The sequence below is a fragment of the Cherax quadricarinatus genome, chromosome 43, assembly GCF_038502225.1.
Source record: "Cherax quadricarinatus isolate ZL_2023a chromosome 43, ASM3850222v1, whole genome shotgun sequence".
Lineage (NCBI taxonomy): Eukaryota > Metazoa > Arthropoda > Malacostraca > Decapoda > Parastacidae > Cherax > Cherax quadricarinatus.
The window spans coordinates 3,906,915-3,979,003 of NC_091334.1; positions in this window are offsets into that span (position 1 = coordinate 3,906,915).

The window sequence follows — 72,089 nt, forward strand, 5'->3', positions numbered from 1 at the left end:
TCGGGTGTCATCTGCAAAGGAAGACACGGTGCTGTGGCTGACATCCTTGTCTATGTCAGATATGAGGATGAGGAACAAGATGGGAGCGAGTACTGTGCCTTGTGGAACAGAGCTTTTCACCGTAGCTGCCTTGGACTTTACTCTGTTGACTACTACTCTCTGTGATCTGTTAGTGAGGAAATTATAGATCCATCGACCGACTTTTCCTGTTATTCCTCTAGCACGCATTTTGTGCGCTATTACGCCATGGTCACACTTGTCGAAGGCTTTTGCAAAGTCTGTATAGTATATTGATGATAAAGGCTAAAATGTCATTTGAAAACAGGTGAATTTGTAAATGAAGTGATAAGCCTATAGAGGCTGGTGCCAGAAGTCGCCAGAAACTTACCACAGGTCAGCTGTTTTTAATAATCTTCCTGGCTTGCTAGTGTACTCGCATATAATCTAGTGATACCAGTGAATAGCAGAATAGAGTGTTGTAGTAGCAACTAACCAGTATTATAATGGTACTTAGTGGAGTGGAGTGACTTTCATTAGTTTCTTTTTTCTTGAAATACCAGACATATACTGTGAATTTCATATAACCTGTAGTTACCAGCAGTCGCAATATACACAACGAGAAGCAATTATTACTACAGAAAAAGCGTCCTTCCTCGAAAATTTCCACCAGTCAACTATAGTGATAATATAGCATTTATTGTGGTGGAGACGGAAAAAAACAGAAAAGCTAGATACAGCGATTGATAAACAAGGGTTGAGGTCGACCGTTCATCATTGTAGAAGTTGCCAGCAGTCACCGGTTTCTTCAACACGCAAGTTATACTTTTGTATCAATCAAGTCACATATTGCTCGGGTAGATAATTTCCAGTAGCTCCTTCATGTGTTAGCTCAAATCACAGACCAGTATGTTTTAAATAAGTGACCCACTGATCAGATCAGATCGACTGGTCCGAACCCTTGACTGATTTCAAACGGTTTCATTGGACAATAAAGCAGACTGTAAACGGATGGGGTTGTAGGCGCCCTTATAAACACAAACATTAAATATAAATCAGGAACGTGCACGGTAAGCTGTCCAATATACAAAAACAGTTAGAAACAGAAATACAAATAGCTAGAGCTTCATTTAAGGAGGTTATTAATAGAATATTCAAGAGGTTGCTAGTAGAATTGCAGTAAATCAACCATTCAAATCATTATGAAGCTGTGTGTAGTCTGTGGTCAGTCAAACAAACGGGCTTCCACATGGGTAAATTGTTATTTTTGTGGAAATTGGTGTCACGCCCCTTGTGCAGATATCCAAGAACTAGCTACAAGCAGTGTTAAAACAGGGAAGTGTTTTTGGGTATGCCCAAATGAGATAAATCTGTGGACTAAAATCACAAGGGTATTAAAAGAGGACAACATCAAAGCTGCTTTCATAGAAAACCTGGAAGCTTTCTACAACAGATGGGACCATAAAAAGTCTGGGCTGAATGGTACTGCCCTTGATACTGGCCATGTAGTCAGAAACTGTAAGGCTGGAGATGAAGTCCTGGTAGTCAGTAAATGTGGGGCTGATAGTGCTGTCCTGGGAGACAGTAATGGTGAAGCTGGAGGTGCTGTCCTGGGAGACAGTAATGGTGAAGCTGGAGGTGCTGTCCTGGGAGACAGTAATGGTGAAGCTGGAGATGCTGTCCTGGGAGACAGTAATGGTGAAGCTGGAGATTTTGTCCAGGTAGTCGGGAATTATACGCAGGAAGGAATACATATAAATGACCTCATAGGGGACAGGAGCCATAGTAGGGAAACAAGTGTAGTCAAAGATAAGATAAAACCAATATTGCAAACTAGAAATACCGCAGGAAATAGCAAACAAGAGGACTCCACTAGCAATAGTGAGGATATATTACCAAAAACAACTGGTGGGAGCTCCATTGTTGGTACTAGGGAGTATAGGAATAAGACAGGGAAACATGCACCAACAGGGAATACAGTCACAGAAACCCAAGGCAAACGGAAACCAAGCCTGTGCACATACTATGCACTTGGTATCTGCAGACATGGGAAATCTGGAAAAACAGACGGGATGTGCAACTATGACCACCCTGGAAAATGCCGTGCCCATATGACAACAGGAAAATGTAAACTCCCTTCCTGTAAGCTTTTACACCCTGAAATGTGTACCTCTTCAGTACAGGAAAGACTGTGCTATAACTTAAATTGCCAGGCACACCATCTAAAGGGGACAAAAAGATACAAAACATCCAGGCCATAGGAAAACTTGGGTAGCCACAGCCACTCAAGAGGGAGAGGTTTTTTAGTGCCAGGAAGGAAAAAAAACTGGCAGGAAATGGCAGAAATCGTACACCAAATCCAGTCATTCCTGGAGTGGAACCACAGTCGATGGCCTCCACTCCAAACCAACAGATACAGATACTAATGCCGGAAAAAAATCCCCCCCCAGTACCAACAATACCACCAGTCCGATAACATTCTTCTTTGCAAATATACAGGGTCTAAAGACAGCAACAAACAACAAAATACCTTTCATCCGTGGACTGCTTGCAGAGGCAAAGGCAATGTTCGCGGCTTTCACTGAGACCCACATAAAGGATCACTTGGACAACGAAATATGGATCCCAGGTTACAACCTATACAGATGTGACAGAGTGAACAGGCAAAAGGGGGGGTTGGCCTGTACATTGCAGAGTCACTTGTTTGCACAGAACTGCTTAATGCCTCAAATGATGTAGTGGAAGTTTTAGCAGTAAAGATCGAGAACCAAAACCTAGTCATTGTGGTAGTCTACAAGCCTCCGGATGCAACATCCCAGCAATTCCAGGAACAGCTGTTAAAAATTGACCACTGTCTGAAAAATCTTCCAGCTCCTGCACCCAACATCTTGCTCCTGGGGGATTTCAACTTAAGGCACCTAAAATGGAGGAATATAGCAAATAATATTGTTGCAGTAATAACACCAGGAGGCAGCTCTGATGAAAACTCATACTCACACGAGCTTTTAAATCTCTGCACAAAATTCAATTTAAACCAGCAAATAATAGAGCCTACTAGACTGGAGAATACACTAGACCTCATCTTCACTAACAATGATGATCTGATAAGAAATGTCACCATATCAAAAACAATATACTCAGATCACAACATAATTGAGGTTCAGACATGTATGCGTGGAGCCCCAGACCGACATAATGAGACTAGTCACGAGGGAGCATTCACCAAATTCAACTTCAATAACAAAAACATAAAGTGGGACCAAGTAAACCAAGTCCTAACCGATATAAGCTGGGAAGATATAATAAGCAACACAGACCCCAACTTATGCCTAGAACAGATTAACTCGGTGGCACTAGATGTATGCACAAGGCTTATTCCTCTAAGAAAAAGGAGGAGTAGATGTAAAATAGAAAGAGACAGGCGCTCCCTTTACAGGCGACGGAAAAGAATAACAGAGCGGCTAAAAGAGGTCAATATATCTGAAATGCGTAGGGAGACACTGGTCAGAGAAATAGCAAGCATTGAACTTAAGCTAAAAGAATCCTTTTGGAGTCAGGAATCGCGGGAAGAACTAAAAGCCATAAATGAAATCGAAAGAAACCCAAAGTATTTCTTCTCCTATGCCAAATCAAAATCGAGAACAATGTCCAGTATTGGCCCCTACTTAAACAAGATGGGTCCTACACAGATGACAGCAAGGAAATGAGTGAGCTACTCAAGTCCCAATATGACTCAGTTTTTAGCAAGCCGCTAATCAGACTGAGAGTCGAAGATCAAAATGAATTTTTTAAGAGAGAGCCACAAAATTTGATTAACACAAGCCTATCCGATGTTATCCTGACGCCAAATGACTTCGAACAGGCGATAAATGCACTCTGCCCCAGGGCCAGACTCATGGAACTCTGTGTTCATCAAGAACAGCAAGAAGCCCCTATCACGAGCCTTTTCCATCCTATGGAGAGGGAGCATGGACACTGGGGTTGTCCCACAGTTACTAAAAACAACAGACATAGCCCCACTCCACAAAGGGGGCAGTAAAGCAACAGCAAAGAACTACAGACCAATAGCACTAACATCCCATATCATAAAAATCTTTGAAAGGGTCCTAAGAAGCAAGATCACCACCCATCTAGAAACCCATCAGTTACACAACCCAGGGCAACATGGGTTTAGAACAGGTCGCTCCTGTCTGTCTCAACTATTGGATCACTACGACAAGGTCCTAAATGCACTAGAAGACAAAAAGAATGCAGATGTAATATATACAGACTTTGCAAAAGCCTTCGACAAGTGTGACCATGGCGTAATAGCGCACAAAATGCGTGCTAAAGGGATAACAGGAAAAGTCGGTCGATGGATCTATAATTTCCTCACTAACAGAACACAGAGAGTAGTCGTCAACAGAGTAAAGTCCGAGGCAGCTACGGTGAAAAGCTCTGTTCCACAAGGCACAGTACTCGCTCCCATCTTGTTCCTCATCCTCATATCCGACATAGACAAGGATGTCAGCCACAGCACCGTGTCTTCCTTTGCAGATGACACCCGAATCTGCATGACAGTGTCTTCCATTGCAGACACTGCAAGGCTCCAGGCGGACATCAACCAAATCTTTCAGTGGGCTGCAGAAAACAATATGAAGTTCAACGATGAGAAATTTCAATTACTCAGATATGGTAAACATGAGGAAATTAAATCTTCATCAGAGTACAAAACAAATTCTGGCCACAAAATAGAGCGAAACACCAACATCAAAGACCTGGGAGTGATCATGTTGGAGGATCTCACCTTCAAGGACCATAACATTGTATCAATCGCATCTGCTAGAAAAATGACAGGATGGATAATGAGAACCTTCAAAACTAGGGAGGCCAAGCCCATGATGACACTCTTCAGGTCACTTGTTCTATCTAGGCTGGAATATTGCTGCACACTAACAGCACCTTTCAAGGCAGGTGAAATTGCCGACCTAGAAAATGTACAGAGAACTTTCACGGCGCACATAACGGAGATAAAATACCTCAATTACTGGAAGCATTTGAGGTTCCTAAACCTGTATTCCCTGGAACGCAGGAGGGAGAGATACATGATTATATACACCTGGAAAATCCTAGAGGGACTAGTACCGAACTTGCACACGAAAATCACTCACTACGAAAGCAAAAGACTTGGCAGACGATGCACCATCCCCCCAATGAAAAGCAGGGGTGTCACTAGCACGTTAAGAGACCATACAATAAGTGTCAGGGGCCCGAGACTGTTCAACTGCCTCCCAGCACACATAAGGGGGATTACCAACAGACCCCTGGCAGTCTTCAAGCTGGCACTGGACAAGCACCTAAAGTCAGTTCCTGATCAGCCGGGCTGTGGCTCGTACGTTGGTTTGTGTGCAGCCAGCAGCAACAGCCTGGTTGATCAGGCTCTGATCCACCAGGAGGCCTGGTCACAGACCGGGCCGCGGGGGCGTTGACCCCCAGAACTCTCTCCAGGTAAACTCCAGGTAATATTACATCTGCATTCTTTTTGTCTTCTAGTGCATCTAGGACCTTGTCGTAGTGATCCAATAGTTGAGACAGACAGGAGCGACCTGTTCTAAACCCATGTTGCCCTGGGTTGTGTAACTGATGGGTTTCTAGATGGGTGGTGATCTTGCTTCTTAGGACCCTTTCAAAGATTTTCATGATATGGGATGTTAGTGCTATTGGTCTGTAGTTCTTTGCTGTTGCTTTACTGCCCCCTTTGTGGAGTGAGGCTATGTCTGTTGTTTTTAGTAACTGTGGGACGACCCCAGTGTCCATGCTCCCTCTCCATAGGATGGTAAAGGCTCGTGACAGGGGCTTCTTGCAGTTCTTGATGAACACGGAGTTCCATGAGTCTGGCCCTGGGGCAGAGTGCATGGGCATGTCATTTATCGCCTGTTCGAAGTCATTTGGCGTCAGGATAACATCAAATAGGCTTGTGTTAACCAAATTCTGTGGCTCTCTCTTAAAAAATTCATTTTGATCTTCGACTCTCAGTCTGGTTAGCGGCTTGCTAAAAACTGAGTCATATTGGGACTTGAGTAGCTCACTCATTTCCTTGCTGTCATCTGTGTAGGACCTATCTTGTTTAAGTAAGGGCCCAATACTCGACTTTGATTTGGCATAGGAGAAGAAATACTTTGGGTTTCTTTCGATTTCATTTATGGCTTTTAGTTCTTCCCGCGATTCCTGACTCCTATAAAATTCCTTTAGCTTAAGTTCGATGCTTGCTATTTCTCTGACCAGTGTCTCCCTACGCATTTCAGATATATTGACCTCTTTTAGCCGCTCTGTTATTCTTTTCCGTCGCCTGTAAAGGGAGCGCCTGTCTCTTTCTATTTTACATCTACTCCTCCTTTTTCTTAGAGGAATAAGCCTTGTGCATACATCGAGTGCCACCAAGTTAATCTGTTCTAGGCATAAGTTGGGGTCTGTGTTGCTTAGTATATCTTCCCAGCTTATATCGGTTAGGACTTGGTTTACTTGGTCCCACTTTATGTTTTTTTTATTGAAGTTGAATTTGGTGAATGCTCCCTCGTGACTAGTCTCATTATGTCGGTCTGGGGCCCCAGGCATACATGTCTGAACCTCAATTATGTTGTGATCTGAGTATATTGTTTTTGATATGGTGACATTTCTTATCAGATCATCATTGTTAGTGAAGATGAGATCTAGTGTATTCTCCAGTCTAGTAGGCTCTATTATTTGCTGGTTTAAATTGAATTTTGTGCAGAGATTTACAAGCTCGTGTGAGTGTGAGTTTTCATCAGAGCTGCCCCCTGGTGTTATTACTGCAACAATATTATTTGCTATATTCCTCCATTTTAGGTGCCTTAAGTTGAAATCCCCCAGGAGCAAGATGTTGGGTGCAGGAGCTGGAAGATTTTCCAGACAATGGTCAATTTTTAACAGCTGTTCCTGGAATAGCTGGGATGTTGCATCCGGAGGCTTGTTGACTACCACAATGACTGGGTTTTGGTTCTCGATCTTTACTGCTAAAACTTCCACTACATCATTTGAGGCATTAAGCAGTTCTGTGCAAACAAGTGACTCTGCAATGTACAGGCCAACCCCCCCCCCCCTTTTGCCTGTTCACTCTGTCACATCTGTATAGGTTGTAACCAGGGATCCATATTTCGTTGTCCAAGTGATCTTTTATGTGGGTCTCAGTGAAAGCCGCGAACATTGCCTTTGCCTCTGCAAGCAGTCCACGGATGAAAGATATTTTGTTGTTTGTTGCTGGCATTAGACCCTGTATATTTGCAAAGAAGAATGTCATCGGACTGGTGGTATTGTTGGTACTGGGGGGGGGGATTTTTTTCCGGCATTAGTATCTGTATCTGTTGGTTTGGAGTGGAGGCCATCGACTGTGGTTCCACTCCAGGAATGACTGGATTTGGTGTACGATTTCTGCCATTTCCTGCCAGTTTTTTTTTCCTTCCTGGCACTAAAAAACCTCTCCCTCTTGAGTGGCTGTGGCTACCCAGGTTTTCCCATGGCCTGGATGTTTTGTATCTTTTTTGTCCCCTTTAGATGGTGTGCCTGGCAATTTAAGTTATAACACAGTCTTTCCTGTACTGAAGAGGTACACATTTCAGGGTGAAAAAGCTTACAGGAAGGGAGTTTGCATTTTCCTGTTGTCATATGGGCACGGCATTTTCTAGGGTGGTCATAGTTGCACGTCCCGTCTGTTTTTCCAGATTTCTCATGTCTGCAGATACCAAGTGCATAGTATGTGCACAGGCTTGGTTTCCGTTTGCCTTGGGTTTCTGTGACTGTATTCCCTGTTGGTGCATGTTTCCCTGTCTTATTCCTATCCTCCCTAGCACCAACAATGGAGCTCCCACCAGTTGTTTTTGGTAATATATCCTCACTATTGCTAATGGAGTCCTCCTGTTTGTTATTTCCTGTGGTATTTCTAGTTTGCAATATTGGTTTTATCTTATCTTTGACTACACTTGTTTCCCCACTACGGCTCCTGTCCCCTATGAGGTCATTTATGTGTATTCCTTCCTGTGTATAATTCCCGACTACCTGGACAAAATCTCCAGCTTCACCATTACTGTCTCCCAGGACAGCACCTCTAGCTTCACCATTACTGTCTCCCAGGACAGCACCTCCAGCTTCACCATTACTGTCTCCCAGGACAGCACCTCCAGCTTCACCATTACTGTCTCCCAGGACAGCACCTCCAGCTTCACCATTACTGTCTCCCAGGACAGCACCTCCAGCTTCACCATTGCTGTCTCCCAGGACAGCACCTCCAGCTTCACCATTACTGTCTCCCAGGACAGCACTATCAGCCCCACATTTACTGACAACCAGGACATCACCTCCAGTCTTACAGTTTCTGACTACATGGCCAGTATTCAGCCCAGACTTTTTATGTTTCCATCTGTTGTAGAAAGCTTCCAGGTTTTCTATGAAAGCAGCTTTATGTTATCCTCTTTTAATACCCTTGTGATTTTAGTCCACAGATTTATCTCATTTGGGCATACCCAAAAACACTTCCCTGTTTTAATACTGCTTGTAGCTAGTTCTTGGATATCTGCACAAGGGGCGTGACACCAATTTCCACAAAATGACAATCTATCTATGTGGAAGCCCGTTTGTTTGATTGACTGCAGACTACACAGAGCTTCATAATGATTTGAATGGTTGATTTACTGTAATTCTACTAGTAACCTCTTGAATATTCTATTAATAACCTCCTTAAATGAAGCTCTATCTATTTGTATTTCTATTTCTAACTGTACTTGTATATTGGACTGCTTACCGTGTACGTTCCTGATTTATATTTATTGTTTGTGTTTGATAAGGGCGCCTACAACCCCATCCGTTTACAGTCTGCTTTATTGTCCAACGAATCCATTTGAAATCAGTCAAGGGTTCGGACCAGTCAAGGGTTTGGACCAGTCAAGGGTTCAGACCAGTCGAGGGTTCGGAACCAGTCTGATCTGATCAGTGGGTCACTTATTTATTTATTTATTTATTTATTTATTATAAATTTGTGCACACATACAGAGGTACAAAAAAAATACAGATAAGAGCAGTATGCCAAAGCCACTTATACTATGCATAGCATTACGGGCTGGCTTAAAATTAACTTAAGATTAATTAAGCAATGATGAAGTCAGTGATAAAACATTAATGTAAACAGATTACTATAAAGCACAAGTGAGTATTACAAAGACAGGTCATATGAAGGATTCTGTTAGGTAGTGTATTTAAAAAATAATAAAGTTAGATAGGGTTTTAGGTTTAACATTTATGTGATATAATTGTGAGAAACATTTAAGATATACAATTTATAAGGTTCAGTTATTCAGTATTTATTTGGTTTTGGGTGAGTAAGTGATCTTTGAGTAGAGACTTGAATTTATAAACAGGTAGTGTTTCTTTTATATTTACAGGTAATGAATTCCAGATTTTAGGGCCTTTTATGTGCATTGAGTTTTTGCATAGTGTGAGATGAACACGAGGAACATCAAAGAGTGATCTGTGCCTTGTGTTATGGTCATGTGTTCTGTTGAGGTTGGCAAGGAGATGTTTGAGGGGAGGGTTAATATCAGAGTTAAGTGTTCTATGTATGTAATAGGTGCAGTAATAAGTATGGATGTTTTGTATGGTGAGTAGGTTTAGTGTATTGAATATTGGTGGAGTGTGCTGCCTGTAGTGAGAATTTGTTATCATTCTAACTGCAGCCTTTTGTTGGGTAATTAGTGGTCTGAGATGGTTAACTGTTGTTGAGCCCCATGCACAAATTCCATAGGTGAGATAGGGGTAAATAAGAGAGTGATATAGGGCCAGGAGGGCTGACTGTGGAACATAGTACCGTATCTTCGATAGTATGCCTACAGTCTTGGAAATTTTCTTAGAAATTTGTTGTATATGTGTATGAAATTTGAGTCTATTATCAAGGTGGATTCCTAAGAATTTTCCCTCTGTTAGCTTTGTGATAGGTGATCCGTTTATCATTATGTTAAGAGGGACATCTGTAGCTCTGTTACCAAACTGAATGAAGTAGGTTTTGTCAATGTTTAGTGTAAGTTTGTTAGTCCTCATCCAGGTAGATATTTTCTGTAATTCGGTATTTACAGTATTGGCTAGTGTGACTGGGCTCGGGTGAGAGAAGACGTATGTAGTGTCATCTGCAAATAGTGTGGGTTTGAGTAATTGCGAAGCATTTGGAAGGTCATTTATGTATAGGAGAAAGAGAAGAGGGCCAAGGACACTTCCCTGTGGGACACCAACTGTAATTGGTTGCGCAGAAGAGTTTGCCCCATTTGCGTACACATATTGGCTTCTGTTGCTGAGGTATGACTTGAGGTAATTGAGGGAGTGCCCTCTTATACCATAGTGTGACAATTTTACGTGGAGCAAGTCATGGTCAACTGTATCAAAAGCTTTACGTAAGTCAATGAAGATCCCCAGTGGGACTTCTTTTTTCTCTATTGCAGTGTATATATGTTCTAGCATGTGTATAATAGCATCATTAGTATTTTTATTAGGCCTGAATCCAAATTGGCAGGGGTTGAGTATGTTCTGGGAGATAAGGTAGGAGTAGATTCGTTTATGAATTAGTTTTTCAAAGATTTTTGAGAGAGGGTGTAAGTTGGATATTGGCCTATAGTTATTCAACTCTGTTTGGTCTCCTCCTTTGTGGATCGGGGTGACCCTTGCTATTTTGAGTACTGTAGGGAAGGTGGAGGATTCAATGGATTTGTTAAAGAGTGTTGCAATGATTGGAGATAGCACTTGTGACACTTTTTTATATATAAAGGGTGGTAAGGTACTTAAATCTCCTGCCTTGTTTTTTAGTGCATTGATAATAAGGGAGACTTCGTATGGGTTAGTCGGAGCTAGGAACAGTGTGTTCGGGTAGTTGCCGGTGAGGTAGTTATTTGGTGGGGTATCTGAGCTTGGGATTTTATGGGCAAGGTTTTGTCCTATAGTGGAGAAGAAATCATTGAGTCTGTTTGCTATTTCTGTTGGTGGGAGTTGGGGTTCATCTGATTTTGCTAATTTTATTTCGCTATTTCGTGATATCTTTTTTGTTCCCAGAATTTCAGATAGTGTTTTCCAGGTCTTTTTTATATCACCTCGTAAGTTGGATAATCTGTTCTCATAATACAATTTTTTTGCTCTTCTTATCAGGCTGGTTAGGATTGACGAGTAACGTTTTGTTTGGTCTCTGGTTATGTGACCCATTCTGTACTGTTTTTCATATTGGTGTTTTGTATTTATGGATTTGAGAATGCTGGGTGTTAGCCAGGGACTGTTCAGTCTCTTTGCTGTCATCTGTTTAGTTTTTTTAGGGCAGTGCTTGTTATAGAGGTATTGGGTCTTTTTTAGAAAATTATTAATACATTCGTCAATATCTGTATAGATTTCTAGCTCAGTGTGCCAATCAATGTTTGCTAATGCTGTTGCGAAGTTATTAATGGCTGCCTCATTGTGACGTCTGAAGGTGACTTTAGTAGTGTCTTGGGGTAGTTTACCAAGAGTTGTTATGAGGAAAGTAGGGTAGTGGTCTGTGGTATTATCTGTAATTATGCCTGATTTTAAAGGGGATATGGTGTTGGTCCAGATGTGGTCAAGTAGGGAAACACTAGTCTCTGTAACTCTTGTAGGTTTTGTTACTGTTGGTAGTAACATACAGTTACTCATTGTGTTTGTGAATTCAGTAACGTGTGGGTCCTGGTCTTGCAGGAGATTTATATTGAAGTCACCTGAGAGTAGTAAGTGATCTTTGTTCATGCGTGCATCAGTTATCATACTTCCTAGATTTTGACTAAATTGGCTAATGTTTGACTGTGGAACTCTGTAGATGTTTATCAATGTGAGAGGTTTTTGTAGGTATTTGGATTTGAATTTAGCTATTATATATTCCCCATGTTCATCCCTTGTGCAAGTATTAGTGATACATTCTAGTTGGTCTGAGTAGTATATGGCTGTGCCACCCCCTTGTTGGTCTGGCCTACAGTTGTGTATGGCTGTGTAACCAGGAATGGCATAGACATCTGTACTATCAGGCTTTAGCCAGGTTTCAGTTAGTGTAATGATGGACATATTGGCATGTAAGGAATTTAGTAATGCTATGAGGTCATCGTAATGCTTGCTTAATGATCTGATATTGTAGTTAAAGATAGTTATGTTGTTGTTGGCACTGAGAAGTGCCTTTGATTGTTCTGGTCGGTGATTTGGGCTAACACATGAAGGAACTACTGGAAATTATCTACCCGAGTAATATGTGATTTGATTGATACAAAAGTATAACTTGCGTGTTGAAGAACCGGTGACTGCTGGCAGCTCCTACAATGATGAACGGTCGAGCCTCAACCCTTGTTTATCAATCGCTGTATCTAGCTTTTCTAGGTTTTTTCGTCTCCACCACAATAAATGCTGTATTATCACTATAGTTGACTGGTGGAAATTTTGGAGGAAGGACGCTTTTTCTGTAGTAATAATTGCTTCTCGTTGTGTAGGTTTAGCATTTCCTTTTGATTATAATAATGTCGACCAAAAACGCGAACAGCTTGGGTCACGTGCTCACTAACTCACTCCTGTAAACATCTCTTAAGCTTTTCTTGTGCATCGTGAACTTTTTTTATGTTTTGTTATTTTGCAGTTTTTAGTGCATTTCTTTTATTGTGAGAAGTCCAAGGAAGGATAAAGAGATGAAAGCAAAAAGAAAAGTTGTGAAGTTGTAAAATGCACTGTTGAGTTTAATAAGAGGTCAGTAGAAAGTATGAAGAAGATAAGCTCTGCATAGTTGATATAATAACACTTTTTCGTAAATCGAAATCTACCATTAGCACGATACTTTTCCAAAGGGAAAAAAATTAAAGCAGCTGACATTGCAAAAGGGGCAAAAGTGGTATCAAGGCAAAGGCCACAAATTATTGAGGAAGTTGAAAAACTCCTGTTGATTTTTATAAACGAAAAACAGTTACACGGTGATAGTGTTTCATTGACCATTATTTTGAAAAAGTGAGGCAGGTGCATGATGGCCTGAGAAAACCCCGAAACAAGTGTTAAAACTCAATCCTTCAAGGCTAGTAGTGGTTGGTTTGATAATTTTAAGAAGAAAAGTGGCATTCATAGTGTGACTAGACATGGGGAGGCTGCTAGTGCTGACAAATTGGTTGTTGAAATGTATGTTGCCGAATTCCATGAGTATGTAGAGGCTGAGGGGGTTTGTCCCTCAAGTGCTTGTGACAAGACAGGCCTCTTCTGGAAGGAAATGCCTAAGAGGACCTACATAACTGAAGAGGAAAAGTCAGTGCCAGGACACATGCCAATGAAAGACAGGCTCACTGTGTTATTATGTGGTAATTCAAGTGGGGACTTGAAATTGAAACCCTTACTTGTTTATCCGAAAATCCACGAGTTTTTAAGAACAAGGAAAAACAAATTGGCTGTAATGTGGTGGACCTACACGAAAGCTTGGGTAACAAGACAATTTTTTATTGAATGGGTTCATGAGGTCTTTGCTCCCACTGTCAAAATATACCTCATAAAAAAGCAGTTGCCACTTAGGGCAATTGTTTTTTACTTAGGTACTTATGGATAATGCTCCTGCTTACCCTCCATGATTGGAAAACGAGTTGCTGGAGGAGTTCAGGGTTTCCTGTCTCCGAATCCATGCTGGTTGTCGCTTATAAACTTATTACTTTCTAGGTGGTCCACCACTCTTCTGATAATCTTCTCCATGACTTTGCATACAATACATATCAGTGACACTGATCTGTAGTTTAATGCTGCATGTCTGCTTTCTTAAAAATTGGGAATACATTTGCCGTCTTCCGCACCTCAGGTAGCTGACCAATTTCAATGGAAGCGTTGAAGATTGTTGTTAGTGGTACACACTGCATCTCTGCTCCCTCTCTAAGGACCCTCGGAGAGATATCCAGTCCCACCGCCTTTGAGGTATGTAGCTCACTTAGCAGCTTCTTCACTTCCTCCTCAGTTGTATGCATTTCATCCAGCACTTGTTGGTTTATCCTTTATTGGTGTACCTCCCTATTTTGACTTTCCAGGGGCCTTCCTGTCTTCATTGTAAATACTTCTTTAAATCTCATGTTGAGCTCCTCACATACTTCTTGGTCATTTCTTGTGAACTCCCCACCTTAATTCCTCAACCTGGTCCTTGACTGTTGTTTTCCTCCTGATGTGGCTATACAACAGCTTCGGGTCAGACTTGGCTTTTGATGTTATGTCATTTCCGTATTGCCACTGGGCCTCCCTCCTTATCTGTGCATCCTTGTTTCTGGCTCTTTGAAAAATCTCTTTATATTCGTGGGTCCTTTGTCTTCTGTACTCTTTCCATTCTCTAGTACACTTAGTTTTTGCTTGTCTACACTTTTGGGTGAACTAAGGGCTCGTTCTGGTCTTCCCATAATGTTTGTCACCCCTGGGAATGAATCTCTCTTCTGCCTCCTTGCATTTTGTTGGCACGTCCATTTTGTTTACTGATTTTCCTACCAATTCCCTTTTCCACTGAACCTCTTGCAGGGAGTTCCTCATGCTTGTGTAGTCTCCCTATTGTAGTTTGGCTTCTCCCATCCTACTCCTGCTATGCTCTTCACTTGTAAATCTATGTATTCAAAGCGCAGAACCACATGATCACTAGCTCCCAGGGGCTTTTTGCATGTGATGTCCTCAATGTCCAAACTACTCATGGTGAATATTAGGTCCAGTCTTGCTGTTTCATCCTCTCCTCTCTCTCTGGTAGTGTCCATAACATGTTGATGCATGAGGTTTTCCAGTACCACATCCATCATCTTCGCACTCTATGTTTAGGATTCCCCATGTGGCTCAAAGTTTTCCCAGTCAGTTTTCTTGTGATTGAAATCAGTCGTAACTAGTAACTTTGCCCTACCTATGTGAGCCCGTCTGGCCACCTCAGCTAGTGTGTCCACCATTGCTCTGTTGTTCTCTTCATATTCTTGCCTTGGCCTCCTGCAGTTCTGTAGTGGGTTGTACATCACTGCATTTACCACCTTAGGGCCCCTAGTCTGAATTGTTCCTATTATGTAGTTCCTTTCGCCCATTCTGTCTATTTCTTCCATTTCCTCAAATCTCCACTGGTTTTTGATGAGCAGTGCAACTCCTCCCCCCTCTGCTACCTCTTTCTTCAGGATCTGATATCCGGGTGGGAGGATTGCATCTGTAATCATGCCCATGAGTTTTGTTTCTGTGGGTGTTATGGTGTCTGGGAACGTGTCCTTGATTCTTTCATGCCACTCCTCACATTTATTTGTTGTTCTGTCTGTGTTTGTGTACCAAACCTTCAACTTTTCTAATACTGTAGTTTGGGGGGTATGTTGGGGTTGGGGAAGTAGGAGACCTGGTGAGTAACTATGGGAGGTTGCTGTGAAGGTGGAATTTGTGGTGGGGGCTGTAGGTACAGCATGTTGGTTTTGGGTTAGATTGTTGGGCTGCATTTGGGTTGCTGGGGTTGAGGGCCTTCTGTAGGTGGTTCTGAGGGGGGTTGTATTTGTTCTTCCTCCTGAATCTGGGTTCTCCTGCCCATCTCCATCCTTGCCTCTCCTTCTTCCTTGCATCTTTGTACCCTCTCTTTCAGTTTCTGTCTTCTTGTGTTCTGTCGCAGTCAAGGTACTCCCTCCTGTATGTAGATATGTCCCTTAATTGTTTTTTCTTCTGCAGGATCCTGTTTTTTGTGCCAATTCTGCATTGAAAATCACTCTGACTGGCCAATTTCTTCTTCTTGCAAACCCCCCTATTCTTAGAAAATTTGTAAGCTGGGTCATGTCCTCTCCTGTTGCTTTCATGATACTTTCAATCACTTTTTTCTCTCCCTGTCCTCTTGTTTCATAAGTTACCCCTTCGACAACCTGGAGCCCATAAACAAAGGCTGACCTCTCCCTTTCATTTTCCCACTGCATTTTCCTTTGTATCATTTGATCCAATGTAATTGCCTCCATCACAACTTTCCCTTCTTCAATCCCTTCTCTATCTGTTTTCCCTGTACCCAGTGGTTTGTCATTTACCTTCCTCGGCTCTTCCTGGGTACCACCGTGGTTTGTTAGGGCCTCTGCGTATAGCTTAGCTCTTTCGCTTCCTTCAGTTCTCTCTTCCTTCAGTCCTCCCATCTGTTCCTGGTGTGCTCCTCACCTTTTCCCGGGCTCCACGGTGGTCTGATAGGGCCTCTGTGTGTGTTATTATCATTTGTGACAAAGTGCTGTTGGAGTGTGACCGAGGTAATAAAACATTAATAACTAATATTACAGTATCAATAACTATTATTAAAGCATCAGCAACTAACAAAGCATCAATAACAATAAAGTATCAGTAACTAACAACAAAGCATTAGTAACTAACACTAAAGCCTTAATAATAACAAAAAGTATCAAATAAAACATATCAGTAATAGCAATAAAGTATCAATTAAAACAAAGCAAATGATACTAACAATAAAGCATCAATAACAAAGCATCAATAACTAAAAATAAAACATCAGTAATTAATAATGCATCGGTAACTAGCAATATAGCATCAATAAAGCATTAATAAAAAAACATCAGGTACTGTTAATAAAGCACCAGTAACTAACAATAAAACACCAGTAACTAACAATAAAGCACCAGTAACTAACAATAAAGCACCAGTAACTAACAATAAAGCACCAGTAACTAACAATAAAGCACCAGTAACTAACAATAAAGCACAAGTAACTAACAATAAAGCACCAGTAACTAACAATAAAGCACCAGTAACTAACAATAACGCACCAGTAACTAACAATAAAGCATCAGTAACTAACAATAAAGCATCAGTAACAATAAAGCACCAGTAACTAACAATAAAGCACCAGTAACTAACAATAAAGCACCAATAACTAACAATAAGGCCAATAACCACTAATGGAGCATCAATAACTGACAATAAATCAATAATAAATGACAGTAAAGCATCAATAACTGTAAAATATCTGTAACTAACAATGGAGCATCAATAATAAAGCAACAAATATAATCAATAAAGTTTCAGATACTAACATAACATCACTAATAATAAAGCAACAAATTTTAATAAAGCAATACTAAAGCTTCAGATACTAATAAAGTATCAGTAACTAACAATAAAGCATCAGTAACTAACAATAAAGCATCAGTAACTAACAATAAAGCATCAGTAACTAACAATAAAGCATCAGTAACTAACAATAAAGAACCAGTAACTAACAATAAAGCATCAGTAACTAACAATAAAGCACCAGTAACTAACAATAAAGAACCAGTAACTAACAATAAAGCATCAGTAACTAACAATAAAGCATCAGTAACTAACAATAAAGCACCAGTAACTAACAATAAAGCACCAGTAACTAACAATAAAGCACCAGTAACTAACAATAAAGCATCAGTAACTAACAATAAAGCATCAGTAACTAACAATAAAGCACCAGTAACTAACAATAAAGCACCAGTAACTAACAATAAAGCATCAGTAACTAACAATAAAGCACCAGTAACTAACAATAAAGCACCAGTAACTAACAATAAAGCACCAGTAACTAACAATAAAGCATCAGTAACTAACAATAAAGCATCAGTAACTAACAATAAAGCACCAGTAACTAACAATAAAGCACCAGTAACTAACAATAAAGCATTAACAACTAACATGAACTAGCATGAACAAAGATCACTTACTACTCTCAGGTGACTTCAATATAAATCTCCTGCAAGACCAGGACCCACACGTTACTGAATTCACAAACACAATGAGTAACTGCATGTTGCTACCAACAGTAACAAAACCTACAAGAGTTACAGAGACTAGTGTTTCCCTACTTGACCACATCTGGACCAACACCATATCCCCTTTAAAATCAGGCATAATTACAGATAATACCACAGACCACTACCCTACTTTCCTCATAACAACTCTTGGTAAAATACCCCAAGACACTACTAAAGTCACCTTCAGACTTCACAATGAGGCAGCCATTAATAACTTCACAACAGCAGTAGCAAACATTGACTGGCACACTGAGCTAGAAATCTATACAGATATTGACGAATGTATTAATAATTTTCTAAAAAAGACCCAATACCTCTATAACAAGCACTGCCCTAAAAAACTAAACAGATGACAGCTAAGAGACTGAAAAGTCCCTGGCTAACACCCAGCATTCTCAAATCCATAAATACAAAACACCGATATGAAAAACAGTACAGAATGGGTCACATAACCAGAGACCAAACAAAATGTTACTCATCAATCCTAACCAGCCTGATAAGAAGGGCAAAAAAATTGTATTATGAGAACAGATTATCCAACTTACGAGGTGATATAAAAAAGACCTGGAAGACCCTATCAGAAATTCTGGGAACAAAAAAGATATCACGACATAGCGAAATAAAATTAGCAAAATCAGATGAACCCCAACTCCCACCAACAGAAACAGCAAACAGACTCAATGATTTCTTCTCCACTATAGGACAAAACCTTGCCAATAAAATCCCAAGCTCAGATACCCCACCAAATGACTACCTCACTGGCAACTACCCGAACACACTGTTCCTAGCTCCGACTAACCCATACGAAGTCTCCCTTACTATCAATGCACTGAAAAACAAGGCAGGAGATATCTTACCACCCTTTATATACAAAAAAGCGTCACAAGTACTATCACCAATCATTGCAACACTCTTTAACAAATCCATTGAATCCTCCACCTTCCCTACAGTTCTCAAAATAGCAAGGGTCACCCCGATCCATAAAGGAGGAGACCAAACAGAGTTGAATAACTATAGGCCAATATCCAATTTACACCCTCTCTCAAAAATCTTCGAAAAATTAATTCATAAACGAATCTACTCCTACCTCATCTCCCAATTTGGATTCAGGCCTAATAAAAATACTAATGATGCTATTATACACATGCTAGAACATATATACACTGCAATAGAGAAAAAAGAAGTCCCACTGGGGATCTTCATTGACTTACGTAAAGCTTTTGATACAGTTGACCATGACTTGCTCCACGTAAAATTGTCACACTATGGTATTAGAGGGCACTCCCTCAACTACCTCAAGTCTTACCTCAGCAACAGAAGCCAATATGTGTACGCAAATGGGGCAAACTCTTCTGCGCAACCAATTACAGTTGGTGTCCCACAGGGAAGTGTCCTTGGCCCTCTTCTCTTTCTCCTATACATAAATGACCTACCAAATGCATCGCAATTACTCAAACCCACACTATTTGCAGATGACACTACATACGTCTTCTCTCACCCGAGCCCAGTCACGCTAGCCAATACTGTAAACACCGAATTACAGAAAATATCTACCTGGATGAGGACTAACAAACTTACACTAAACATTGACAAAACCTACTTCATTCAGTTTGGTAACAGAGCTACAGATGTACCTCTTAACATAACGATAAACGGATCACCTATCACAAAGCTAACAGAGGGAAAATTCTTAGGAATCCTCCTCGATAATAGACTCAAATTTCATACACATGTACAACAAATTTCTAAGAAAATTTCCAAGACTGTAGGCATACTATCGAAGATACGGTACTATGTTCCACAGTCAGCCCTCCTGGCCCTATATCACTCTCTTATTTACCCCTATCTCACCTATGGAATTTGTGCATGGGGCTCAACAACAATTAACCATCTCAGACCACTAATTACCCAACAAAAGGCTGCAGTTAGAATGATAACAAATTCTCACTACAGACAACACACTCCACCAATATTCAAAACACTCAACCTACTCACCATACAAAACATCCATACTTATTATTGCACCTATTACATACATAGAACACTTAACTCTGATATTAACCCTCCCCTCAAACATCTCCTTGCCAACCTCAACAGAACACATGACCATAACACAAGGCACAGATCACTCTTTGATGTTCCTCGTGTCCATCTCACGCTATGCAAAAATTCAGTGCACATAAAAGGCCCTAAAATATGGAATTCATTACCTGTAAATATAAAAGAAACACTACCTGTTTATAAATTCAAGTCTCTTCTCAAAGTTCACTTACTCACTCAAAACCAAATAAATACTGAATAACTGAACCTTATAAATTGTATATCCTATATGTTACTCACAATTATATCACATAAATGTTAAACCTAGGACCCAATATAACTTTGTTATTTTTTTAAATACACTACCTAACAGAATACTCCATTCGACTGAATGTACAGCAATGCACGCAACCATATGACCTGTCTTTGTAATACTCATTTGTGCTTTATAGTTATCTGTTTACAATAATGTCTTATCACTGATTTCATCATTGCTTAGTTAATCTTAAGTTAATTTTAAGCCAGCCCGTAATGCTATGCATATAAGTGGCTTTGGCATGCTGCTCTTACCTGTATTTTTTTTGTACCTCTGTATGTATGCTAAAATTTCTAAAAATAAAAAAAACAAAAAACAATAAAGCACCAGTAACTAACAATAAAGCATCAGTAACTAACAATAAAGCATCAGTAACTAACAATAAAGCATCAGTAACTAACAATAAAGCACCAGTAACTAACAATAAAGCACCAGTAAGTAACAATAAAGCACCAGTAACTAACAATAAAGCACCAGTAACTAACAATAAAGCACCAGTAACTAACAATAAAGCATCAGTAACTAACAATAAAGCACCAGTAACTAACAATAAAGCATGAGTAACTAACAATAAAGCATCAGTAACTAACAAAGCACCAGTAGCTAACAATAAAGCACCAGTAACTAACAATAAAGAACCAGTAACTAACAATAAAGCATCAGTAACTAACAATAAAGCACCAGTAACTAACAATAAAGCATCAGTAACTAACAATAAAGCACCAGTAACTAACAATAAAGCAGTAACTAACAATAAAGCACCAGTAACTAACAATATAGAATCAGTAACTAACAATAAAGCACCAGTAAAAAACAATAAAGCACCAGGAACTAACAATAAAGAACCAGTAACTAACAATAAAGCATCAGTAACTAACAATAAAGCACCAGTAACTAACAAGAAAGTATTAACAACTAACAATAAAGCACCAGTAACTAACAATAAAGCACCAGTAACTAACAATAAAGAACCAGTAACTAACAATAAAGCACCAGTAACTAACAATAAGGCACCAGTAACTAACAATAAAGAACCAGTAACTAACAATAAAGCATCAGTAACTAACAATAAAGCATCAGTAACTAACAATAAAGCATCAGTAACTAACAATAAAGCATCAGTAACTAACAATAAAGCATCAGTAACTAACAATAAAGCATCAGTAACTAACAATAAAGCATCAGTAACTAACAATAAAGCACCAGTAACTAACAATAAGGCACCAGTAACTAACAATAAAGAACCAGTAACTAACAATAAAGCATCAGTAACTAACAATAAAGCATCAATAACTAACAATAAAGCACCAGGAACTAACAATAAGGCACCAGTAACTAACAATAAAGAACCAGTAACTAACAATAAAGCATCAGTAACTAACAATAAAACACCAGTAACTAACAAAGCATCAGTAACTAACAATAAAGCATTAACAACTAACAATAAAGCACCAGTAACTAACAATAAAGCACCAGTAACTAACAATAAAGCACCAGTAACTAACAATAAAGCATCAGTAACTAACAATAAAGCACCAGTAACTGACAATAAAGCACCAGTAACTAACATAAAGCATCAGTAACTAACAATAAAGCATCAGTAACTAACAATAAAGCACCAGTAACTAACAATAAAGCATCAGTAACTAACAATAAAGCATCAGTAACTAACAATAAAGCATCAGTAACTAACAATAAAGCACCAGTAACTAACAATAAAGCACCAGTAACTAACAATAAAGCATCAGTAACTAACAATAAAGCACCAGTAACTAACAATAAAGCACCAGTAACTAACAATAAAGCACCAGTAACTAACAATAAAGCATCAGTAACAAACAATAAAGCATCAGTAACTAACAATAAAGCACCAGTAACTAACAATAAAGCACCAGTAACTAACAATAAAGCATCAGTAACTAACAATAAAGCATCAGTAACTAACAATAAAGCACCAGTAACTAACAATAAAGCACCAGTATCTAACAATTAAGCACCAGTAACTAACAATAAAGCATAAGTAACTAACAATAAAGCACCAGTAACTAACAATAAAGCACCAGTAACTAACAAAAAAGCACCAGTAACTAACAATAAAGCACCAGTAACTAACAATAAAGCACCAGTAACTAACAATAAAGCACCAGTAACTAACAATAAAGCATCAGTAACTAACAATAAAGCACCAGTAACTAACAATAAAGCACCAGTAACTAACAATAAAGCATCAGTAACTAACAATAAAGCATTGGTAACTAACAATAAAGAACCAGTAACTAACAATAAAGCATCAGTAACTAACAATAAAGCACCAGTAACTAACAATAAAACATCAGTAACTAACAATAAAGCACCAGTAACTAACAATAAAGCACCAGTAACTAACAATAAAGCACCAGTACCTAACAATAAAGCATCAGTAACTAACAATAAAGAACCAGTACCTAACAATAAAGCATCAGTAACTAACAATAAAGAACCAGTACCTAACAATAAAGCATCAGTAACTAACAATAAAGAACCAGTACCTAACAATAAAGCATCAGTACCTAACAATAAAGCATCAGTAACTAACAATAAAGCACCAGTACCTAACAATAAAGCATCAGTAACTAACAATAAAGAACCAGTACCTAACAATAAAGCATCAGTAACTAACAATAAAGAACCAGTACCTAACAATAAAGCACCAGTAACTAACAATAAAGCACCAGTAACTAACAATAAAGCACCAGTAATTAACAATAAAGCACCAGTAACTAACAATAAAGCATCAGTAACTAACAATAAAGCATCAGTAACTAACAATAAAGCACCAGTAACCAACAATAAAGCACCAGTAACTAACAAAGCACCAGTAACTAACAATAAAGCACCAGTAACTAACAATAAAGCACCAGTAACTAACAATAAAGCACCAGTAACTAACAATAAAGCACCAGTAACTAACAATAAAGCACCAGTAACTAACAATAAAGCACCAGTAACTAACAATAAAGAACCAGTACCTAACAATAAAGCACCAGTAACTAACAATAAAGCACCAGTAACTAACAATAAAGCACCAGTAACTAACAATAAAGCACCAGTAACTAACAATAAAGCAACAGTAACCAACAATAAAGCACCAGTAACTAACAATAAAGCACCAGTAACTAACAATAAAGCACCAGTAACTAACAATAAAGCACCAGTACCTAACAATAAAGCATCAGTAACTAACAATAAAGCACCAGTAGGTTAGAATAAAGCATCAGTAACTAACAATAAAGCATCAGTAACTAACAATAAAGCATCAGTAACTAACAATAAAGCATCAGTAACTAAGAATAAAGCATCAGTAACTAACAATAAAGCACCAGTAACTAACAATAAAGCACCAGTAACTAACAATAAACACCAGTAACTAACAAAGCATCAGTAACTAACAATAAAGCATCAGTAACTAACAATAAAGCACCAGTAACTAACAATAAAGCACCAGTAACTAACAAAGCATCAGTAACTAACAATAAAGCATCAGTAACTAACAATAAAGCATCAGTAAATAACAATAAAGCACCAGAAACTAACAATAAAGCACCAGTAACTAACAAAGCATCAGTAACTAACAATAAAGCACCAGTAACTAACAAAGCATCAGTAACTAACAATAAAGCATCAGTAACTAACAATAAAGCACCAGTAACTAACAATAAAGCACCAGTAACTAACAAAACATCAGTAACTAACAATAAAGCACCAGTAACTAACAATAAAGCACCAGTAACTAACAAAGCATCAGTAACTAACAATAAAGCACCAGTAACTAACAATAAAGCATCAGTAACTAACAATAAAACACCAGTAACTAACAATAAAGCATTAACAACTAACAATAAAGCGTCAATATTAACAATAAAGCATCAACAATAAAACAATAATAAAGCATAAATTATAACAATAAAACATCAATAATAACAATCATTAATAATAACAAACAATAATAACAAACATCAATAATTACAAACAATACAAACAATAATAACAAACATCAATAATAACAAACATCAATAATAACAAACATCAATAATAACAAACATCAATAATAACAAACAATAATAACAAACATAAATAATAACAAACATCAATAATAACAAACATCAATAATAACAAACATCAATAATAACAAACAATAATAACAAACATCAATAATAACAAACATCAATAATAACAAACATCAATAATAACAAACAATAATAACAAACATCAATAATAACAAACATCAATAATTACAAACAATAATAACAAACATCAATAATAACAAACATCAATAATAACAAACATCAATAATAACAAACATCAATAATAACAAACAATAATAACAAACATCAAAAATAACAAACATCAATAATAACAAACAATAATAACAAACAACAATAATAACAAACATCAATAATAACAAACATCAATAATAACAAACATCAATAATAACAAACATCAATAATAACAAACAATAATAACAATCATCAATAATAACAAACAATAATAACAAACAATAATAACAAACATCAATAATAACAAACAATAATAACAAACATCAATAATAACAAACATCAATAATAACAAACAATAATAACAATCATCAATAATAACAAACAATAATAACAAACATCAATAATAACAAACATCAATAATAACAAACAATAATAACAAACATCAATAATAAACAATAATAAACATCAATAATAACAAACATCAATAATAACAAACAATAATAACAAACATCAATAATAACAAACAATAATAACAAACATCAATAATAACAAACAATAATAACAAACATCAATAATAACAAACAATAATAACAAACATCAATAATAACAAACAATAATAACAAACATCAATAATAACAAACATCAATAATAACAAACAATAATAACAAACATCAATAATAACAAACAATAATAACAAACATCAATAATAACAAACATCAATAATAACAAACAATAATAACAAACATCAATAATAACAAACAGTAATAACAAACATCAATAATAACAAACATCAATAATAACAAACATCAAAAATAACAAACAGTAATAACAAACATCAATAATAACAAACAATAATAACAAACATCAATAATAACAAACAATAATAACAAACATCAATAATAACAAACATCAATAATAACAAACATCAATAATAAACAATAATAACAATCATCAATAATAACAATAATAACAAACATCAATAATAACAAACATCAATAATAACAAACAATAATAACAAACATCAATAATAACAAACATCAATAATAACAAACAATAATAACAAACATCAATAATAACAAACATTAATAATAACAAACATCAATAATAACAAACATCAACAATAACAATCATCAATAATAACAAACATCAATAATAACAAACAATAATAACAAACATCAATAATAACAAACATCAATAATAACAAACAATAATAACAAACATCAACAATAACAATCATCAATAATAACAAACAATAATAACAATCATCAATAATAACAAACAATAATAACAAACATCAATAATAACAAACATCAATAATAACAAACAATAATAACAAACATCAACAATAACAATCATCAATAATAACAAACATCAATAATAACAAACAATAATAACAATCACCAATAATAAACAATAATAACAAACGTCAATAATAACAAACATCAATAATAACAAACATCAATAATAACAAACATCAATAATAACAAACATCAATAATAACAAACAATAATAACAAACATCAATAATAACAAACATCAATAATAACAAACAATAACAATCATCAATAATAACAAACAATAATAACAAACATCAATAATAACAAACATCAATAATAACAAACAATAATAACAAACATCAACAATAACAATCATCAATAATAACAAACATCAATAATAACAAACATCAATAATAACAAACATCAACAATAACAATCATCAATAATAACAAACATCAATAATAACAAACATCAATAATAACAAACATCAACAAAAACAATCATCAATAATAACAAACATCAACAATAACAATCATCAATAATAACAAACATCAATAATAACAAACAATAATAACAGTCATCAATAATAACAAACATCAATAATAACAAACATCAATAATAACAAACAATAATAACAAACATCAACAATAACAATCATCAGTAATAACAAACATCAATAATAACAAACATCAATAATAACAAACAGTAATAACAATCATCAATAATAACAATCATCAATAATAACAAACATCAATAATAACAAACATCAATAATAACAAACAATAATAACAATCATCAATAATAACAAACATCAATAATAACAAACAATAATAACAATCATCAATAATAAACATCAATAATAACAAACATCAATAATAACAAACAATAATAACAAACATCAACAATAACAATCATCAATAATAACAAACATCAATAATAACAAACAATAATAACAAACATCAATAATAACAAACATCAACAATAACAATCATCAATAATAACAAACATCAATAATAACAAACATCAATAATAACAAACATCAACAATAACAATCATCAATAATAACAAACATCAACAATAACAATCATCAATAATAAACATCAATAATAACAAACAATAATAATCATCAATAATAACAAACATCAATAATAACAAACATTAATAATAACAAACATCAACAATAACAATCATCAATAATAACAAACATCAACAATAACAATCATCAATAATAACAAACATCAATAATAACAAACATCAATAATAACAAACAATATTAACAAACATCAATAATAACAAACATCAATAATAACAAACAATAATAACAATCATCAATAATAGCAAACAATAATAACAAACATCAATAATAACAAACATCAATAATAAGAAACAATAATAACAAACATCAACAATAACAATCATCAATAATAACAAACATCAACAATAACAATCATCAATAATAACAAACATCAACAATAACAAACATCAATCATAACAAACATCAATAATAACAAACAATAATAACAATCATCAATAATAACAAACAATAATAACAAACATCAATAATAACAAACCTCAATAATAACAAACAATAATAACAAACATCAACAATAACAATCATCAATAATAAACATCAATAATAACAAACATCAATAATAACAATCATCAATAATAACAAACAATAATAACAATCATCAATAATAACAAACATCAATAATAACAAATAATAACAAACATCAATAATAACAAACATCAATAATAACAAACATCAATAATAACAAACAATAATAACAAACATCAATAATAACAAACAATAATAACAAACATGAATAATAACAAACATCAATAATAACAAACATCAATAATAACAATCATCAATAATAACAAACAATAATAACAAACAATAATAACAAACATCAATAATAACAAACATCAATAATAACAAACATCAATAATAACAAACAATAATAAATATCAATAATAACAAACAATAATAACAAACATCAATAATAACAAACATCAATAATAACAAACATCAATAATAACAAACAATAATAACAAACATCAATAATAACAATCATCAATAATAACAAACAATAATAACAAACATCAATAATAACAAACATCAATAATAACAAACATAAATAATAACAAACAATAATAACAAACATCAATAATAACAAACATCAATAATAACAAACAATAATAACAAACATCAATAATAACAAACAATAATAACAAACATCAGTAATAACAAACATCAATAATAACAAACAATAATAACAAACATCAATAATAACAAACAATAATAACAAACATCAATAATAACAAACATCAATAATAACAAACAATAATAACAAACATCAATAATAACAATCATCAATAATAACAAACAATAATAACAAACATCAATAATAACAAACAATAATAACAATCATCAATAATAACAAACAATAATAACAAACATCAATAATAACAAACATCAATAATAACAAACAATAATAACAAACATCAACAATAACAATCATCAATAATAACAAACATCAATAATAAACAATAATAACAAACATCAACAATAACAATCATCAATAATAACAAACATCAATAATAACAAACAATAATAACAAACAATAATAACAAACATCAAAAATAACAATCATCAATAATAACAAACAATAATAACAAACATCAATAATAACAAACAATAATAACAATCATTAATAATAACAAACAATAATAACAAACATCAATAATAACAAACATCAATAATAACAAACAATAATAACAAACATCATCAATAACAATCATCAATAATAACAAACATCAATAATAACAAACATCAATAATAACAAACATCAATAATAACAAACAATAATAACAAACATCAATAATAACAATCATCAATAATAACAAACAATAATAACAAACATCAATAATAACAAACAATAATAACAAACATCAATAATAACAAACAATAATAACAAACATCAATAATAACAAACATCAATAATAACAAACAATAATAACAATCATCAATAATAACAAACAATAATAACAAACATCAGTAATAACAAACATCAATAATTACAAACAATAATAACAATCATCAATAATAACAAACAATAATAACAAACATCAATAATAACAAACATCAATAATAACAAACAATAATAACAAACATCAATAATAACAAACAATAATAACAATCATCAATAATAACAAACAATAATAACAAACATCAACAATAACAAACATCAATAATAACAAACAATAATAACAAACATCAATAATAACAAACAATAATAACAATCATCAATAATAACAAACAATAATAACAAACATCAACAATAACAAACATCAATAATAACTAACAATAATAACAAACATCAATAATAACAAACAATAATAACAAACAATAATAACAAACATCAATAATAACAAACAATAATAACAAACATCAATAATAACAAACAATAATAACAAACATCAATAATAACAAACATCAATAATAAACAATAATAACAAACATCAATAACAAACATCAATAATAACAAACAATAATAACAAACATCAATAATAACAAACATCAATAATAACAAACATCAATAATAAACATCAATAATAAATATCAATAATAACGAATATCAATAATAACAAACATCAATAATAAACATCAGTAATAACAAACATCAATAATAACAAACATCAATAATAAACATCAGTAATAACAAACATCAATAATAAACATCAATAATAACAAACAATAATAACAAACATCAATAATAACAAACAATAACAAATATCAATAATAACAAACATCAATAATAACAAACAATAATAACAAACATCAATAATAACAAACATCAATAATAACGAACATCAATAATAACAAACATCAATAATAACAAACAATAATAACAAACATCAATAATAACAAACATCAACAATAACAAACATCAATAATAACAAACAATAATAACAAACATAAATAATAACAAACATCAATAATAACAAACAATAATAACAAATCAATAATAACAAACATCAATAATAACAAACATCAATAATAACAAACAATAATAACAAACATCAATAATAACAAACATCAATAATAACAAACAATAATAACAAACATCAATAATAACAAACATCAACAATAACAAACATCAATAATAACAAACAATAATAACAAACATCAACAATAACAATCATCAATAATAACAAACAATAATAACAAACATCAATAATAAGAAACATCAATAATAAACATCAATAATAACAAACATCAATAATAACAAACAATAACAAACATCAATAATAACAAACATCAATAATAAACAATAACAAACATCAATAATAACAAACATCAATAATAACAAACAATAATAACAAACAATAACAAACATCAATAATAACAAACATCAATAATAACAAACAATAATAACAAACATCAATAATAACAAACATCAATAATAACAAACATCAATAACAAACATCAATAATAACAAACAATAATAACAAACATCAATAATAACAAACATCAATAATAACAAACAATAATAAACATCAATAATAACAAACAATAATAACAAACATCAATAATAACAATCATCAATAATAACAAACATCAATAATAAACATCAATAATAACAAACATCAATAACAAACATCAATAATCACAAACATCAATAATAACAAACAATAATAACAAACATCAATAATAACAAACATCAATAATCACAAACAATAATAACAAACATCAATAATAACAAACATCAATAATAACAAACAATAATAACAAACATCAACAATAACAAACATCAATAATAACAAACAATAATAACAAACATCAACAATAACAATCATCAATAATAACAAACAATAATAACAAACATCAATAATAACAAACATCAATAATAACAAACAATAATAACAAATAATAACAAACATCAATAATAACAAACATCAATAATAACAAACAATAATAACAAACATCAATAATAACAAACATCAATAATAACAAACATCAATAATAACAAGCATCAATAATAACAAACAATAATAACAAACATCAATACTAACAAACATCAATATAACAAACAATAATAACAAACATCAATAATAACAAACATCAATAATAACAAACAATAATAACAAACATCAGTAATAACAAAATCAATAATAAACATCAATAATAACAAACATCAATAATAAACATCAATAATAACAAACATCAATAATAAACATCAATAATAACAAACATCAATAATAACAAACATCAATAATAACAAACATCAATAATAAACATCAATAATAACAAACATCAATAATAACAAACATCAATAATAACAAACATCAATAATAACAAACATCAATAATAAACAATAATCAGTAATAACAAACATCAATAATAACAAACATCAATAATAACAAACATCAATAATAACAAACAATAATAACAAACAACAATAATAACAAACAATAATAACAAACATCAATAATAACAAACATCAATAATAACAAACAATAATAAACATCAATAATAACAATAACAAACATCAATAATAACAAACATCAATAATAACAAACAATAATAACAAACATCAATAATAACAAACATCAATAATAACAAACATCAATAATAACAAACAATAATAACAAACATCAATAATAACAAACATCAACAATAACAATCATCAATAATAACAAACAATAATAACAAACATCAATAATAACAAACATCAATAATAACAAACAATAATAACAAATATCAACAATAACAATCATCAATAATAACAAACAATAACAATCATCAATAATAACAAACAATAATAACAAACATCAATAATAACAAACATCAATAATAACAAACAATAATAACAAACATCAACAATAACAATCATCAATAATAACAAACATCAATAATAACAAACATCAATAATAACAAACATCAACAATAACAATCATCAATAATAACAAACATCAATAATAACAAACATCAATAATAACAAACATCAACAAAAACAATCATCAATAATAACAAACATCAACAATAACAATCATCAATAATAACAAACATCAATAATAACAAACAATAATAACAGTCATCAATAATAACAAACATCAATAATAACAAACATCAATAATAACAAACAATAATAACAAACATCAACAATAACAATCATCAATAATAACAAACATCAATAATAACAAACATCAATAATAACAAACAATAATAACAATCATCAATAATAACAATCATCAATAATAACAAACATCAATAATAACAAACATCAATAATAACAAACAATAATAACAATCATCAATAATAACAAACATCAATAATAACAAACAATAATAACAATCATCAATAATAACAAACATCAATAATAACAAACATCAATAATAACAAACAATAATAACAAACATCAACAATAACAATCATCAATAATAACAAACATCAATAATAACAAACAATAATAACAAACATCAATAATAACAAACATCAACAATAACAATCATCAATAATAACAAACATCAATAATAACAAACATCAATAATAACAAACATCAACAATAACAATCATCAATAATAACAAACATCAACAATAACAATCATCAATAATAAACATCAATAATAACAAACAATAATAATCATCAATAATAACAAACATCAATAATAACAAACATTAATAATAACAAACATCAACAATAACAATCATCAATAATAACAAACATCAACAATAACAATCATCAATAATAACAAACATCAATAATAACAAACATCAATAATAACAAACAATAATAACAAACATCAATAATAACAAACATCAATAATAACAAACAATAATAACAATCATCAATAATAGCAAACAATAATAACAAACATCAATAATAACAAACATCAATAATAAGAAACAATAATAACAAACATCAACAATAACAATCATCAATAATAACAAACATCAACAATAACAATCATCAATAATAACAAACATCAACAATAACAAACATCAATAATAACAAACATCAATAATAACAAACAATAATAACAATCATCAATAATAACAAACAATAATAACAAACATCAATAATAACAAACCTCAATAATAACAAACAATAATAACAAACATCAACAATAACAATCATCAATAATAACAAACATCAATAATAACAAACATCAATAATAACAATCATCAATAATAACAAACAATAATAACAATCATCAATAATAACAAACATCAATAATAACAAATAATAACAAACATCAATAATAACAAACATCAATAATAACAAACATCAATAATAACAAACAATAATAACAAACATCAATAATAACAAACAATAATAACAAACATGAATAATAACAAACATCAATAATAACAAACATCAATAATAACAATCATCAATAATAACAAACAATAATAACAAACAATAATAACAAACATCAATAATAACAAACATCAATAATAACAAACATCAATAATAACAAACAATAATAAATATCAATAATAACAAACAATAATAACAAACATCAATAATAACAAACATCAATAATAACAAACATCAATAATAACAAACAATAATAACAAACATCAATAATAACAATCATCAATAATAACAAACAATAATAACAAACATCAATAATAACAAACATCAATAATAACAAACATAAATAATAACAAACAATAATAACAAACATCAATAATAACAAACATCAATAATAACAAACAATAATAACAAACATCAATAATAACAAACAATAATAACAAACATCAGTAATAACAAACATCAATAATAACAAACAATAATAACAAACATCCATACTAACAAACATCAATAGTAACAAACAATAATAACAAACATCAATAAAAAAAAAAAATAATAAAAATCACCAATAATAAAAAATAATAAAAAACATCAATAATAACAAACATCATTAATAACAAACATCAATAATAACAAACATCAATAATAACAAACATCAATAATAACAAACATCAATAATAAACATCAATAATAACAAACATCAATAATAACAAACATCAATAATAACAAACATCAATAATAACAAACATCAATAATAACAAATCAATAATCAATAATAACAAACAATAATAACAAACAATAATAACAAACATCAATAATAACAAACAATAATAACAAACAATAATAACAAACATCAATAATAACAAACATCAATAATAACAAACAATAATAACAAACATCAATAATAACAAACATCAATAATAACAAACAATAATAACAAACATCAATAATAACAAACATCAACAATAACAAACATCAATAATAACAAACAATAATAACAAACATCAACAATAACAATCATCAATAATAAACAATAATAACAAACATCAATAATAAGAAACATCAATAATAAACATCAATAATAACAAACATCAATAATAACAAACAATAACAAACATCAATAATAACAAACATCAATAATAAACAATAACAAACATCAATAATAACAAACATCAATAATAACAAACAATAATAACAAACAATAACAAACATCAATAATAACAAACATCAATAATAACAAACAATAATAACAAACATCAATAATAACAAACATCAATAATAACAAACATCAATAATAACAAACATCAATAATAACAAACATCAATAATAACAAACAATAATAACAAACATCAATAATAACAAACATCAATAATAACAAACAATAATAAACATCAATAATAACAAACAATAATAACAAACATCAATAATAACAATCATCAATAATAACAAACATCAATAATAAACATCAATAATAACAAACATCAATAACAAACATCAATAATCACAAACATCAATAATAACAAACAATAATAACAAACATCAATAATAACAAACATCAATAATAACAAACAATAATAACAAACATCAATAATAACAAACATCAATAATAAACAATAATAACAAACATCAACAATAACAAACAGCAATAATAACAAACAATAATAACAAACATCAATAATAACAAACATCAATAATAACAAACAATAATAACAAACATCAATAATAACAAACATTAATAATAACAAACATCAATAATAACAAACATCAACAATAACAATCATCAATAATAACAAACATCAATAATAACAAACAATAATAACAAACATCAATAATAACAAACATCAATAATAACAAACAATAATAACAAACATCAACAATAACAAACATCAATAATAACAAACAATAATAACAAACATCAATAATAACAAACAATAATAACAAACATCAATAATAACAAACATCAATAATAACAAACAATAATAACAAACATCAACAATAACAATCATCAATAATAACAAACATCAATAATAACAAACAATAATAACAATCACCAATAATAAACAATAATAACAAACGTCAATAATAACAAACATCAATAATAACAAACATCAATAATAACAAACATCAATAATAACAAACATCAATAATAACAAACAATAATAACAAACATCAATAATAACAAACATCAATAATAACAAACAATAACAATCATCAATAATAACAAACAATAATAACAAACATCAATAATAACAAACATCAATAATAACAAACAATAATAACAAACATCAAAAATAACAATCATCAATAATAACAAACATCAATAATAACAAAAATCAATAATAACAAACATCAACAATAACAATCATCAATAATAACAAACATCAATAATAACAAACATCAATAATAACAAACATCAACAATAACAATCATCAATAATAACAAACATCAATAATAACAATCATCAATAATAACAAACATCAATAATAACAAACAATAATAACAGTCATCAATAATAACAAACATCAATAATAACAAACATCAATAATAACAAACAATAATAACAAACATCAACAATAACAATCATCAATAATAACAAACATCAATAATAACAAACATCAATAATAACAAACAGTAATAACAATCATCAATAATAACAATCATCAATAATAACAAACATCAATAATAACAAACATCAATAATAACAAACAATAATAACAATCATCAATAATAACAAACATCAATAATAACAAACAATAATAACAAACATCAATAATAACAAACATCAATAATAACAAACATCAATAATAACAAACAATAATAACAAACATCAATAATAACAATCATCAATAATAACAAACATCAATAATAACAAACAATAATAACAAACATCAATAATAACAAACATCAACAATAACAATCATCAATAATAACAAACATCAATAATAACAAACATCAATAATAACAAACATCAAAAATAACAATCATCAATAATAACAAACATAAACAATAACAATCAACAATAAAAAACATCAATAATAACAAACAATAATAAAAATCATCAATAATAACAAACATCAATAATAACAAACATTAATAATAACAAACATCAACAATAACAATCATCAATAATAACAATAATCAATAATAACAATCATCAATAATAACAAACATCAATAATAACAAACATCAATAATAACAAACAATAATAACAAACATCAATAATAACAAACATCAATAATAACAAACAATAATAACAATCATCAATAATAGCAAACAATAATAACAAACATCAATAATAACAAACATCAATAATAAGAAACAATAATAACAAACATCAACAATAACAAATCATCAATAATAACAAACATCAACAATAACAATCATCAATAATAACAAACATCAACAATAACAAACATCAATAATAACAAACATCAATAATAACAAACAATAATAACAATCATCAATAATAACAAACAACAATAACAAACATCAATAATAACAAACCTCAATAATAACAAACAATAATAACAAACATCAACAATAACAATCATCAATAATAACAAACATCAATAATAACAAACATCAATAATAACAATCATCAATAATAACAAACAATAATAACAATCATCAATAATAACAAACATCAATAATAACAAATAATAACAAACATCAATAATAACAAACATCAATAATAACAAACATCAATAATAACAAACAATAATAACAAACATCAATAATAACAAACATCAATAATAACAAACAATAATAACAAACATGAATAATAACAAACATCAATAATAACAAACATCAATAATAACAATCATCAATAATAACAAACAATAATAACAAACAATAATAACAAACATCAATAATAACAAACATCAATAATAACAAACATCAATAATAACAAACAATAATAAATATCAATAATAACAAACAATAATAACAAACATCAATAATAACAAACATCAATAATAACAAACATCAATAATAACAAACAATAATAACAAACATCAATAATAACAATCATCAATAATAACAAACAATAATAACAAACATCAATAATAACAAACATCAATAATAACAATAATAAATATCAATAATAACAAACAATAATAACAAACATCAATAATAACAAACATCAATAATAACAAACATCAATAATAACAAACAATAATAACAAACAATAATAACAAACATCAATAATAACAAACAATAATAACAAACAATAATAACAAACATCAATAATAACAAACATCAATAATAACAAACAATAATAACAAACATCAATAATAACAAACATCAATAATAACAAACAATAATAACAAACATCAATAATAACAAACAATAATAACAAACATCAGTAATAACAAACATCAATAATAACAAACAATAATAACAAACATCAATAATAACAAACAATAATAACAAACATCAATAATAACAAACATCAATAATAACAAACAATAATAACAAACATCAATAATAACAATCATCAATAATAACAAACAATAATAACAAACATCAATAATAACAAACAATAATAACAATCATCAATAATAACAAACAATAATAACAAACATCAATAATAACAAACATCAATAATAACAAACAATAATAACAAACATCAACAATAACAATCATCAATAATAACAAACATCAATAATAAACAATAATAACAAACATCAACAATAACAATCATCAATAATAACAAACATCAATAATAACAAACAATAATAACAAACAATAATAACAAACATCAAAAATAACAATCATCAATAATAACAAACAATAATAACAAACATCAATAATAACAAACAATAATAACAATCATTAATAATAACAAACAATAATAACAAACATCAATAATAACAAACATCAATAATAACAAACAATAATAACAAACATCATCAATAACAATCATCAATAATAACAAACATCAATAATAACAAACATCAATAATAACAAACATCAATAATAACAAACAATAATAACAAACATCAATAATAACAATCATCAATAATAACAAACAATAATAACAAACATCAATAATAACAAACAATAATAACAAACATCAATAATAACAAACAATAATAACAAACATCAATAATAACAAACATCAATAATAACAAACAATAATAACAATCATCAATAATAACAAACAATAATAACAAACATCAGTAATAACAAACATCAATAATTACAAACAATAATAACAATCATCAATAATAACAAACAATAATAACAAACATCAATAATAACAAACATCAATAATAACAAACAATAATAACAAACATCAATAATAACAAACAATAATAACAATCATCAATAATAACAAACAATAATAACAAACATCAACAATAACAAACATCAATAATAACAAACAATAATAACAAACATCAATAATAACAAACAATAATAACAATCATCAATAATAACAAACAATAATAACAAACATCAACAATAACAAACATCAATAATAACTAACAATAATAACAAACATCAATAATAACAAACAATAATAACAAACAATAATAACAAACATCAATAATAACAAACAATAATAACAAACATCAATAATAACAAACAATAATAACAAACATCAATAATAACAAACATCAATAATAACAAACAATAATAACAAACATCAATAACAAACATCAATAATAACAAACAATAATAACAAACATCAATAATAACAAACATCAATAATAACAAACATCAATAATAAACATCAATAATAAATATCAATAATAACGAATATCAATAATAACAAACATCAATAATAAACATCAGTAATAACAAACATCAATAATAACAAACATCAATAATAAACATCAGTAATAACAAACATCAATAATAAACATCAATAATAACAAACAATAATAACAAACATCAATAATAACAAACAATAACAAATATCAATAATAACAAACATCAATAATAACAAACAATAATAACAAACATCAATAATAACAAACATCAATAATAACGAACATCAATAATAACAAACATCAATAATAACAAACAATAATAACAAACATCAATAATAACAAACATCAACAATAACAAACATCAATAATAACAAACAATAATAACAAACATAAATAATAACAAACATCAATAATAACAAACAATAATAACAAACATCAATAATAACAAACATCAATAATAACAAACATCAATAATAACAAACAATAATAACAAACATCAATAATAACAAACATCAATAATAACAAACAATAATAACAAACATCAATAATAACAAACATCAACAATAACAAACATCAATAATAACAAACAATAATAACAAACATCAACAATAACAATCATCAATAATAACAAACAATAATAACAAACATCAATAATAAGAAACATCAATAATAAACATCAATAATAACAAACATCAATAATAACAAACAATAACAAACATCAATAATAACAAACATCAATAATAAACAATAACAAACATCAATAATAACAAACATCAATAATAACAAACAATAATAACAAACAATAACAAACATCAATAATAACAAACATCAATAATAACAAACAATAATAACAAACATCAATAATAACAAACATCAATAATAACAAACATCAATAACAAACATCAATAATAACAAACAATAATAACAAACATCAATAATAAACATCAATAATAACAAACAATAATAAACATCAATAATAACAAACAATAATAACAAACATCAATAATAACAATCATCAATAATAACAAACATCAATAATAAACATCAATAATAACAAACATCAATAACAAACATCAATAATCACAAACATCAATAATAACAAACAATAATAACAAACATCAATAATAACAAACATCAATAATCACAAACAATAATAACAAACATCAATAATAACAAACATCAATAATAACAAACAATAATAACAAACATCAACAATAACAAACATCAATAATAACAAACAATAATAACAAACATCAACAATAACAATCATCAATAATAACAAACAATAATAACAAACATCAATAATAACAAACATCAATAATAACAAACATCAATAATAACAAAGAATAACAAACATCAATAATAACAAACATCAATAATAACAAACAATAATAACAAACATCAATAATAACAAACATCAATAATAACAAACATCAATAATAACAAGCATCAATAATAACAAACAATAATAACAAACATCAATACTAACAAACATCAATAGTAACAAACAATAATAACAAACATCAATAATAACAAACATCAATAATAACAAACAATAATAACAAACATCAGTAATAACAAACATCAATAATAAACATCAATAATAACAAACATCAATAATAAACATCAATAATAACAAACATCAATAATAAACATCAATAATAACAAACATCAATAATAACAAACATCAATAATAACAAACATCAATAATAAACATCAATAATAACAAACATCAATAATAACAAACATCAATAATAACAAACATCAATAATAACAAACATCAATAATAAACATCAGTAATAACAAACATCAATAATAAACATCAGTAATAACAAACATCAATAATAACAAACATCAATAATAACAAACATCAATAATAACAAACAATAATAACAAACAATAATAACAAACATCAATAATAACAAACAATAATAACAAACAATAATAACAAACATCAATAATAACAAACATCAATAATAACAAACAATAATAACAAACATCAATAATAACAAACATCAATAATAACAAATAATAACAAACATCAATAATAACAAACATCAATAATAACAAACATCAATAATAATAACAAACATCAATAATAACAAACAATAATAACAAACATCAATAATAACAAACATCAATAATAACAAACATCAATAATAACATCAACAATAATAACAAACAATAATAACAAACAATAACAAACATCAATAATAACAAACAATAATAACAAACATCAATAATAACAAACATCAATAATAACAAACAATAATAACAAACATCAATAATAACAAACATCAATAATAACAAACATCAATAATAACAAACAATAATAACAAACATCAATAATAACAATCATCAATAATAACAAACATCAATAATAACAAACATCAATAATAACAAACATAAATAATAACAAACAATAATAACAAACATCAATAATAACAAACATCAATAATAACAAACAATAATAACAAACATCAATAATAACAAACAATAATAACACATCATTAATAACAAACATCAATAATAACAAACAATAATAACAAACATCAATAATAACAAACAATAATAACAAACATCAATAATAACAAACATCAATAATAACAAACAATAATAACAAACATCAATAATAACAATCATCAATAATAACAACATCAATAATAACAAACATCAATAATAACAAAAAATAATAACAATCATCAATAATAACAAACAATAATAACAAACATCAATAATAACAAACATCAATAATAACAAACAATAATAACAAACATCAACAATAACAATCATCAATAATAACAAACATCAATAATAAACAATAATAACAAACATCAACAATAACAATCATCAATAATAACAAACATCAATAATAACAAACAATAATAACAAACAATAATAACAAACATCAACAATAACAAACAATAATAACATCAATAATAACAAACATCAATAATAAACATCAATAATAACAAACAATAATCAACAATAATAAACATCAATAATAACAAACATCAATAATAACAAACATCAATAATAACAAACATCAATAATAACAAACATCAATAATAACAATCATCAATAATAATCAATAACAAACATCAATAATAACAAACAATAATAACAAACATCAATAATAACAAACATCAATAATAACAAACAATAATAATCAATAATCAATAATAACAAACATCAATAATAACAAACATAATAAAATAAAACATCAATAATAACAAACATCATAACAACAATAACAATCATCAATAATAACAAACATCAACAATAACAAACATCAATAATAACAAACATCAATAATAACAAACAATAATAACAATCATCAATAATAACAAACAACAATAACAAACATCAATAATAACAAACCATCAATAATAACAAACAATAATAACAAACATCAACAATAACAAACAATCAATAACATCAATAATAACAAACATCAATAATCATCAATAATAACATCAATAATAACAATCATCAATAATAACAAACATCAATAATAACAAACATCAATAATAACAAACATCATCAATAATAACAAACATCAATAATAACAAACACAATAATAACAAACAATAATAACAAACCTCAATAATAACAAACAATAATAACAAACATCAATAATAACAAACATCAATAATAACAAAAACAATAATAACAATCATCAATAATAACAAACATCAATAATAACAAACATCAATAACAAACATCAATAATAACAAACATCAATAATAAACATCAACATATACATCAATAATAACAAACATCAATAATAACAAACATCAATAATAAACATCAATAATAACAAACATCAATAATAACAAACAATAATAACAAACATCAATAATAACAAACATCAATAATAACAAACATCAATAATAACAAACAATAATAAAAAAAAAAAATAACAAACAATAATAACAAAATCAATAATAACAAACATCAATAATAACAAACAATAATAACAAACAATAATAACAAACAATAATAACAAACATCAATAATAACAAACATCAATAATAACAAACAATAATAACAAACATCAATAATAACAATCATCAATAATAACAAACAATAATAACAAACATCAATAATAACAAACATCAATAATAACAAACATAAATAATAACAAACAATAATAACAAATATCAATAATAACAAACAATAATAACAAACATCAATAATAACAACATCAATAATAACAAACATCAATAATAACAAACAATAATAACAAACATCAGTAATAACAAATCATCAATAACAAACAATAATAACAAACATCAATAATAACAACATCAATAATAACAAACATAAATAATAACAAACAATAATAACAAACATCAATAGTAACAACATCAATAATAACAAACATCAATAATAACAAACATCAATAATAACAAACAATAATAACAAACATCAGTAATAACAAACATCAATAATAAACATCAATAATATACATCAATAATAACAAACATCAATAATAACAAACATCAATAATAAACATCAGTAATAACAAACATCAATAATAACAAACATCAGTAATAACAAACATCAATAATAACAAACATCAATAATAACAAACATCAATAACAACAATCAATAATAACAAACAATAATAACAAACATCAATAATAACAAACATCAATAATAACAAACAATAATAACAAACATCAACAATAACAATCATCAATAATAAACAATAATAACAAACATCAATAATAAGAAACATCAATAATAACAAACAATCAAACATAACAAGTCAATAACAAACATCAATAACAACTAAGCAAACATCAATAATAACAATAATAACAAATCAATAATAACAAACAATAAAAACAATCAATAACAACATCAATAATAACAAACAAATCAATATAAACAATAATAACAAACATCAATAATAAACAACAATAATAAACATCAATAATAACAAAAACAATAATAATCAAACATCAATAATAAGAAAAACAATAATAACAAACATAATAACACAATAATAACAAACAAATCAATAACACAATAATAACAAACTGAATAACGAAACATCAATAATAACAACATCAATAATAACAACATCAATAATAACAAACAATAATAACAAACATAATAAAAACATCAATAATCAACAAACAATCTAATACAATAATAACAAACATCAATAATAACAAACAATAACAAACAATCATCACATCAATAATAAACAATCAATAATATCAATAATAACAAATCAATAATAACAAACATCAATAATAACGAACATCAATAATAACAAACAATAATCAATATAACAAACAATAATCATCAATAATAACAAACATCAACAATAACAATCATCAATAATAACAAACAATAATAACAAACATCAATAATAACAAACATCAATAATAACAAACAATAATAACAAATATCAACAATAACAATCATCAAAAACATCAATAATAACAAACATCAATAATAACAAACATCAACAATAACAATCATCAATAATAACAAACAATCAATAATAAACAAACAATCAATAATAACAAATCAATAATAAACAAGGCAATAATAAGAATCAAATCAATAATAGCAAACATCAATAATAACAAACATCAATAATAAACACAATAATAACAAACATCAATAATAAACAATCAATCAATAATAACACCAATAATAACAAACATCAATAATAACAATAATAACAGTCATCAATAACTAAACACAATAATAACAAACAAATCAATAATAACAAATCAATAATAACAAACAATAATAACAAACAATCAAACAATAAACAATCAATCAATAATAAACACATCAATAATAAACAATAATAACAAGACAATCAAACAATAAACAATCATCAATAATAACAAACGTCAATAATAACAAACAATAATAACAAACAATAATAACAAACATCAATAACAATCATCAATATAGCACAATAATAACAAACATCAATAATAACACAATAATAACAATCATTAATAATAAACACAATAATAACAAACATCAATAATAACAAACATCAATAATAACAAACAATAATAAACAAACATCAACAATAACAATCATCAATAATAACAAACATCAATAATAACAAACAATAATAACAAACATCAATAACAAACATAACAAAACATCAATAATAACAACATCAATAATAACAAACATCAATAATAACAAACATCAACATCATCAATAATAACAAACATAATAACAATCATCAATAATAACAAAACAATAATAATCATCAATAATAACAAACATCAATAATAACAAACATTAATAATAACAAACATCAACAATAACAATCATCAATAATAACAAACATCAACAATAACAATCATCAATAATAACAACAATCAATAATAACAACACCATCAACAATCTACAATAACAAACATCAATAATAACAAACATCAATAATAACAAACAATAATAACAATCATCAATAATAAGAAACAATCAATAATAAACATCAATAATAACAAACATCAATAATAACATAACAAACATAACAATAACATCAATAATAACAAACATCACCAACAACAATCAACAGTAATAACACCATCAACAATCAACAGTAATAACAACATCAACAATCAACAAACAATAATAACAATCATCAATAATAACAAACAACAAACATCAATAATAACAAACCTCAATAATAACAAACAATAATAACAAACATCAACAATAACAATCATCAATAATAACAAACATCAATAATAACAAACATCAATAATAACAATCATCAATAATAACAAACAATAATAACATCATCAATAATAACAAACATCAATAATAACAAACAATAACAAACATCATAACAAACATCAATAATAACAAACATCAATAAAACAATAATAACAAACATCAATAATAACAATAATAACAAACTTGAATAATAACAAACATCAATAATAAACATCAATAATAACAATCATCAATAACAAACAATAATCAATAATCACAAACATCAATAATAACAAATCAATAATAACAAACATCAATAATAACAAAAATAATCAATAATAACAAACACAAACAATAATAACAAACATCAATAATAACAACATCATAACAAACAATAATAACAACATCAATAATAACAATCATCAATAATAACAACAATAATAACAAACATCAATAATAACAACATCAATAATAACAAACATAAATAATAACAAACAACAAAATAACAATAACAAACATCAATAATAACAAACAATAATAACAACATCATCAATAATAACAAACATCAGTAATAACAACATCAATAATAACAAACAATAATAACAACATCAATAATAACAAGCAATAACAAACATCAATAATAACAAACATCAATAATAAACAATAACAAACACAATAAACACAACAATAAATCATCAATACACAAAATAATACACAAACAATCAAATAATAAATAAATAAAATAATAACAAATCATCAATAATAATAAACAATGAACAATAATAACATTACAATAATAACAACTACATAATATCAATAGAATAACAGCATCAATCAACAACACAATCATCAATAATAAATACATCAAACAATAAACAATAATAACAAACAATCAACACAATAACAATCAATCAAAAACAATAATAAACAATCAATAACTTAACACATCAAAAATAAATAATCATCAATAATAACAAACAATAATAATAAACATCAATAACAATAAACAATAATAACAACCTAATAATAATAAAACAATACAATAAACACTGACACACAATAAACATCAACAACAAAACATCAATAATAACACATCATCAATACAATAATCATCAATTAATAACAAACATCAATAACTAACAAACATCAATAATCAACAAACAATTACAATTAATAAACACAATTAACAAACATCAATCAATAATAAACAATCAATTCAATTACAAACAAACAGTAATAACAAAAACATCATTACAATAAACAATAACAAACATCAATAACAACAAACAATAATAACAAACATCAATAATAACAAACATCAATAAATAACAAACAATAACAAATAAATCATCAAATAACAATCAATAAACAATAATAACAAACATCAAGTAATTAATAAACAATCAATAACAACACAATAAAACAATCATTCAATAATAAACATCAATTAACAAACATCAATAATAACAAACATCAAATAATAATCATCAACAACAACAAACATCAATAATAATAAACAAATAATCAAATAATCAATAACAAACAATAACAAACAATAATAACAAACATCAAGGTTGAATAAACATCAATAATAACAAACATCACACACATCATCAACACAATAAACAATCAATAATAATCACATCACACACAACAACAATAATAATAAACATCATTCAATAACAAACAATCAATAACAACTAACAATCAATAATAAACATCAATAATAACAAACAATAAATAAACATCAATAATAACAAACAATACCAAACAATAACAAAACAAATAATAACAAACAATCAATAATAACACAATAATAACAAACATCAATTAATAACAAACATCAAGTAATAACAAACAATAATAACAACATCAACTAATAAACAATCAATCACTACCATTAATAATTAATAAACATCAATTAATAAATAAACATCAATACAACAAATTCATCAATAACAAACATCAATTCAATAAATAATCAAACAATAACGAATAATCAATCACAATAACAAACATCAATAATCAAAACATCAGTCAATAACAAACATCAACAACAATGAATAAACATCAATAATAAAATAACCAAGTACAACAACATCAATAATAAACATCAATAACAAACAATAATAACAAAAACATCAATAATAACAAACACAACAAATAATCACACAACAAACATCAATAATAACACAATTAATAACAAACATCAATAATAACAAACATCAATAATAACGAAACATCAATAATAAATAAACATCAATAATAACAAAACGAATAATAAACAAACATCAATACAACAACAAACAATCATCAATAATAAAACATCAAGGAATAACAAACAATAAGAACAAACATCAAACAATAACAAACATCACTTCAATTAACAAACAATAATTAACACAATCAATAAACATAAAACAATCAATAATTACAATAAAACAACTAACAACAAACAATAAACAATAACAAAATAACAATCCAATAACAAACAATCACACACAAACAATAATAAACATCAATCAAATAACAAACATCAACAACAAACAAAACATCAATAATAACAAACAATAACAAATAAACATCAACAATTAATAATCATCAACAATAACAAAACAATAACAACAAACATCAATAATAACAAACATCAATAAGAAACATCAATAATAACAAACATCAACAATAATAAAACAATAACAAACATCACACAACAAACATCAACAATAAACAAATAAATAAACATCAATAATAAATTAAACAATCAATTAACAAACAAAATAATAAATAACATAAACAATTAACAAACATCAATAATAACAACAAAACCATCAATAACAATAACAAACAATAATAAAACATCAATAATGCAATAAATCAATCAACAACAACATCAATCAATAATAAACATGAACAATAATAAACAATAATAACACATCAATAATAAAACAATCAAAATAATAACAACAATAATAAAACACTCAATTAATAACAAACAATACAACCAACAATCACAACAACAAATCATCAATAATAACAAACATCAATAAATAAACATCAATCAATTAACAAACAATGACACTAATAAACATCAATTAATCAACAAACAATCAACAATAAACAATTGAATAACAAACACATCAACACTAACAACATCAATAATCACACAACACAATAAACATCAATAAATAAAACAAAATAACAACAAACAAACAATCAACAAACAATAAACAACTGAATTAATAAACATCAATAATAACAAAACATCAAATAATAAACAATCATCAATAATAAACACACAACAAACATCAATAATAACAAACATCAATTAATTAACAAACATCAATAATAACAAAGAATAACAAACATCAATAATAACAACAAACAATCAATAACACAATGTTCAATGAATAATAACTATCATCAATGAACACAACTAACAAACATCAATAATAAACAAAACATCAATAATAAACAAAAGCATCAAATAATAATTTCAACAACACGAATAAACAATCAATACTAACAAACAACATCAATTAATAACAAAAACAATAATAATAAACATCAAGTAATAACAAACATCAATTAATAACAAAACAATAATAACAAACATCCAGCAATTAATAAACATCATTAAGTAAAAACATCAATAATAAACAAACATCAATAACAAATAAAACACTCAATAATAAAATAAAACAATCAACAACAAAACATCAAGCAATAACAAAACATCAACAATAACAAACATCAATAATATACATCAACAACAACAAACATCAATAATAAACAAAACATCAATAATAAAACATCAATAATATTAACATCAATCAATAATAAAACATCAGTAATAACAAAACATCAATTACAATAAAACATCAAGTAATAACAAACATCAATAATAAACAATCAGTAATAACAAAACATCAATAATAATAACAAACATCAATAATAACAAATACCAATAATAACAAACAATAATAACATAAAACAATCACACAAACATCAATAATAACAAACAATAATAATACAATAATAATAAACATCATTAATAACAATAAACATCAATAATAAATGAAACAAGAATCAAACATCAATAATAACAAACATCATTGAATAACAAATAAATAACAAACACACAATAAACAATCAATAATAACAAACATCAATAATAATAAAAACAATAATAACAAACATCAAATAACAACAACAAACAATACACAACATCAATAATAACAAAACATCAATTAATAACAAACATCAATTAATACAATCAATCAACTAACACATCAATAATAACAAACAATAACAATAAAACATCAATAATAACAAGCATCCAACACACAATGTTCATCAATAATAACAATAATAAACATCAATAAGAATAAACAATAATAACAAACATCAAACAATAACAAACATCAATAATAAACAAACATCAATAACAAACAAACAACACAACCACATCAACATCAATCAATCAAATATTAAACACCAATAACTGAACAAACATCAATAATAATAAACATCAATAATAATGAAAACACAAATAATAACAAAAACAATAACAATTAAACATCAAGAATAACAACATCACAATAACAAACAATAATAAACATCATTAATTAACAAATAACAATAATAAACATCAAGAATGAACAAACATCAATTAAGTTAAACACACACAATTACATCAATAATAAACATAACAATAACAAACATCAATTAATCAACAAACATCAATTAATAATAAACAATAATAACAAACATCAATAATAACAACTACCAAATAATAACAAACACACAATAAACAATCAATAAAATAACAAAATAATAAGCAAATCATCAATTAACAACAAACACAATAAACAACAATCAATAATAACAAACATCACTAATAACAAACAAGTAACAACAACATCAACAATAAACAATCAATCAATAAATAACAAACATCAATAATACAAAAACAACAATAAACATCTTAATACACAACAATCATTCAATAATAACAAACATCATTAACACAAACAACAATAACAAACAATAAATAAATAAACATCATTACCAACTCATCAATCAATAACACAACACAATAAAACATCAATAACAAACAAACAATCAATAAACAAACAACCATTAGAAGAACAATCAATAATAAATAAATCATCAACTAATAACAAAACAATCAATAAATAACAAACAATCAATAACAAAATATCACTACAATAAATCATCAATAACAACACATCAAAGACAATCACAATCAACACACACATCATTAAACAACCCAAACACACAATAAACATCAATAATAACAAATCATCAATAATAATAAACAAAATAATAACAACAATCAATGAATAACAACAATAACAACAAACACACAACAACAATAAACAATAATAACAAACATCAACTAATAACAAACATCATTCAATAATAAACAATCAATAATAATCATACAAGAAATAAACATCAATAATAACAAACATCAGTAACAATACAATCAAACAACAACAAATAACAATAACAATTCATCAATTGAATAACACAATACACAAACATCACTTAATAACAAAACATCAATTAATAAACAAACAATAATAATAATAAACATCACACACAATAAACAATAACAATCATCAATTAATAACAAACACACACATGCCAATCAACCAAATAAACATATCAATTAAGTTAACAAACAATCAATAATAAACAATCATTAATATAAACAATAACAACACCATCAATAATAACAAACAATAATAACACATCAACAAAGAATCAAACATCAATAACAATCTAACAATAATAACAAACATCAACTAACAATAAACACAATAACACAATAATAACAAAACATCAATAATAATAACAAACAATAATAACATGATCACTACAATAAATACACAACAAACATCAATTAATACATAAACAATCAACAACAAAACAATTAACAAGCAAACATCAACAACAAACAATCAACCAAGTAACACAATAAATAAACATCAATCAATAACAACAATAAACAATCAATTAAATAAATACATCAATAAGACCATCAATAGCATAATCAATAATAACGAATATCAATGAATAACAATTTCAAACATCAATAATAAACACTGAGTAATGGTCAAACATTCAATTAACAATAAACAATCAATAATAAACATCAAGTAATTAACAAACATCAATAATAAAACATTCAATAATAAACAATCAATAACAAACATCAATAATAATGTAAAACAAATAACAACATCAATAATAACAAACAATCAATAACAAACACAATTAATAATAAACATCAATAAATAACAAACATCATAACAATGAAAACATCAATAATAAAACACCAATCAACAAATAAAACACAACAATAACAAACATCAATAATAACAAACATCAACAATAATAAATCATCAATAATAAATAAACAATAATAACAAACATTAAATAATAACAAATGATCAATAATAACAAACAATAAACAAACATCAATCAATAACACAATAATAATACAATCAAACAATAACAAACAATAACAATAAAACATCAATAATAAACACATCAATAATAACAAACAATAATAATTAAAGCTGACACACAATAAACAATCAACAATAACAAACATCAATTAACTAACAAAACAATTAATAACAAACAATCAAAACAATAACAATCATCAATACTAACAAACACTAATAGTAACAAACAATGAATAATAAACAATCAATAATAACAAACATCAATTAATAACAAACAAATAATAACAAACATCAATAATAACAAACATCGATAATAAAACATCAATAATAACAAACATCAATAATAAACAATCAATAATAATGAAATATCAATAATACATCAATAATAACAAACATCAATAATAACAAACAATCAACTTCAATAATAAACATCAATAATAACAAACATCAATAATGAAAGAATCAATAAATAATAACATCAATAATAACAAACATCAATAATAACACATCAATAATAAACAATCAATAATAACAAACATCAATAATAAACAATCAGTAATAAACACATCAATAATAACAAACATCAATAATAACAAACAATCAATAATAAAAACAATGAATGACAAACAATAACAATAAACATCAATAATAACAAACAATAATAATAAACAATAAATAACAAACATCAATAATAAACAAACATCAATAATAACAAACAATAATAACAACATCAATAATAACAAAACATCAATAATAACAAACATCAATAATAACAAACAATAATAACAAACATCAATAATAACAACAAACAATAATAAATAATCAACCAATAACACAACAAATAACAAACGTCAATAATAACAAACATCAATAATAACAAAACACCAATAACAAACAATCAAGCACGATAATAACACAATAATAACAAACAATCAATAATAAATAAACATCAATAATAACAAATGAATAACAATCATCAATAATAACAAACAATAATAAACAAACATCAATAATAACAAACATCAATAATAAACAAAACAATAATAACAAATAATTAATCATCAATAATTAACAAACACAACAAACATCACTAATAACAAACATCAATAATCAACAAACAATAACATAACAAACAATAAACAAACATCATTAATAATCATCAATAATAATAATAAACAAACATCAATAATAACAAACAATAATAAACATCAACAATCAAACAATGAATAATAAACAACAAATAACAACATCAATAACAATCATCAATTAATAATAATCAAATCAATAATAACACAATAAACATCAATAATAACAAACAATAACAACATCATCCAATAATCAAATAATCAATAATAACAAACAATCAAACATAACAATCATCAATAATAACAAACATCAATAATAATCAATCATCAATAATACAATCAAATAAAAAAACAAACATTCAATAATAACAAACAATAACAAACAATAATAACAAATTAATCAAAAATAACAATCATCAATAATAAACAATAATAACAAAACACTCAATAACAATAATAATAAAAACAAATCAATAATAATCATCATTACAATAAACTAACACAATAATCAATAAACATCATCTAATAACAAACAAATCAATCAATCAGGGAATAAACATCATAACAATAATAACAAACAATCAACAATAACAATCATCAATAATAAACAACAATAATAATCAAACAATAATAATCACAATGTAATAACACAATCATCAATAATAATCATCAATAATAACAACTAACATCAATAATAAACAAACAATCATCAATAATAATCAAAATATCAATAATAATCAATAATAAACAATAATCAATAATCATCAATACTAACAAACATCAATAGTAACAAACAATAATAACAAACATCAATAATAACAAACATCAATAATAACAAACAATAATAACAAACATCAAAAATAACAAACATCAATAATAAACATCAATAATAACAAACATCAATAATAAACATCAATAATAACAAACATCAATAATAAACATCAATAATAACAAACATCAATAATAACAAACATCAATAATAACAAACATCAATAATAAACATCAATAATAACAAACATCAATAATAAACATCAATAATATACATCAATAATAACAAACATCAATAATAACAAACATCAATAATAAACATCAGTAATAACAAACATCAATAATAAACATCAGTAATAACAAACATCAATAATAACAAACATCAATAATAACAAACATCAATAATAACAAACAATAATAACAAACAATAATAACAAACATCAATAATAACAAACAATAATAACAAACAATAATAACAAACATCAATAATAACAAACATCAATAATAAACATCAGTAATAACAAACATCAATAATAAACATCAGTAATAACAAACATCAATAATAAACATCAGTAATAACAAACATCAATAATAACAAACAATAACAATCATCAATAATAACAAACAATAATAACAAACATCAATAATAACAAACATCAATAATAACAAACAATAATAACAAACATCAACAATAAGAATCATCAATAATAACAAACAATAACAATCATCAATAATAACAAACAATAATAACAAACATCAATAATAACAAACATCAATAATAACAAACAATAATAACAAACATCAACAATAACAATCATCAATAATAACAAACATCAATAATAACAAACATCAATAATAAGAAACATCAACAATAACAATCATCAATAATAACAAACATCAATAATAACAAACATCAATAATAACAAACATCAACAAAAACAATCATCAATAATAACAAACATCAACAATAACAATCATCAATAATAACAAACATCAATAATAACAAACAATAATAACAGTCATCAATAATAACAAACATCAATAATAACAAACATCAATAATAACAAACAATAATAACAAACATCAACAATAACAATCATCAATAATAACAAACATCAATAATAACAAACATCAATAATAACAAACAATAATAACAATCATCAATAATAACAATCATCAATAATAACAAACATCAATAATAACAAACATCAATAATAACAAACAATAATAACAATCATCAATAATAACAAACATCAATAATAACAAACAATAATAACAATCATCAATAATAACAAACATCAATAATAACAAACATCAATAATAACAAACAATAATAACAAACATCAACAATAACAATCATCAATAATAACAAACATCAATAATAACAAACAATAATAACAAACATCAATAATAACAAACATCAACAATAACAATCATCAATAATAACAAACATCAATAATAACAAACATCAATAATAACAAACATCAACAATAACAATCATCAATAATAACAAACATCAACAATAACAATCATCAATAATAAACATCAATAATAACAAACAATAATAATCATCAATAATAACAAACATCAATAATAACAAACATTAATAATAACAAACATCAACAATAACAATCATCAATAATAACAAACATCAACAATAACAATCATCAATAATAACAAACATCAATAATAACAAACATCAATAATAACAAACAATAATAACAAACATCAATAATAACAAACATCAATAATAACAAACAATAATAACAATCATCAATAATAGCAAACAATAATAACAAACATCAATAATAACAAACATCAATAATAAGAAACAATAATAACAAACATCAACAATAACAATCATCAATAATAACAAACATCAACAATAACAATCATCAATAATAACAAACATCAACAATAACAAACATCAATAATAACAAACATCAATAATAAACAATAATAACAATCATCAATAATAACAAACAATAATAACAAACATCAATAATAACAAACCTCAATAATAACAAACAATAATAACAAACATCAACAATAACAATCATCAATAATAACAAACATCAATAATAACAAACATCAATAATAACAATCATCAATAATAACAAACAATAATAACAATCATCAATAATAACAAACATCAATAATAACAAATAATAACAAACATCAATAATAACAAACATCAATAATAACAAACATCAATAATAACAAACATCAATAATAACAAACAATAATAACAAACATCAATAATAACAAACAATAATAACAAACATGAATAATAACAAACATCAATAATAACAAACATCAATAATAACAATCATCAATAATAACAAACAATAATAACAAACAATAATAACAAACATCAATAATAACAAACATCAATAATAACAAACATCAATAATAACAAACAATAATAAATATCAATAATAACAAACAATAATAACAAACATCAATAATAACAAACATCAATAATAACGAACATCAATAATAACAAACAATAATAACAAACATCAATAATAACAATCATCAATAATAACAAACAATAATAACAAACATCAATAATAACAAACATCAATAATAACAAACATAAATAATAACAAACAATAATAACAAACATCAATAATAACAAACATCAATAATAACAAACAATAATAACAAACATCAATAATAACAAACAATAATAACAAACATCAGTAATAACAAACATCAATAATAACAAACAATAATAACAAACATCAATACTAACAAACATCAATAATAACAAACATCAACAAAAACAATCATCAGTAATAACAAACATCAACAATAACAATCATCAATAATAACAAACATCAATAATAACAAACAATAATAACAGTCATCAATAATAACAAACATCAATAATAACAAACATCAATAATAACAAACAATAATAACAAACATCAACAATAACAATCATCAATAATAACAAACATCAATAATAACAAACATCAGTAATAACAAACAATAATAACAATCATCAATAATAACAATCATCAATAATAACAAACATCAATAATAACAAACATCAATAATAACAAACAATAATAACAATCATCAATAATAACAAACATCAATAATAACAAACAATAATAACAATCATCAATAATAACAAACATCAATAATAACAAACATCAATAATAACAAACAATAATAACAAACATCAACAATAACAATCATCAATAATAACAAACATCAATAATAACAAACAATAATAACAAACATCAATAATAACAAACATCAACAATAACAATCATCAATAATAACAAACATCAATAATAACAAACATCATTAATAACAAATATCAACAATAACAATCATCAATAATAACAAACATCAACAATAACAATCATCAATAATAAACATTAATAATAACAAACAATAATAATCATCAATAATAACAAACATCAATAATAACAAACATTAATAATAACAAACATCAACAATAACAATCATCAATAATAACAAACATCAACAATAACAATCATCAATAATAACAAACATCAATAATAACAAACATCAATAATAACAAACAATAATAACAAACATCAATAATAACAAACATCAATAATAACAAACAATAATAACAATCATCAATAATAGCAAACAATAATAACAAACATCAATAATAACAAACATCAATAAGAAACAATAATAACAAACATCAACAATAACAATCATCAATAATAACAAACATCAACAATAACAATCATCAATAATAACAAACATCAACAATAACAAACATCAATAATAACAAACATCAATAATAACAAACAATAATAACAATCATCAATAATAACAAACAACAATAACAAACATCAATAATAACAAACCTCAATAATAACAAACAATAATAACAAACATCAACAATAACAATCATCAATAATAACAAACATCAATAATAACAAACATCAATAATAACAATCATCAATAATAACAAATAATAACAAACATCAATAATAACAAACATCAATAATAACAAACATCAATAATAACAAACAATAATAACAAACATCAATAATAACAAACAATAATAACAAACTTGAATAATAACAAACATCAATAATAACAAACATCAATAATAACAATCATCAATAATAACAAACAATAATAACAAACAATAATAACAAACATCAATAATAACAAACATCAATAATAACAAACATCAATAATAAACAATAATAAATATCAATAATAACAAACAATAATAACAAACATCAATAATAACAAACATCAATAATAACAAACATCAATAATAACAAACAATAATAACAAACATCAATAATAACAATCATCAATAATAACAAACATCAATAATAACAAACAATAATAACAAACATCAATAATAACAAACATCAATAATAACAAACAATAATAACAAACATCAATAATAACAAACATCAATAATAACAAACATAAATAATAACAAACAATAATAACAAACATCAATAATAACAAACATCAATAATAACAAACAATAATAACAAACATCAGTAATAACAAACATCAATAATAACAAACAATAATAACAAACATCCATACTAACAAACATCAATAGTAACAAACAATAATAACAAACAATAATAACAAACATCAATAATAACAAACATCAATAATAAACAATAATAAATATCAATAATAACAAACAATAATAACAAACATCAATAATAACAAACATCAATAATAACAAACATCAATAATAACAAACAATAATAACAAACATCAATAATAACAAACATCAATAATAACAAACAATAATAACAAACATCAATAATAACAAACATCAATAATAACAAACATAAATAATAACAAACAATAATAACAAACATCAATAATAACAAACATCAATAATAACAAACAATAATAACAAACATCAGTAATAACAAACATCAATAATAACAAACAATAATAACAAACATCCATACTAACAAACATCAATAGTAACAAACAATAATAACAAACATCAATAATAACAAACATCAATAATAAACAATAATAACAAACATCAGTAATAACAAACATCAATAATAAACATCAATAATATACATCAATAATAACAAACATCAATAATAACAAACATCAATAATAAACATCAGTAATAACAAACATCAATAATAAACATCAGTAATAACAAACATCAATAATAACAAACATCAATAATAACAAACATCAATAATAACAAACAAAAATAACAAACAATAATAACAAACATCAATAATAACAAACAATAATAACAAACAATAATAACAAACATCAATAATAACAAACAATAATAACAAACAATAATAACAAACATCAATAATAACAAATATCAATAATAACAAACAATAATAACAAACATCAATAATAACAAACATCAATAATAACAAACAATAATAACAAACATCAATAATAACAAACATCAACAATAACAAACATCAATAATAACAAACAATAATAACAAACATCAACAATAACATTCATCAATAATAACAAACAATAATAACAAACATCAATAATAAGAAACATCAATAATAAACATCAATAATAACAAACATCAATAATAACAAACAATAACAAACATCAATAATAACAAACATCAATAATAAACAATAACAAACATCAATAATAACAAACATCAATAATAACAAACAATAATAACAAACAATAACAAACATCAATAATAACAAACATCAATAATAACAAACAATAATAACAAACATCAATAATAACAAACATCAATAATAACAAACATCAATAATAACAAACATCAATAATAACAAACATCAATAATAACAAACAATAATAACAAACATCAATAATAACAAACATCAATAATAACAAACAATAATAAACATCAATAATAACAAACAATAATAACAAACATCAATAATAACAATCATCAATAATAACAAACATCAATAATAAACATCAATAATAACAAACATCAATAACAAACATCAATAATCACAAACATCAATAATAACAAACAATAATAACAAACATCAATAATAACAAACATCAATAATAACAAACAATAATAACAAACATCAATAATAACAAACATCAATAATAAACAATAATAACAAACATCAACAATAACAAACATCAATAATAACAAACAATAATAACAAACATCAACAATAACAATCATCAATAATAACAAACAATAATAACAAACATCAATAATAACAAACATCAATAATAACAAACATCAATAATAACAAAGAATAACAAACATCAATAATAACAAACATCAATAATAACAAACAATAATAACAAACATCAATAATAACAAACATCAATAATAACAAACATCAATAATAACAAGCATCAATAATAAACAATAATAACAAACATCAATACTAACAAACATCAATAGTAACAAACAATAATAACAAACATCAATAATAACAAACATCAATAATAACAAACAATAATAACAAACATCAGTAATAACAAACATCAGTAATAAACATCAATAATAACAAACATCAATAATAAACATCAATAATAACAAACATCAATAATAAACATCAATAATAACAAACATCAATAATAACAAACATCAATAATAACAAACATCAATAATAAACATCAATAATAACAAACATCAATAATAAACATCAATAATATACATCAATAATAACAAACATCAATAATAACAAACATCAATAATAAACATCAGTAATAACAAACATCAATAATAAACATCAGTAATAACAAACATCAATAATAACAAACATCAATAATAACAAACATCAATAATAACAAACAATAATAACAAACAATAATAACAAACATCAATAATAACAAACAATAATAACAAACAATAATAACAAACATCAATAATAACAAACATCAATAATAAACATCAGTAATAACAAACATCAATAATAAACATCAGTAATAACAAACATCAATAATAAACATCAGTAATAACAAACATCAATAATAACAAACAATAACAATCATCAATAATAACAAACAATAATAACAAACATCAATAATAACAAACATCAATAATAACAAACAATAATAACAAACATCAACAATAACAATCATCAATAATAACAAACAATAACAATCATCAATAATAACAAACAATAATAACAAACATCAATAATAACAAACATCAATAATAACAAACAATAATAACAAACATCAACAATAACAATCATCAATAATAACAAACATCAATAATAACAAACATCAATAATAACAAACATCAACAATAACAATCATCAATAATAACAAACATCAATAATAACAAACATCAATAATAACAAACATCAACAAAAACAATCATCAATAATAACAAACATCAACAATAACAATCATCAATAATAACAAACATCAATAATAACAAACAATAATAACAGTCATCAATAATAACAAACATCAATAATAACAAACATCAATAATAACAAACAATAATAACAAACATCAACAATAACAATCATCAATAATAACAAACATCAATAATAACAAACATCAATAATAACAAACAATAATAACAATCATCAATAATAACAATCATCAATAATAACAAACATCAATAATAACAAACATCAATAATAACAAACAATAATAACAATCATCAATAATAACAAACATCAATAATAACAAACAATAATAACAATCATCAATAATAACAAACATCAATAATAACAAACATCAATAATAACAAACAATAATAACAAACTTCAACAATAACAATCATCAATAATAACAAACATCAATAATAACAAACAATAATAACAAACATCAATAATAACAAACATCAACAATAACAATCATCAATAATAACAAACATCAATAATAACAAACATCAATAATAACAAACATCAACAATAACAATCATCAATAATAACAAACATCAACAATAACAATCATCAATAATAAACATCAATAATAACAAACAATAATAATCATCAATAATAACAAACATCAATAATAACAAACATTAATAATAACAAACATCAACAATAACAATCATCAATAATAACAAACATCAACAATAACAATCATCAATAATAACAAACATCAATAATAACAAACATCAATAATAACAAACAATAATAACAAACATCAATAATAACAAACATCAATAATAACAAACAATAATAACAATCATCAATAATAGCAAACAATAATAACAAACATCAATAATAACAAACATCAATAATAAGAAACAATAATAACAAACATCAACAATAACAATCATCAATAATAACAAACATCAACAATAACAATCATCAATAATAACAAACATCAACAATAACAAACATCAACAATAACAAACATCAATAATAACAAACAATAATAACAAACATCAATAATAACAAACATCAACAATAACAAACATCAATAATAACAAACAATAATAACAAACATCAACAATAACAATCATCAATAATAACAAACAATAATAACAAACATCAATAATAAGAAACATCAATAATAAACATCAATAATAACAAACATCAATAATAACAAACAATAACAAACATCAATAATAACAAACATCAATAATAAACAATAACAAACATCAATAATAACAAACATCAATAATAACAAACAATAATAACAAACAATAACAAACATCAATAATAACAAACATCAATAATAACAAACAATAATAACAAACATCAATAATAACAAACATCAATAATAACAAACATCAATAATAACAAACATCAATAATAACAAACATCAATAATAACAAACAATAATAACAAACATCAATAATAACAAACATCAATAATAACAAACAATAATAAACATCAATAATAACAAACAATAATAACAAACATCAATAATAACAATCATCAATAATAACAAACATCAATAATAAACATCAATAATAACAAACATCAATAACAAACATCAATAATCACAAACATCAATAATAACAAACAATAATAACAAACATCAATAATAACAAACATCAATAATAACAAACAATAATAACAAACATCAATAATAACAAACATCAATAATAAACAATAATAACAAACATCAACAATAACAAACATCAATAATAACAAACAATAATAACAAACATCAACAATAACAATCATCAATAATAACAAACAATAATAACAAACATCAATAATAACAAACATCAATAATAACAAACATCAATAATAACAAAGAATAACAAACATCAATAATAACAAACATCAATAATAACAAACAATAATAAAAAACATCAATAATAACAAACATCAATAATAACAAACATCAATAATAACAAGCATCAATAATAAACAATAATAACAAACATCAATACTAACAAACATCAATAGTAACAAACAATAATAACAAACATCAATAATAACAAACATCAATAATAACAAACAATAATAACAAACATCAGTAATAACAAACATCAATAATAAACATCAATAATAACAAACATCAATAATAAACATCAATAATAACAAACATCAATAATAAACATCAATAATAACAAACATCAATAATAACAAACATCAATAATAACAAACATCAATAATAAACATCAATAATAACAAACATCAATAATAAACATCAATAATATACATCAATAATAACAAACATCAATAATAACAAACATCAATAATAAACATCAGTAATAACAAACATCAATAATAAACATCAGTAATAACAAACATCAATAATAACAAACATCAATAATAACAAACATCAATAATAACAAACAATAATAACAAACAATAATAACAAACATCAATAATAACAAACAATAATAACAAACAATAATAACAAACATCAATAATAACAAACATCAATAATAAACATCAGTAATAACAAACATCAATAATAAACATCAGTAATAACAAACATCAATAATAAACATCAGTAATAACAAACATCAATAATAACAAACAATAACAATCATCAATAATAACAAACAATAATAACAAACATCAATAATAACAAACATCAATAATAACAAACAATAATAACAAACATCAACAATAACAATCATCAATAATAACAAACAATAACAATCATCAATAATAACAAACAATAATAACAAACATCAATAATAACAAACATCAATAATAACAAACAATAATAACAAACATCAACAATAACAATCATCAATAATAACAAACATCAATAATAACAAACATCAATAATAACAAACATCAACAATAACAATCATCAATAATAACAAACATCAATAATAACAAACATCAATAATAACAAACATCAACAAAAACAATCATCAATAATAACAAACATCAACAATAACAATCATCAATAATAACAAACATCAATAATAACAAACAATAATAACAGTCATCAATAATAACAAACATCAATAATAACAAACATCAATAATAACAAACAATAATAACAAACATCAACAATAACAATCATCAATAATAACAAACATCAATAATAACAAACATCAATAATAACAAACAATAATAACAATCATCAATAATAACAATCATCAATAATAACAAACATCAATAATAACAAACATCAATAATAACAAACAATAATAACAATCATCAATAATAACAAACATCAATAATAACAAACAATAATAACAATCATCAATAATAACAAACATCAATAATAACAAACATCAATAATAACAAACAATAATAACAAACATCAACAATAACAATCATCAATAATAACAAACATCAATAATAACAAACAATAATAACAAACATCAATAATAACAAACATCAACAATAACAATCATCAATAATAACAAACATCAATAATAACAAACATCAATAATAACAAACATCAACAATAACAATCATCAATAATAACAAACATCAACAATAACAATCATCAATAATAAACATCAATAATAACAAACAATAATAATCATCAATAATAACAAACATCAATAATAACAAACATTAATAATAACAAACATCAACAATAACAATCATCAATAATAACAAACATCAACAATAACAATCATCAATAATAACAAACATCAATAATAACAAACATCAATAATAACAAACAATAATAACAAACATCAATAATAACAAACATCAATAATAACAAACAATAATAACAATCATCAATAATAGCAAACAATAATAACAAACATCAATAATAACAAACATCAATAATAAGAAACAATAATAACAAACATCAACAATAACAATCATCAATAATAACAAACATCAACAATAACAATCATCAATAATAACAAACATCAACAATAACAAACATCAATAATAACAAACATCAATAATAAACAATAATAACAATCATCAATAATAACAAACAATAATAACAAACATCAATAATAACAAACCTCAATAATAACAAACAATAATAACAAACATCAACAATAACAATCATCAATAATAACAAACATCAATAATAACAAACATCAATAATAACAATCATCAATAATAACAAACAATAATAACAATCATCAATAATAACAAACATCAATAATAACAAATAATAACAAACATCAATAATAACAAACATCAATAATAACAAACATCAATAATAACAAACATCAATAATAACAAACAATAATAACAAACATCAATAATAACAAACAATAATAACAAACATGAATAATAACAAACATCAATAATAACAAACATCAATAATAACAATCATCAATAATAACAAACAATAATAACAAACAATAATAACAAACATCAATAATAACAAACATCAATAATAACAAACATCAATAATAACAAACAATAATAAATATCAATAATAACAAACAATAATAACAAACATCAATAATAACAAACATCAATAATAACGAACATCAATAATAACAAACAATAATAACAAACATCAATAATAACAATCATCAATAATAACAAACAATAATAACAAACATCAATAATAACAAACATCAATAATAACAAACATAAATAATAACAAACAATAATAACAAACATCAATAATAACAAACATCAATAATAACAAACAATAATAACAAACATCAATAATAACAAACAATAATAACAAACATCAGTAATAACAAACATCAATAATAACAAACAATAATAACAAACATCAATACTAACAAACATCAATAGTAACAAACAATAATAACAAACATCAATAATAAACAATAATAACAAACATCAGTAATAACAAACATCAATAATAAACATCAATAATAACAAACATCAATAATAAACATCAATAATAACAAACATCAATAATAAACATCAATAATAACAAACATCAATAATAACAAACATCAATAATAACAAACATCAATAATAAACATCAATAATAACAAACATTAATAATAAACATCAATAATATACATCAATAATAACAAACATCAATAATAACAAACATCAATAATAAACATCAGTAATAACAAACATCAATAATAAACATCAGTAATAACAAACATCAATAATAACAAACATCAATAATAACAAACATCAATAATAACAAACAATAATAACAAACAATAATAACAAACATCAATAATAACAAACAATAATAACAAACAATAATAACAAACATCAATAATAACAAACATCAATAATAACAAACAATAATAACAAACATCAATAATAACAAACATCAATAATAACAAACAATAATAACAAACATCAATAATAACAAACATCAACAATAACAAACATCAATAATAACAAACAATAATAACAAACATCAACAATAACAATCATCAATAATAACAAACAATAATAACAAACATCAATAACAAGAAACATCAATAATAAACATCAATAATAACAAACATCAATAATAACAAACAATAACAAACATCAATAATAACAAACATCAATAATAAACAATAACAAACATCAATAATAACAAACGTCAATAATAACAAACAATAATAACAAACAATAACAAACATCAATAATAACAAACATCAATAATAACAAACAATAATAACAAACATCAATAATAACAAACATCAATAATAACAAACATCAATAATAACAAACATCAATAATAACAAACAATAATAACAAACATCAATAATAACAAACATCAATAACAAACATCAATAATCACAAACATCAATAATAACAAACAATAATAACAAACATCAATAATAACAAACATCAATAACAAACATCAATAATCACAAACATCAATAATAACAAACAATAATAAACATCAATAATAACAAACAATAATAACAAACATCAATAATAACAATCATCAATAATAACAAACATCAATAATAAACATCAATAATAACAAACATCAATAACAAACATCAATAATCACAAACATCAATAATAACAAACAATAATAACAAACATCAATAATAACAAACATCAATAATAACAAACAATAATAACAAACATCAATAATAACAAACATCAATAATAACAAACAATAATAACAAACATCAACAATAACAAACATCAATAATAACAAACAATAATAACAAACATCAACAATAACAATCATCAATAATAACAAACAATAATAACAAACATCAATAATAACAAACATCAATAATAACAAACATCAATAATAACAAAGAATAACAAACATCAATAATAACAAACATCAATAATAACAAACAATAATAACAAACATCAATAATAACAAACATCAATAATAACAAACATCAATAATAACAAGCATCAATAATAACAAACAATAATAACAAACATCAATACTAACAAACATCAATAGTAACAAACAATAATAACAAACATCAATAATAACAAACATCAATAATAACAAACAATAATAACAAACATCAGTAATAACAAACATCAATAATAAACATCAATAATAACAAACATCAATAATAAATATCAATAATAACAAACATCAATAATAAACATCAATAATAACAAACATCAATAATAACAAACATCAATAATAACAAACATCAATAATAAACATCAATAATAACAAACATCAATAATAAACATCAATAATATACATCAATAATAACAAACATCAATAATAACAAACATCAATAATAAACATCAGTAATAACAAACATCAATAATAAACATCAGTAATAACAAACATCAATAATAACAAACATCAATAATAACAAACATCAATAATAACAAACAATAATAACAAACAATAATAACAAACATCAATAATAACAAACAATAATAACAAACAATAATAACAAACATCAATAATAACAAACATCAATAATAAACATCAGTAATAACAAACATCAATAATAAACATCAGTAATAACAAACATCAATAATAAACATCAGTAATAACAAACATCAATAATAACAAACATCAATTAAAAACATCAGTAATAAACATCAATAATAAACATCAGTAATAACAAACATCAATAATAACAAACATCAATAATAACAAACATCAATAATAACAAACAATAATAACAAACAATAATAACAAACATCAATAATAACAAACAATAATAACAAACAATAATAACAAACATCAATAATAACAAACATCAATAATAAACATCAGTAATAACAAACATCAATAATAAACATCAGTAATAACAAACATCAATAATAACAAACATCAATAATAACAAACATCAATAATAAGAAACAATAATAACAAACAATAATAACAAACATCAATAATAACAAACATCAATAATAACAAACATCAATAATAACAAACAATAATAACAAACAATAATAACAAACATCAATAATAACAAACATCAATAATAACAAACATCAATAATAACAAACAATAATAACAAACATCAATAATAACAAACAATAATAACAAACATCAATAATAACAAACATTAATAACAAGCAATAATAACAAACATCAATAATAACAAACAATAATAACAAACATCAATAATAATAAAGGTAAAGATACTAACAATAAAACCTCTCTCCCTCCCCTTGAACCCCTGGGGGGCCATCCCCGGGGGCCCCTGAGGCTCCGGGGTGACATCTTAAGTGCCATGTTGTTGGATGACTCAGGGGCCCTGGGGGTTCTTCGGGGGGTCCCCCTCCCCTACGGGTTTAGCACTCTCACAATCATCTCAGTTCCTGAGGGAGGAAGCTGCCTCCAGTCTGATGCTAATCCAGCTGAGTGATAGAATTCAGGTTCTTCTATCACTATAATTCAGGTTCTTGTATCACTATAATTCAGGTTCTTGTATCACTATAATTCAGGTTCTTGTATCACTATAATTCAGGTTCTTGTATCACTATAATTCAGGTCCTTGTATCACTATAATTCAGGTTCTTCTATCACTATAATTCAGGTCCTTGTATCACTATAATTCAGGTCCTTGTATCACTATAATTCAGGTCCTTGTATCACTATAATTCAGGTTCTTGTATCACTATAATTCAGGTCCTTGTATCACTATAATTCAGGTCCTTGTATCACTATAATTCAGGTCCTTGTATCACTATAATTCAGGTTCTTGTATCACTATAATTCAGGTTCTTGTATCACTATAATTCAGGTTCTTGTATCACTATAATTCAGGTCCTTGTATCACTATAATTCAGGTTCTTCTATCACTATAATTCAGGTCCTTGTATCACTATAATTCAGGTCCTTGTATCACTATAATTCAGGTCCTTGTATCACTATAATTCAGGTCCTTGTATCACTATAATTCAGGTCCTTGTATCACTATAATTCAGGTCCTTGTATCACTATAATTCAGGTTCTTGTATCACTATAATTCAGGTCCTTGTATCACTATAATTCAGGTCCTTGTATCACTATAATTCAGGTTCTTGTATCACTATAATTCAGGTCCTTGTATCACTATAATTCAGGTCCTTGTATCACTATAATTCAGGTCCTTGTATCACTATAATTCAGGTTCTTGTATCACTATAATTCAGGTCCTTGTATCACTATAATTCAGGTCCTTGTATCACTATAATTCAGGTTCTTGTATCACTATAATTCAGGTCCTTGTATCACTATAATTCAGGTTCTTGTATCACTATAATTCAGGTTCTTGTATCACTATAATTCAGGTCCTTGTATCACTATAATTCAGGTTCTTGTATCACTATAATTCAGGTTCTTGTATCACTATAATTCAGGTTCTTATATCACTAAAATTCAGGTTCTTGTATCACTAAAATTCAGGTTCTTGTATCACTATAATTCAGGTTCTTGTATCACTATAATTCAGGTCCTTGTATCACTATAATTCAGGTTCTTGTATCACTAAAATTCAGGTCCTTGTATCACTATAATTCAGGTTCTTGTATCACTAAAATTCAGGTCCTTGTATCACTATAATTCAGGTTCTTGTATCACTATAATTCAGGTCATTGTATCACTATATTTCAGGTTCTTGTATCACTATAATTCAGGTCCTTGTATCGCTATAATTCAGGTCCTTGTATCACTATAATTCAGGTTCTTGTATCACTATAATTCAGGTCCTTGTATCACTATATTTCAGGTTCTTGTATCACTATAATTCAGGTCCTTGTATCGCTATAATTCAGGTCCTTGTATCGCTGTAATTCAGGTTCTTGTATCACTATAATTCAGGTTCTTGTATTACTATAATTCAGGTTCTTGTATCACTATAATTCAGGTTCTTGTATCACTGTAATTCAGGTCCTTGTATCACTATAATTCAGGTCCTTGTATCACTATAATTCAGGTCCTTGTATCACTATAATTCAGGTCCTTGTATCACTATAATTCAGGTTCTTCTATCACTATAATTCAGGTCCTTGTATCACTATAATTCAGCTCCTTGTATCACTATAATTCAGGTCCTTGTATCACTATAATTCAGGTCCTTGTATCACTATAGTTCAGGTCCTTGTATCACTATAATTCAGGTCCTTGTATCACTATAATTCAGGTTTTTGTATCACTATAATTCAGGTCCTTGTATCACTATAATTCAGGTCCTTGTATCACTATAATTCTGGTTCTTGTATCACTATTATTCAGGTACTTGTATCAGTATAATTCAGGTCCTTGTATCACTATAATTCAGGTCCTTGTATCACTATAATTCAGGTCCTTGTATCACTATAATTCAGGTCCTTGTAACACTATAATTCAGGTTCTTGTATCACTATAATTCAGGTCCTTGTATCACTATAATTCAGGTCCTTGTATCACTATAATTCAGGTCCATGCATCACTATAATTCAGGTTCTTGTATCACTATAATTCAGGTCCTTGTATCACTATAATTCAGGTCCTTGTTTCACTATAATTGAGGTCCTTGTATCGCTATAATTCAGGTAATTGTATCACTATAATTCAGGTCCTTGTATCACTATAATTCAAGTCCTTGTATAACTATAATTTAGGTCCTTGTATCACTATGATTTAGGTCCTTGTATCGCTATAATTCAGGTCCTCGTATCGCTATAATTCAGGTCCTTGTATTGCCATAACTCAGGTCTTTGCGTTGCTATAATTTAGGTCCTTGTGTTGCTATAATTCAGGTCTTTGTGTTGCTATAATTCAGGTCTCTGTGTTTCTATAATTCAGGCCCTTGTGTTGCTATAATTCAGGTCTTTGCGTTGCTATAATTCAGGTCTTTGTATCACTATAATTCAGGTCTTTGCGTTGCTGTAATTCAGGTCCTTGTGTTGCTATAATTCAGGTCCTTGTGTTGCTATAATTCAGGTCCTTGTGCTATAATTCAGTTTTTTGTGTTGCTATAATTATAGTCTTGGTGTTGCTGTAATTCAGGTACTTACTTTTGTATAATTCAGATCCTGGTGTTGCTATAATTCAGGTATTTATGTTGCTATAGTTCAGGATCTTGAGTGCTATAATTGTTGTCTTTGTGTGATATAATTCAGGTCCTAGTGTTGCTACAGTTCAGATCCTGGTGTTGCTATAATTCAGGTCCTGGTGTTGCTACAGTTCAGGTCCTGGTGTTGCTATAATTCAGGTCCTAGTGTTGCTACAGTTCACGTCCTGGTGTTGCTATAATTCAGGTCCTGGTGTTGCTATAATTCAAGTTCTTGTGTTGCTATAATTCAGGTCACTGAGTGTTATAATTTAGGTCCTTCTATGATATAATTCATGTCCTGGTATTTCTATTATTTAAGTCCTGGTGTGCTAAAATTCGGGTCCTTTACTGTTATAATTCAAGTCCTGGAGTTGCTATAATTCAGGTACTTGAGTTGCTAGTATTCAGGTCCTAGTGTTGCTGTAATTCAAGTCCTGGTGTTACTATAATTCTGGTCATGATGTTGCTGTAATTCAGGTCCTTGTGTGTTATAATTCAGGTACTGGAGTTACTATAATTCAGGTCTTTGTGTTGCTATAATTCAGGTATTAGAGTTGCTATAATTCAGCTCCTGGAGTTGCTATAAATCAGGTCGGGGAATTGGT